This window comes from Pangasianodon hypophthalmus, chromosome 3, assembly GCF_027358585.1.
Source record: "Pangasianodon hypophthalmus isolate fPanHyp1 chromosome 3, fPanHyp1.pri, whole genome shotgun sequence".
Classification (NCBI taxonomy): Eukaryota; Metazoa; Chordata; class Actinopteri; order Siluriformes; family Pangasiidae; genus Pangasianodon; species Pangasianodon hypophthalmus.
In genome coordinates this window covers 20,660,887-20,732,975 of record NC_069712.1, presented here as the reverse complement: position 1 = coordinate 20,732,975, position 72,089 = coordinate 20,660,887, and the positions used below count along the sequence as shown (strand labels likewise).

General features: G+C 37.8%; 3 protein-coding genes and 1 long non-coding RNA gene across 5 annotated transcripts; all 4 read left to right on the top strand.

The window, feature by feature from the left end:
• Positions 1-5,334: 5,334 nt before the first annotated feature.
• On the top strand, positions 5,335-16,828 carry gng2 (guanine nucleotide binding protein (G protein), gamma 2). 2 transcript variants are annotated; one of them, XM_026941752.3, is made up of 4 exons: positions 5,335-5,558; positions 14,718-14,809; positions 15,735-15,858; positions 15,966-16,828. In XM_026941752.3, the coding sequence occupies exons 3-4, from the start codon at positions 15,772-15,774 to the stop codon at positions 16,092-16,094; spliced, it is 216 nt and encodes a 71-aa protein (XP_026797553.1). In that variant the 5' UTR covers positions 5,335-5,558; positions 14,718-14,809; positions 15,735-15,771; the 3' UTR covers positions 16,095-16,828. The 2 variants fall into 2 exon arrangements, with proteins under 2 accessions (XP_026797553.1, XP_026797544.1); XM_026941743.3 differs by lacking the exon at positions 5,335-5,558 and adding an exon at positions 5,666-5,856.
• A 6,504-nt stretch (positions 16,829-23,332) lies between these two features.
• LOC113537651 (uncharacterized) lies at positions 23,333-25,399 on the top strand. Its single transcript, XR_003403784.3, has 3 exons — positions 23,333-23,426; positions 23,564-23,728; positions 25,106-25,399. It is a non-coding gene; the product is annotated as an uncharacterized LOC113537651 (long non-coding RNA).
• Positions 25,400-31,311: 5,912 nt separating this feature from the next.
• On the top strand, positions 31,312-46,926 carry gabra2a (gamma-aminobutyric acid type A receptor subunit alpha2a). The gene is made up of 10 exons (XM_026932247.3): positions 31,312-31,578; positions 32,123-32,206; positions 32,600-32,715; positions 34,909-34,976; positions 43,404-43,624; positions 43,704-43,786; positions 44,205-44,348; positions 44,506-44,658; positions 44,854-45,056; positions 45,728-46,926. Exons 2-10 carry the CDS (start codon positions 32,136-32,138, stop codon positions 46,022-46,024), a joined length of 1,356 nt encoding a protein of 451 aa, XP_026788048.1. The 5' UTR covers positions 31,312-31,578; positions 32,123-32,135; the 3' UTR covers positions 46,025-46,926.
• A 10,779-nt stretch (positions 46,927-57,705) lies between these two features.
• Positions 57,706-65,974, top strand: gabrg1 (gamma-aminobutyric acid type A receptor subunit gamma1). The gene is made up of 9 exons (XM_026936680.3): positions 57,706-58,078; positions 60,952-61,112; positions 61,958-62,025; positions 62,130-62,350; positions 62,657-62,739; positions 63,225-63,362; positions 63,649-63,801; positions 64,000-64,199; positions 64,621-65,974. Exons 1-9 carry the CDS (start codon positions 58,008-58,010, stop codon positions 64,897-64,899), a joined length of 1,374 nt encoding a protein of 457 aa, XP_026792481.3. The 5' UTR covers positions 57,706-58,007; the 3' UTR covers positions 64,900-65,974.
• The last annotated feature ends 6,115 nt before the right edge of the window (positions 65,975-72,089 follow it).

The following is a 72,089-nucleotide window of genomic DNA, read 5'->3' as shown; positions in this document are numbered from 1 at the left end:
AGAAATGTTTAATTTCAAACAAACCTTCTCTGAAGTGCCTCTACCTGCATGTGGGTGTAGCCGTGTAGGAGGACAGCATGGTGGCGCAGCAGGGTACAGGTAAAATTTTCCCTTTGCCATAGCATATGTTTGCAGAAACTGATTTGATATATTTCCGATTATTTGCTTTAAAACAAGATCTTGGTGAACACAGACTGTTTTTAAACTAAACGCCACCACAAGCAGACTTGCTTTTTACTTCCTCGTTCCAAAATGAGCATAATATGTTGTAAAATTGGCAACCACACCGCCTCTCTGTTTTCCAAATGAGTCACACTCTAAGAGGGTGTGGGCACTTAGCATATGAACAAAACATTTACATTTATATGTAGGATAGAGATTTACATTTAATATTTACATTTAACATTTAGATTTGTATTTAAAACTTATATTTAACATTTAAATTTATATATAACATTTATATTTAACATTAAGATTTACATTTAAAACTTACATTTAACATTTACATTTAATATTTACATTTAACATTTACATTTAATATTTACATTTAACATTAAGATTTTTATTTAAAAACTATATTTAACATTTACATTTAATATTTACATTTAACATTAAGATTATATTTAAAACTTATATGTAACATTTGAATTAATATTTAACATTAAGATTATGTTTAAAGCTTAAAACTGTTATTTGACGAGTTACTATCTAAATGTTTCACAGCAGCCTCAAATGTTCAGAAAAAGTCAGAGAGAAAAGAGAATTCAACTTTTTACATAAAACTCCCCCCAAAAACATGTCAGTAAGTGGATTGGTTACTGGTGTGTGTGATTTATTGATTGAATATCACTGATTTATTGATTGAAAAAGCAAATGCAAAAAGGATTGCTAAGGCTTTTTTTGGCTGAGTAGCTTGTAGATAAGTAACTCTGCATTTGCATTTTAATTCTGGAAGCCACTGTACATTGCTGTGCACAAAACTGCAATGCAAACACATTTTGCAGCTGAATGTGAATTATGCACGCTCATAAAGGCAAGTGCAAATAGGCCTGAATGTTTGAATTAGCACTCTAATCTAATTAGCATTTGAAATTGAATAAAGTCTGGAGAATGGTGCAATGCTTTCAGAGATTCAGTTACTGTTGTCAGGCTTGTTCTGCATATTTGCCTTCTTTGCAATTATTTAACCTATTTTAACCCTGGTTGGTGTTGCATAGCCTATGGCTATTATTTAATAATACCCATTATAATACATCAAATTATATGAAATAATTTTACTTGTACCTTAATGCTATATCAAACTGGCCCCAAGATAAGCATAAACACACATTGCCAGTCTGAGTTATTTGGTATCAACTGCTGTGCGCGCTTAAAGACGACCTATTGTCACAAGGTGGCGGTGTTGGATATGTGATTTCTTTAAATGTTTAAGCCTTGTGGCCCTTGATGGGCTGTATCAGGTGTGGCAGATAACCAAATAATGACTAATCCTTTAAGAAAAAACATCTCAGAAGATATTTTTGGGACAATTTTGTACACTCAGACATGTGTTAGTTTGAATTTTACATCAAACATTTTAATCATGATTTTACCTTTGCATACAAGAAGACTATATAAGTGAATTTCCTTGTTTCTAGCTTTTCCCCAATCAGTTCACTGCAGCAAAAGTAAACCAGCAAATGTTGGCACAGGAGCTCTCAGGAATGCATTTGTTTAATTTTTGTTAATTTTCTGCCCAATGATTTGTTGTTAAGACCATTAAAGACCTAATATTTGCCATTTTGGGCTTGGCCCATTTTTTTGCTCAGGAGTGTATGTTGCAATTATGGGAGAATGGACCAGTTTCAGTCAGCTGATTGAACTGGGTCAACCATTGTAGAAAAAAGTACTATAAAAAACTGGCAGTTTCAAAGTTATGTCCCTAACTCCATCACAGCCTTACTCATAATCACATGTTAGAGACAGATATGCAACAGAAAATGTAATTAGATTAGGGGATTTAGTTTAATTAATTTTATAAAAATTAATTAATGGAGCAAGTGGAAAGATGATGCACAATATTTTTTCCATGCTTGGCAAGATTCAAAGTTTGGATTGGGGGTTGAATTAGACAGCATATGGTATTGTTACCAGTGCAACTATGGCAGAGAAGCTCAAGACTGACAGGTCATCCCCTGTGTGCCATCAGAACCCTGATCCAGAATGCAGCTGTTCTCCTTCAAACATGTACAAATTCTCCCACATCACACTGTTGCTACCTTCCCTCAGCTGGCTCTTTGAGGGTGTCCATATCAGATTTTAAACACTGATGCTTGCATACAAACCTAGCTTCCATCTTCTAATAAACCCTGCACCATGTTCCCTCTGAGCCCCTAGCATGGCACGACATGACATCAAGATTCTTCTCTGTACTCGAACCAAAGTAATGGAATGAACTTGCTGTCTGAACAGCTGAGGTCACTGCCTATTTTTAAAAGAAGACCAAAAACCCACTTTTTCATTGAAAACTTACACTCTACATATTAAAAAAAACCCTCAATTTGTACTGTATTTTTCTTGTTGTACTGAATATAATACTCAGACAGAGTTTAAATGTTGTAATATTTTCAGACAATGGCCTATTTATTTATTTATTTTAGTTTTTACTAACATTAGAATATGTTTTGTGGTAGAGATTAAAGAACACTTCTGTAAGTCACTCTGGAGAAGGTAAAAAAAAAAACTAAATAGGGTGAATTCAGGTATATTGGGACAGTTTAATTTATCAGCATTTATTTTTTGACCTGATAAAGCAAAAAAAAGTCAAATCATATGCTACGAAGCCCTTGCAGTGGATCTGCTTGAAAGAAATAGCATGACTTAATTTATGTGACTTCATGTAAGTGTGTGTGTGGTCAGCATCAAACAGGAAATGATTTTTGGTGTCAGCTGCTACTGACACCAGATTGCCCCCCAAACACCCCCCCATATATATATGGGGGGTGTATATATATATATGTATGTATATATATATATATATATATATATATATATATATATATATATATATATAAACAGACAATATTGATTTCTTACACATTACTATACTGTATACTATCTTCATACTAACGTCATGTTAATCACTGTCTGCTTAACTGTAAGTCACTCTGGATAAGGTAAAAAAAAAAAATAAAAAACTAAATAGGGTGAATTCAGGTATATTGGGACAGTTTAATTTATCAGCATTTATTTTCTGACCTGATAAAGTAAAAAAAGTCAAAACATATGCTACGAAGCCCTTGCAGTGGATCTGCTTGAAAGAAATAACATGACTTAATTTATGTGACTTCATGTAAGTGGGTGTGGTCAGCATCAAACAGGAAATGATTTCAGAAATGTATCTTGTTGAGTATTTTGTTTTGTTAAGCTTAGACAAGTTGGAAATTCAAAAACTGTCCTGAATCCATGTTTGAATTCACCTTAAAATAAAAAAAGTGAAAAATTCTTGTAAATTGCAGTTTTGAGCAGTGAACTTAAGCAGCCCACAGAAATGTCATTTAGAATGCCAGGTGTATTTCTACAGCTGTTAAATACAACTGGCAATAGAGTGAGGCTATAGTCATTGAAAAAAAATTGAAATATTAAAGAGACATCAGTAATAACCTGTTACTGTAATTTTGTTAATGGTCTAAGAGGCTATTGGTGTTATAGTCTGTGTATCTGTCTTTTTCTTGAAAAGATTGTGGAAACATGGGGATTGGGTTATTGTCTGACTTCATTTGTTGATATAAAAAATGAAACATGATGGGAAGAAATATTAGATTAGATAATATTAATACAATCTTTTACTCGTAGATTTTGTTCCAAATGAGAATAAGTCGTTCTTGTAATTCTATTGCTTACAACTACCAAGCTGTACAGGAAATCGTTCATCTACCACTACTGTTGCCATGGCGACTAGAGGGGAAATCCATTTCATCAGCTGTCTTCGTCATACTGCCCTCCTCCTGTTTTTATCCTTCTTCTTCCCTCCCCCACTTAATTTTTCCTTCTTCTACCATAATTTCTTTGCTCTCTGTCTGGTTTACCTATGTTTCATGCAGGACACATGAATTAATGCCTACAACATAAATATTACATCACAATTGGCTTGCCAATTCTTTTCATATTGGAGATTTTATTTGCTCACTGGCTGCTATTTGATGTGTGTTTTGAATTTGCGTGTGATTAGGCTGAGCAAAAAAAAAAAAAAAAAAAAGGTATTTGGAATGATAGAATTGGAAAGATAAAAGCCTTAGGTAAAAGCAAAAACACATGCAAACTAAGCATCTGTGTGTGTGCATTCTGTTGTGTCTATGGCTGACTGGACGCTTTGTTTAGTGGGCATGTGTGAAGGTGTGAAGCTCTAGGTGACAGTGCCTACACTGATGACCTTGTAGTAATTCCACAGGGGAATAGGGCAGGACAGCAGCTGCTACTGACACCAGATTGCCCCCCAAACCTATATATATATATATATATATATATATATATATATATATATATATATATAAATATAAATATATATATAAACAGACAATAATTATTTCTTACATATTACTATACTGTATACTATCTTCATACTAATTTCATGTTAATCACAGTCTGCTTAAGTGTTTGTGATGTTAATAATAGATGTGAAACTGTGTATGTATATTTATGTACCAGGAAATTAGTGAGTAATCAGAGCAGCTAGGTTTGATTTCACTAACTGATAAATAATCAGATTAAAAAAAGAAATTAAATAATTTCATCACTGTCATTTAAAGACGTTTGGCTTAACATGCACTTAACTACTCTCACAGTCTAAAACCCTTTTTGACTCCTATATCATTCCTTATAATATTATTCTAATCCATCCATCCATCCATCCATCCATCCATCTATCCATCCATCCATTTCTTTTTCCTGGGGAAATATTGGGAACTCATGATTTTCCATTTGTCATTCTCTCACACATTTTATAATCCCAAAACTATAACACTTGCTTGTTTAGCTTCTTTGTGTGTGTGTGTGTGTGTGTGTGTGTGCAGCCTTTGTCTGTGGGGTGCCACCTGGAATTTTTTAATCTTCTGCGGCTGTAATATTGTCAGAGCACGCACATTTGGATTATTACAAGCTGTGTATGTAAGTGAGTAAGTTTGTGCATGTATGCATAGAGAAAGAGAAAGAGTTAAAATGCATAGGGAAAGAGAAAGAGTTTAGCAAGAAAAAAGGGTAATATCTCTCTCTCTCTCTCTCTGTCTTTCCCTCCCTCTCTCAGTCACGCTCTTTGGGGGAGGGGCAGTTGTGCACATTTATCTGTTCTTGCTCTCAACACTGTACCAGAGCCACAGCACAGGACTGGCTGCCCTGTGCATGCTGTGAAAGACAGAGGTTGTGTAGAGGAGCAATTCTACTGGGCAGAACTGCACCACATCACATACACTGGAATTAGTGTCTGAGGTGCACAAATATAAAACGTGCCTGGCAGAACAAGATAAAGGTGCATGAAAGCAACAGTGTGACTGTAGGATGAAGCATCTGTAGGAGGAGAGCAGGTATGAGCCTTTGTATTTTCCTTTGGACACTGTCTGGCTATGTGCAAGTGTGTGTTCCCAGAGAGAGGGGGAAGTGGGTTTGAGTTGGCTTCCTGAGTGATTCCACTAGCTGTTGGGCGGAGCATGAGAAGGGCTGTCAGCCAGAGTGGTGTAGCAGACAGTGTGTGTGTGCATGTGTTTATGCATGTGTGTGTGGCAAAAGTGTGAGGAAGAGGGACAGTGCGTGAGAGAACATTTGGCTACTACTACTGATTTTGGAGTCTCCGAGAAGAAATAAACAGATACATAATCTGAGAAGGTAAGCTGCAGACTTTTACAGCTCACTGTGGAAAAGGAAGAAGCTGCGGATGTGTACTTGTGCATGTAAGAGGGAGATCTATCTGTGAGATAGGTGGGCGTTACGGCAGAACCCAACAAAATTGACTCTGAGAAAATGTGGCATTTCCTCATCAGTGTTTTTTGGCAGAATGTACATGTCTGGGTTTGGCTGAACATACGTGTGTATTTGATTAATGTGGTTTGTGTGCAATGCCTTTGTGTATGAGTGTGTGGCTGTGTGGAGAATGTTCCATCAGGGCGGTGTTGAGTGGAGACACCACTCATCCATAGCTATTGCATATGTGTCAGTGTACATCATCGTTAACATGGACAGGAGAAGACTCCCAAAAGAGCTTGACTGCTTATCATTAAATAAAGAATAAGAGAAGAATTCACTTCCACAGTGTTCCATGTGTAGAACGAAGCCTGTTAGAAAATGCCTTTTGGATCAGTTTGTACTTCCTCTGTGTATGTGTTAGAAAAAGGGATTCATGAAAAAAAGGGGGGAGGGGATAAAGAAGATACTGGAGAAAGAACGATGGCTGAGGGAGGAAAAAGTAGCCTATTTGCGAGGAATCCCCAAGGAGTCCCTGGCGATTTCTTATAACGGTCAAACAGATTTGCTTCCTTGTAAGAAAATTATTAAGGGATATTTGGGTGTGTAATGGGAGGCTGATGATTCAGTGCTCTTTGCTATACAGCAATGCAGCTCATCATTCATTTCCCTGAATGGGGCCCATAACACACTATATACTGAAGCAACATAGATCATGGCTAGCCTGAAATACATAACGTGAGCTTTTATCTCGCCCTCTGGTGCTTGCCATTTTGTTTCTTTTGTGCTTACCACAGCTATGTGCCATGTTATGTAACAGTGAGCATCTCGTTACATTCAGGCGTTGCTGTATGTGTGCATACTTGTCTTATATGTGGGCCAAGGTTTTGACACCTCATGGTATATGTATGTGGTATTTTTGTCTAAAATATAGTATATGTTTTTTTTTAAGTCTTAAAAGAAAGAATAGGGAAATGAATGAATAAATCATGAAAGAGAAACACACAAGAAAGAGAACTGTGTGTGTGTGTGTGAAGAGAGATGATGATATTTTTCAGTTTTCAGTTTTTCATTTTTTAAAAATTTTTATTTTTATCATTTGATGCTGGAAATGCACATATGTTAACATCACACTACCACAGGCACTTAAAGAGAAACAAAAGACATAATCGTGTTTTTTCCCCAAGCTTCCCCCAGTGCTTGGGGAAAAAACATGATTATGATTAAACCTTGCAAAATGTCAAACTAGTCATCATAGAGTTGGAATGACTTAGCAGCTTTTGTCCACCCTGGGCCCCAAATAATCACTCTGCATACACACAACATGGTGTGCTCTTTCTCACAATGAAAGACTATTAACCACCTGGGTCTGACTATGCTTTGATTTTAGAATGGTGTATAGTGTAACCTCTCTTATATGTTAGACAGTATATGTTATCTGTACACTTCATTTTAAACCCCTCTTTAAAATGACCTTAGACAGTTTATCATAACATTAAATTGAGTCTGAATTAGAGCAACACGACATGAGAAAAGTACTGCTATATTTTGTGATCACTACATACTTTGCAATATGTTAACCCCTTGAACACCAAGCTTTATTATTCAGTTATTAATATTCAAGCATATATTGCAGTATCTGCTATGAATTATTCAGTTCTGAAGGAAAAATAATAGGAAAGTTATATAGTTACAAGAGTAAGGAATGCAAGGCTAGACCTGCTAATGTGTCCTGGAAGTTTAACCATTGATAATGCATGGTTAAAAATTGACCTACATTATTCTTACTAAAATGATTTGAATTTATTGCATCATCTGAATACTGTGATTCATCCACATACCTACAGAAATTCTCATTATGAACATCTCTGACATCCAAACTACGTGGTTAGTTTAAATAGTGATTTGTTCATGTTATATGCAGGATTCTGTGAAATCGGCATTGCACAGCAATTTGACAGTGGCTTACGAACAGTATATTTTGCAGCGTATTCAATGCTGACCACTAATGGGGAGTCAGCAAAGATAAAAGATCTAATGAACTGTTGCCAGGAAAAAATATAGTTCTCAATAAATGTTTGGAGAAAAGCTTAATAGAATGTGTTTTAGAAAAGCTGCAGTGGTTCGTGTAGGTAATAAAAACCAATGACATCCTGATATCAGCATCCAGGAAAAGCCATGTCTAACATTTATCTTTTAATCTGAATTATAATTATGGCAGTATTAAGAATTCTGCAGTTGCATTGTTAAATGCAGCTAGTGTGTGTGTGTGTGTGTGTGTGCAAATGGACTAGTTTGTGTGTCGTTCATTCTACACACATTCTCCTGTAGAATGTGCAGTGTGCACAGCTCTGAATGTTTGGAATATTATTAACTTCTCAGGAGTCTTGGGAGTTCTTGGCAGAGTGGTCCATTTTGAAGGAAACCATGTTTATACCAGTCCTTTGGCTACACATACACACATGCACACACACATAAACCCTCCCTCTCTTTCACTGACACACACACACACACACACACACACACACTCAGACACTTGCTCCTGTTTCCCTGGAAACAAAGTGTTCTCTGGAACTGGTATCATTAAAGCCTTTTCAAGCCCTAATTCAGGTGAAAGACCTGCAATTTGTCTCATCACGTTTTTACTGTAAGCCATGTGCAAATTATGATTGTGGTCAACATGCAAACAATGAGAAAAAAATCATATAAGAACATAATACTTCCTTGGGTACAATATATAAGTATAATACAGATATTTCCCAAAATATATTATGTTGCATATGTTTTTCAAATGATATATTAATCAAATACATATGGCAGCAAGCTTTAAATCACAGCCTAAACTATTGACGAGACCATGCTTGTGTTAGCATTGAAAAGTTTTAATGTTGTCTAGCTTGATCTCTTAACCCTCAAAGATGGACTGGGTGTGAAACAGTCCTGGGACTTGTTGCTGTATGCTCTTCATTCGCAGCTGAAAGCTAAAATCAGGTCAGGAGTGGTTGCATGTTTTAAGTGCTTTATGCTCAGAGAATAAACATTTTACAGCCCATTTGAGCAGTGTGTTCAAGAGAAATGTGCAAGCAGAATAACCTGGAGTCATGCTTCTTGCACACGCTGCTCAACAATATATTGGTATATAAATGAAACAAAGGTTTATGAGGGATTTAGCTCCAGAATTACACTGGGCATGGAATAGCTGGTGTACCTTCTCAGTCCCCACTGTGTCTGAGACACTGTAAATGTTTGTGTGACTGGAGACATAAGTGGAATAAACCACCAGGTGACCCGTGGTGTAAAGCCAGAATAACATGATTAAAAATCTCCTCTTCGTTTCTTTTCTTATGTGGCGATGAACTTGAAATATTTAATCTTCTATTTGCTGGGGACACGGAACATGGGGGTCTATTTTTGTGCAAGTGCAATTTACTGGATAACGATGGCGTGTTTCTATTTTGGTTGGCCGAAATAGCCATTTCCCCCCTTTTGCGCACATTGTGCCTTTTGTGGTCATAAATTAATGCACTGTGCTGATGTGGATGGAGTGTCATTCTCTATGTCATTCTGTCCTTATTCTACTATTATTACATATAAAATCTATTCACAGCAAAAACACTAACAGAAATATATTTGTTGTAAGTTGTCTCAGTCAGCTGGTTATTGTTACCAGTAAAAATTTTAATAAAATAAGTAAAATCTATTCGTATGTCATTAAAAAATTGTCACTGTGCTGCACTGCACACACTTGGTTTCTTAAAGGGAAATGATTTGATTACCTTTCACAGCAGCACACTTAACCACACCTTGTAATGATGTATTGACTCAAACCCATCCCCTCTTTACATATGCATTGATGGTCATGAAGTAAAATATGCAATGCGCCGATTTTATGTCTTGTTTTGCGTGTGCACTATGAGCATGCACATTTCTGTACATTTATAGGTTGTTGTCGTATTTTTCCATTTCGCTGTTTATGATTGAAAAGAAATTTGTAAGAAATGCTGAACAGAAGTTTGCAAGTTTTCTGGTGAGGTGGATTGCTCGAATTATATATATATATATATATATATATATATATATATATATATATATATATATATATATATATAATTATATATTATATAATTTATAATATATTATTATTTTATATTTTACAATTAACTGAGTTTACTCAGATAAATTATATTGGTGAGAGGACCCACAAACAAGACTGCTGTAGCGTATATTTCAGTCTATCACTTGGCGAAAATGAACTTAGATGCACAGACATGCACAAAACCACAGTGTTAATGAACTGAAGTGTGTGAAACTGTTTGGTATAATCAAACCTTTAGGGAACTATGCACACTCTCTAACAGAGACCATGCTGATGAGGAACAAATGGGCAGTCTAACAGCTGAGTCACTCACCCCAGGAAATAACAGGCTTGTGTCCTAGGCTTGGTTTCTCTGGAGTGTTTACATGACTGTAAGTTGCTGGAGGAAATGGCTTTATTTTGCACCTATATCACAGCACTGTTGAGATCTCAGATATGATTGATCATTTATTTATTTTTTTTTAGTAACATTACAGCTATGACATAATTAGTTTCATAATTAATATCATATTATCTTTACATATTTGTAATTATTTTAGTTTATATATTAACACTGATTTCCCAGGGACTTGTATGATTGACACCCCACATTAATGGATAAAAAAAGTGTTATTGTTGATATGGTGAGGTTTTCTGAGAGATATTTGTTAAGCATTTTTGGAAGGAGTCTCTAGTGTCAGTGCTTTGTAGAGGTAAGCTAGTTCCATTCTGTTTTACAGGCTTGTGTCCTAGGCTTGGTTTCTCTGGATTGTTTACATGACTGTAAATTGCTGGAGGAAATGGTACAAGTGACAGGCTGGTGAGGCAACTACTACTAAAAGCTATAATGTACTGTAGGAATTAACTTGCTGACTTTAAAAAACATTAAACATAACTATAAACAAATAACAAGTCTGAAATTTTGTTGTTTAATAAAAAAAAGTCAGTGTTGGCAAATTGCTGTGGAATAAAACACTCCAGGAAACTTTGGGGTGGTAACTCATCACACAGCATTGCATTGCATTGTTGATTATTTTCCTATGACAGTACAACTCCAGTGTTTTATTCATACATATGTTATTCCATGTGGATGGATTGCACTTGTGTATGACTTGACTCAAATTTTAGTATAAGCTGTTTGTTTCCAGTGGACATGCTCAGAAAATTTTGAATCCTTAAGGCTTTTTCGGTTGTTCCTCAGGAACCCTTAAAGATTCAAAGTAGAACCTTTCAGGAAGCTATGAACCCTTAATTATCCAGCAAATGTTTAAGTAACCCTTGAAGAACCCTTTTCACTAGAGTGTAGGATATTAGGTTATAGCCATGACTCTAGACTAGATTATCTAGTTATCAAACTGCCGTCAGAATAGGTATTGACAAAGGGAAGATGTGGAAATATTAAATGTTGTGTGGAAGAAATTAATGAATGTGGGATCATGGGATTCCCTGGTGCTGCAGAGCTCCTCTGGAAGGGTCCATTTATCAGAGTGTGGGATACAGCAATGAAAGCTTAAATATTTTCTTTAGTTGTATTCTTGTATTTAGTTGTATTTTCAAAAGTATTAGAAAAAAAAAAAAAAACAACTTAAATTATAATATTTCCTTTTTCTCATTTTCTCATACAGAATTATTGGCACCCATGGTCTGATCATAAATGTCTAAAATGAGTAACACAAAGTTGTGTTTGCACATATGCATTTAAACAATAAACACAATGAACAATTAATAATATTTATTTAACATAAAACATAAAACATTTTCTAAAGTATTGCAATGTTTTTCTACAAAACACTGGGTTTAATTAAGCATTCTCTGGAAAGAATAACAGTGCTCTCACTCTTCCTGTAATGACCACATTTAGACCACATTAATTAGACCACATTTTTTGAATGGCTCAAAGTTTTAGATTTTAAACAGGTTCTACTTGTATTACCCCAGAAGGGTGCTCTAATGTTTGTAACAGGACATTTTAATATCCCAAAAACTGTCTGCCTCTGCCATGTGGTTGTTTCAACAAAGTGAATGACCCAGTAGTATATCAGATTTAGCTTAGAATATACAATATATCTCCTGATAGGAGTGGTCTCTTCCAGAATGACAATCTTCTCATCCTTAGGGCACAAGAGCTCAATGAAAGCTTTGATGAGTATGAAAATGATGTAAATCATATCCTATGGCTCCAGTCGCCAGATCTAAACTTATTTAAACACCCATTGGAGATTTTGGATTAACGGCGCTCTCCATCCATAAATTCATTCATAAATAAAACAAGTATTGTCTTTATATGATATTAATGAATTTTGACCTCATGAATTTATTTCTTTCTCTACAGCAGCTGAAGTAGAGAACGGCAATAAATGGACAAAAGCAACGATATCACACCATCGTCAGACTGTAGAAATAGGGAAGAGAAAGACAGAAGGTTAAGATGTGAGTGAAAGGCAGGGCAGCATATGGAAAGAGGAAGAAGGGTTGCCATTTCTTCAAACATACACACAAACACAAAATCATACAGCAAGGGGGAGATTGTAAGACTAATCATAATGCCCATTCTTTTTACATTTTGGCAAATTGGGTTCCTCACTGCAGCCACAAAAATAAAAAGTTCTCTTTATTTGTGTGCCTTACTAAAGGTTAGTGGGAGATTAGTGGGTGATTGTGAGTGTATATGTGGGCAGATGGGTGTATGTGTGCTTTCTTTCAGATTTGACACTTAAACCATGTTGCACTCGTTAATTCACACCAGAGAAAGATTTTCCACTGTATTTTTTTAAATCACAATTTTACAGTTTATGTTCTATAATGTTAAAAGGGTGCTAAAAGACTCTCTTTCCTTCCTGTTTATCAATAGGGGACAGACCTGAGTAATGAGTGGGCATATGGATGATTAAACAAAATCATCCACAATGCTCTCCCCTACTCAACATATCCCTTGATATTGATCATTTGCTCAGGGAAGTGCAGATTCACCGCACAGAAATCTACACCTTAGGATCACTAAGATACACCAACCATTACACAGGAATGCTCCCACTTCCTGCACCTCTCACCTCACATACCACAGTAAGCACATCGTTGAGTCTGGCCAAACTCTTAGGTTGACATACCCAGTTCACTTTTCCTATTCATGTAGCTGCTCTCTCTCTCTCTCTATCTCTCTCTCTCTCTTTCTGAGCCCCTATAAGGTAAAGCAGTGAGCAGTATGATGTGAGGACAAACAGGAACTGAGATTCAAAGGTTCACTGTCCCCAATGTACGCTGATGTTCCTAGCTTCAATAAACCATTTTCGGTTTGATTAGCAGGGCTGGGCTGGCTCTGAAATGCACTCTCAGCTAATTAAATGTGAGTTTCTGTATGCTTGGCCTGGGTATGGCCTTAGTGTTGATTTCAGAGTGGAACATTTCACCTCTCCTGGATGCTTTGCCGTCTCGGTTGCCTAGCAACTGATGTCCGTTGCAAAAGAGGGGTTACTGGTTTCAGTGTGACATTTTTTCCCAGTCTTAATGAAGGGCACTAATGAAAACATTGCCTAAAATTGTCCTAACCACTGACTTGTCATGTTAAACAGAGGATAATGGTTTTGACAAGGTTTACTCCTCTTTTTTAGCGATCAGCTTCAGGATGAAAATGAGAACAGCAGCAGTTGGTCAATTTAGATCTGAGCTATTCTGGGGAGTACAAATACCGTTTTAGGCTGAATTCCCAGTGGGTCTCTGCTTCCTGCTTGCAACAATAATGTTGTTAACTGTGGCTTAGAAAATGACACAGTGACTTCAGTGCAATAATGCAATAAGTCCAGGAAATGTGATTGGAGGTAATCTGGTAAGAAAGAGAACATTATAAATAATTACGTGGACAGCAGGAGACTCACTTCATTAAAGAGTTTTATTAGTAAGGCATAATATGGTACAGTGAAACTATGTTCCTGGATGAAGTTAAGTTGTGTCAGCATGTGTTTAACTAGAAACAGAACAGATCGTACACTTGTGCCTAGATGAATTATTGAAGAACGGATGTAATACTGTAAAAAAAATAATAGAGCAGTTTTATCAAAGGTTGCTTGGTTACTTCCTCCTTCTTCTGCCTCCTTCTCTTTCTCTCATTTTCCCTGGGTGTATTTAAGCCAGCAGGCTGAGCTGGACTCATTAGCGAGACTGGGGTCAGTGACAGCTGACACATTGGCGCCCCCTGCTGCTCTCTCTCATTAGTAGGCCTTTGTGGTTAACCTTTCTGCAGATGGGCCTACTGAGATTAAAAACTCTAATACACCACACACCCTTTGAGCTCACAGTCCTGACAGGTGTGTCACAGCATGCTATCAATATCCATGTAGGGGAACAAACAACACAAAGCCTAAATGCACACTTGCACACTCTTTGACACAGCATGTCGTTGTTTTATCTGTGTTGCAATATTACACTACAATGAAACACACACATGCACAAACACACACACCCACACACACACACCCTACCACATCACATTAATAACTGGGAAATATCATGCAGAGCTCAGTCTGTGATACTGAGATACTGACACCCAGTAGAGCTAACCCAGTAGTCTGCACTACTGAGGGAATAGTCTGTTGTTGCTCTTTAGATAAAACTGTGTGTGTGTGTGTGTGTGTGTGTGTGTGTGTGTGTGTTTGAAACTTTTCTGTCTATTTTTGGAAATATTTTCACAAGAATCTAATTTTTATCTTTCCTATAGGCTGAAGTCTGAATAGAGGGACACAAGATTGGACCTTGAGCAGTGACATTCAAGGGGTAGAGTGAGCTGAAAAGACTGAAGAGAGATTTAAGGTACCGCATCCACAAAGATTAAATATCAGGTACATACATGACCTTCACACAAATTGGAGAGTCTGACAAGTCATACATCACATGCCAATCTGGAGGATCTGGAGCCAGTCCCAGTAACATTGGGTGCAAGGTGGAATAATCCACCCCAAATGGGATGCCAGTCCATCGCAAGGCACCATACATATACACACTCACACAAAGGGACAGTTGAGCATATTCAATCCTTCTCATGATATGTTTTTGGGGGCTGTGCCACCATGCCACCCAGTGCCTTTATAGCATCATCTACACTGCTGTCATCATGGGTTTAATAATGGGTTAATCAGAAATTGTACAAAATGCAAAGTAAAACTACCAGTTATTACAGATCTTGGGAATGAAATTATCCTGTGGATCAAAGGCGTCAAAGGAGAATAGCAAAAACCCTGCAAGCAAATAGGCGTGCCACAACCACAAATAACAACTGAATTTACATCAACATTTTTAATGCCTCAAAGTACTCAAACCTTGACACTATTGAGCATCTTTGGGATGATGTGTGCTATCTGCAGCAAGTCTGTGCAGCTATCCAATTTACAGCCACTGTGCAATGTGATGATTTGCACACGGTACACCATTGCAAAACACATCCAGGATCTTGTAGAATCCATGTGCAAGCTTTTCTAAATATGAAAGAAAATGCAACACTACCAGATAGTACAACCAGAGAACTTTCTCTTTATGGTAGTGTTATTTGTTATCAGTGTTATTTGTTTCTTTTAGTCTGCATCAGGACAAAAATTCAGCACAAAGGCGGTAAAATCCGTGGTTCCTATCTCATGGTGTTGCTAGGCAGTGGTATTAAAAGGAAATGTTCAGCCATGTGATTTTGATTAATTGACATATTTGACAAACATAATTAATATTGGTGTGTGTCCTTGTGCAGTACTGTTCGTGTTTAAGCCTCCCAGTCCAGCAGACTCATGGCTAGCAACAACACTGCCAGCATCGCCCAGGCACGTAAACTGGTGGAACAGCTCAAGATGGAAGCTAACATTGACCGTATAAAGGTGAGGGAAAAAAACAATGCATAGACAACCATGCTATCTAATGTATTAATCAGAAAGATATATCTGAACTTACCATCTATGACATTTCACATGTTGGTCACTGGCAGGTGTCTAAAGCGGCTGCAGACCTGATGTCATACTGCGAAGCTCACGCTAAGGAGGACCCTCTGCTGTCACCTGTGCCTGCTTCTGAGAATCCCTTCAGGGAGAAGAAGTTCTTCTGTGCCATCCTGTAAGCAGTGATGGCTGGCCTTGGGCATGCCTGCTCCATCTGGGACCCACACACATTGATGTTAAGAACGAAAACCTTTTAGCGAGGGCTGAGGGGCAGGCGTGCAGTGACTCCTCAACCTCACCTGGTTCTCCATGCTCCCCGTGCAAAACCCCAGCATGGAGGGAGGGCCAGAGCTGTGCATGTTTACAAGGGAAAGCACAGCCAACATGAGCAACTGGCTTTACAGCAGCTCAAGCTGGATATGATGTGTAAATTGCAGTATTAATGCGGTATTTTGTGGTCCCTATGAGGTATTCAAATGTTTTGTTTGATTAAATTAAGTTGATCATGATTTCGAAGCTGATCACTGAGCAAAGAACCATGGATTGTCATGGAAATGTTCTGATTTCTTCTTTGTTTGCTCTATTTCAATAATCATTGATTTCTCTTAAATGAATCTGGTATATATGACTTAGGTAGCTTTCTATGTATGTACTTTTTTTAATTTAATAATAATAGATAGGTAAACGCATTTTTTTATGAAAGATTTGCACACATACAAATATTCCTAACAGATACGTATCTTTATGAAACTGATTACAACATTTGAATATGTATAGCAGGCAATTTAATTTTTTGTCTCCTTCAAAAAGATAGGTCTTTTTACTATTTGTAAAAATCAACTGTGTTGTGCTGTATGGTTTGAATGTCTGTGGTGATTCCAATAATAACTGCATGAAAACTTAAAAATTAAAAGTCTTTTTGTCTTTTTTTTTTTTTTAATTATTAAAACCACAATGAGGAATTTGTAAATTCAATTCTGATAATGAAAATTTATGATATTTTAGCATGGATACTTAAGTATTTATACTTAAATTTGTAGATACTTTAAGATATTTACATGTGTAACCAAAAATAGTTTCAAAGCTAGTTTTAGAGTTACACGTAAGAATTTTAGAAGAACATGGTTTCAGCATATTCTCAGCAGAATATTTTATAGTTCTTAGACTACTAGACTAGACTTTTTGGTCTGAAATTCCTGTCTGTTAGAAAAAGTGCATTTACACATATAATATCTATATAATGTTAATATAATATATACAAATATTTTCCCTAACATGACATATCAACTGGTTGTCTACACAAAAATACTGTTGTTATTTGCTTACTCAGAAACTCAAAAGCAGAATAAATGTTAAAAAGTGTTAATTAATAAAGTGCCCTTGATATCCACAGCAGTGACAAGTAAGGTGAAAAAACAGTCAGTGTTTCTGTAAGTAATGTGATGAATAATTACACTGTTCATGCAGATGGATGCCCAGCTATAACTGATAGTATTTTCAAAATTTCAAGGCAGAATGCACAGCAAACAATTACATTCCTGCTTTTATCATGATAGTAATTGTACAGGAATTCCAGCTATAATATGACATAGATGTGTTCTCAGGTGAACTGCTGTCCCTCACATATTTGATTTTCTTGCTTATATAATTTAATATTTACAGTCTATGAGGGTGGCAAGTAGTCCATTACTCCAGTTGATACACAGTACAAAGCAGACAATTTCAGCAGCACCTATCAGATGCTACTTAACAACACTACTACATTAAGTAAACCTGACACTATAAACACGACAAAACCACAATTCTGTACCAATGCCAGACCACACACAAACTGAGATAAAATCTCACACTTCTCCTCAACAATAATAAACCCAACTCTTCAAGACGTAATGGTTTATAATTACAACACTGATGGCTCATGGTCATGGCACTGAAAGCTGAGGTGCTGCCCAACTAGACGCTATAAACTCACTTGTTATCTTAACAAAGTTAGCAGCTAAATGTGTCCAGTAAGAATGTGACCTAGCTATCTGACATTAGCTTTGCTAGGTTCTTGATGTGGATTTTAGGGAAACTACATCGGTTTGTTAAAGAAATATAAAATAGGGATGTCAGCTAACTACCAAGCTAAGCCTGTTAAATTGACTGAAAAATAGTTAGCACGCCAACTTCACTGATATGATACTTAGCAGCTTAGCTGAGATGAAATTGGCACTGCAAAGATTGATCTCCTCTCTCCAGTTATCACTCTTATTTGCATGTAACCACAACCTTGGAAAAGTGTTAGATTCAATAGTATGCAATAAAAACAAATGTGTTTATGAGCACTTTTCAAATTCTGGCACCCAGCACCACAAAACAACATTTTTAGAAAACAGAATTTTAGAAAATATTTTCGAAACATTTTGGCTTGCTATTAAAAACCACTACAGTGGATGTAAAAAGTCCAGACACCCCTGTTAAAATGGAAAAAAGAACCCCAAATAAATAATAGCAGATTTTTTTTCCACCTCACAAGATAAAAACTTATCAGGGAGGCTGCCAAGAGACCTACAGCAACGTTAGAGGTGTTAAGTGGGGTTGTGGTCAGGGCTTTGTTCAGCCCACTTGAGTTCTTCCACTCCAACCTTGGCAAACCTTGTCTTCATGGACCTTGCTTTGTGCTTTGTCATGCTGGAACATGTTTGGACACCATAGTTCCAGTGAAGGGAGATTGTAATGCTACAGCATACAAATACATTTTATACAATTATGTGCTTCCAACTTTGTTGCAACAGTTTGGGGAAGGCCCACATATGGGTGTGATGGTCAGGTGTCCACAAACTTCTGGCCATATAGTGTATGTTTGGCAAAAAAACAAGACAGCTTTTTACCCAAAGAACACCATACTTACAGTGAAGCAGCTGGGACAGCTGGGACTGTGACTCTAATCAAGATAGTGGGAATAATGGATAGCTCCAAATCTAGCTCCAATCTATTTTAGCACAAAACCTATAGGCCTCTGTTAGGCAGCTGTAAATGACCCAAAGCACAAATCCGAGTCAACAAAGGAGTGGCTTCAGAAGAAGAAGACCAACATTTTGGAATTGTCCAGCCAGAGTCCAGATCTCAATCTTATTGAAAACCAGTGGAATGACCTGAAGAGGGCAGGGCACAGCAGATCTCTTTGCAATTTGGTAGATCTGGAGCATTTTTCCAAGGAAGAGTGGGATAAAATTGATAAATTAAGATGGTCTGTGTTGGTAGATTCTTACCCAAAAAGAGTGAGTGCTGTATTAAAAGCAAAATGTGCTTTAACAACGTATTAGTGGTGTGCACAAAAACATTTCTGTTTGTTTTTCACTTGAATTTTGTGGCTTGAGTTGAGTTTGCTACAGTTTGCTACAATATATCACAATAAAGGTGGAAAAAGAGCTGAAATGATTAATCTTAGTTTCTATCTTGTTGCATCAGAAAAAAACTGCACTTTTCACAGGAGTGTGCAGACTTTTTAGATCCACTGTATATTCTCCACTGTGTCTTTGCAACCAGGAGGCACAGCTGACGTTTCTGCGACTTGCGTGTCTCACTCATGGGTTTACATGTATACTACATTTTGCAATTAACCATAACTTTATAAGTGAAATAGTGTGGCAAATAAATTAATTTGGCAATTTAATTCAAATGACACGACTAAGCTAGCTAGTTAATAAAAAAAAATAGCCTAGATACTTAAGTTTTCTCTGCTCAGTGAATATGTAATATGGGAATCAGGAAGTACCAACAGAGGGCAGTGGAGGTTCAGCAATGTGCTGTTGACTGGCTATCAGTGAGCCTTTAACAAGATCCATAACTAGACCTATGCTTCCACAGAATTCTGTCTCACTTGTAAATCACTTGGAATAAAAATAAATAAATGTACAATGATATGGCTTGTTGTAGTGATTTATAATGAAAAATTGTGTTGCATGATTCTTTCTAATATGACTGTGGACATTTTAGTGCTTACTATTTCAATTATTTAAGTATTCTTTAATTTTCAGTAACAGATTGATTTTTATTTAATTTTTTAATTAAAAATTTTATTTTTATTTTTATGTTTTTAGAGGAATTCATTTGCACCTTGAGTTGAATGATAGGGAACACTGATCAGCATTGGAAAACATTTATATTCCAGTAAGCGCAACTTAAACAACAGTTTCATGTGTCATCCAAAGCACAGCACCCTTTCATGGACGGCAAATGATTCAACACTACTACAGGTCATAGGTTCCACAATCCTATTAATTTTAACTTCAACATTATTTTGTTTTCATACTGGGGACCTGAAACTCAGGCTAAAAAGTCATTCTGTATACAAAAACTTTTTCCTATTTAAGTGGAGGGATTCACAGGTTTACGTAAGTATCAAAAAGTTTCTACCTAGAAAAAGTTACAGATGGATTTGGCAGTCACGAGTATACATTTTGAGGCTCTGTGTACTTAACTAAGTAATTCACTAAGTTTTATTTACATACTACTACAAGTTCACATGTAAGACAAATGATGACATATCAGATACACAAAACTCCAGAACAAGAAACATACAGACCATAAACAAGCAAAACAATAATATTTAGTTGGTTTTGGTGCAGGCACAGCAAAAGCTTTAACAGAAACTGATCACAGGACCTCAGAAATCTAGAGACAGCATGTGAACAGAGTAATGTGACAATATAGGAAGGGGCAATCCTTTAAGGGTTTAAATAAATACTTTAATTAGAATCCTAACTGGGACCAGGAAAAGTTAATCAAAGTTAAAGTTCTGAGCTAAAGCCTAGAAAGCCCAAACTGCATGACAGAAGCAGACCCACTACTGGGCCTTTAAGGTTTTTAAGAGAATTTTGAGTTTTGCTGCTTTAGATATAATTAAAAACTAAAATCTACATCCAACCTAAACTGATATCATCATATAATGAATAAGCTTATAGTAATCCAACACTGATAAGTCTCCCTAAATATTGAATAGGAGGGGAATTTTATTTTGGGTCTTGTTCTGAGCTGGTAGAAACTACATTCAACAGTACATTTATGTTTGAATAAGGTAATGCTTCCTTGATAATGATTCTCTTACATTGACTTAAATCACATTACACACACATTAACCACATGAAATATGATATTTTATATTGAAATGTGCTGTATTTTTGGTATTCCCATTAGAAGTTAGTGGTTATATGCTGGTATCACAGGAGGACATCACCATTGCAGTTACAATACTGTTTAATTAGAGAAAATATTCAGTGTTATCATAAAGGATAACAATCGGGTTTTGCTGTTAGCTTCTAAAAACAAAAGGACAAGATCTTCTTTTCTCACTCACCATTTCCCATTAATGTTCAATTTCATATTAATGAGAAATCCAATGGACTCAGTGTTCCGTAATGCAAAGCAGCTATACAGTGTGGTTGTGCTGAGTTACACCAGAGGTTAGTTAATGATCTACAAGATGAGAAGCATGATGGCTTTATGAGCATGAATGTTTGGAACTTGGTTGAGCAGAATGTACAGATGACGAGGTGAGAGAGCTGAACAGACTGAAAGACTAAAGCACTGTTGCATTACTGTCTTTAGGTAGAGATTTGGTTATCTCACTGGCACCACTACCAAACTGGAGTCGAATGGCATTGTGGGTAATGGAGGAAACTGTTAACCAAAGGAAAATAAAACATATTGATGACAGAAGTTCATGGTGTTAATGGAGATATTGTAGTATTATAGTACCAACATTAGAGGGCGATCATAACCTTCCTGTGAGCGTAGGACTCTGAAAAAACTCTGAATTCAAGTGCAGCTGTTTCATGCAGAGATACATTCAGAAACCTCTTTATTAGGAACACCTGTAAATCTTCATTCACTCCTGTAAATGTTCATTCAATTATTCAGTCAGCAAATCAGCAGCACAATGCATAAAATCATGCAGATACAGGTCAAGCTTCAGTTAATGTTCCCATCAAACAACGGAATAGGAAAAAAGTGTGATCTGATTGACTTTGTGGCATGGCTGGTTTGAGTATTTCAGAAACTGCTGATCTCCTGGAGTTTTCACACACAACAGTCTATAGAGTCGACACATAATGGTGAGAAAAACAAAAAACATCCAGTTAGCACTGGAGTAACATATATACTTCTGACTGTTAGAAAGCATTGACACTGGAGACTCCTTCCAAAAATGATAAATAAATGTTATCTCACAGAAAACTTCACTTTATCAGCAATTACACATGTGTCTAAATCCATTTATGTGGAGTGTCCAACATATAAGGCCCTGTGAATGATCAGTTACTGTGAAAACAATAATGTATTAGAACAAGTGCATTAATATTGACCTCTGATTTGCCTAGCAGCCAGCACTATTGTCAGAGCCGTGCCGTAATAGGAAATTAATCAACCCCTTCTGACCAATCACATTTGAGAATTCAACAGCAGTGTGGTATAAATGCTTGCAATATGTCTCATTTGTAAGTTGTTATTGGAGAAAAGGGGTTTGCTACTGTGGAATTAATAATGAAGCATTACTGTTTATTCAGTTTGTTCAGATAATGCTCTTCAGCATACTGTTGCATTACAGCTGGAACAGATAAGAGGATTCACACACAAAGATTCATACAAAGACATACAATGCACACATAAACAAAAAAACCCAGATGCCAACCTCAAAGCCCATATTTTAGTGAAATAACAGACTGATCATGACAGCTCTCTGCAGATGCCTCGCACAATGTGTAGCAGGTTTCCATGGAGATCAGTAATGTGTGAGTCACTGCAGCATGCTCTCTCTCTCTCTCTCTCTCTCTGTTTCTCTTTGCCTTCCCGACCTCCACTCATGGTCATGTATCCGCATATGCATTTAAAACACAAGCACTCAAGCTTTCATATAGTCACACGAAATAATAACAGAATGAGAATCTGTGCTAAAATAAAAAAAAGGAGTCAGCTTTTCTTACTCATTAGCCTGTGATTAGTCAGCCTATATTTACCTTTCCACTGCACTCGTACCTGAGGTTAAGAAACCAAATATTTTTTTCCCCAGGGTCCAATAGTGAAACCCACACAGTTTACATAGGCTAAAGCAAGAATGGGTTGATGCATGACCAAATGCAAAACACTGAAGAACACAGGACATTCATTCATTCATTCATTCCTCCATTCATTCATCTTAACTGTTTTATCCTGTTTGGGGTAGTGGTGGATCTGGAGCTTGGGAACTATGGGAACACATTTAGCATAGTCTACTAGTATAGTTTAGGTAGGTGTCACAGGAACACCAGGCTCTGTCACCAACAGTCAGCGCTCTCTCTCCCCAGAGTTCTAATCAGCACCACCTGTCTCCAATCACCACACTCATCAGGACTCCATATAAGCACACACCTCACATGCACTCTTTATCTGGCCTCAACAAGGAATAGACCTCTTCTTTATGAGTCCCTGTGTTCATTTGAATCTCTTCTATGTCTCCCTATGTTTTCTCCAGTGTTTCTCTTCCAGGACATGTGAGGCGTGTTCTCCTTTCCCTCAGTCATCTACCTAGTGTCTCTATCTGTGTTACCCACCAGCCTGCAGTACCTATCTTTGTGTTTACCCATGTCCTTTAATAAGTTTGTGTTGGGTTCTCACCTTTGTCTCCCAGTCTGGTATATCCTGACAGTAGGAAACAGGAGAACCAGGAGGAAATCCATACAAGCACATGGAGAATATGCATAGAAACTCCACTCTGACAGTAACCTGAGCTCAGGATCAAACTGGGGACCCTGGAGCTGTGAGGCAGCAACACTCTCCACAAAACAGGACACTGGTTTGTTAAATTTAAAAATAAAACTTTATTAACTTCACTATCATTGTCATGGACTCAGAATTGGTATCTATGTATGTGTAATCAATCTTATTGAGTAGCATTTTAGCTATAAATGAACTTTGCATGTCATTCTGGATCATCTTCACCATCCATCATTACTTCTATAGAGATAATGCTTGCTAGCAAAATACTGCTCCCTGTCAGGACAGTATGCTTTATGTTGGCTAGTTAAAATTTAATCATTGGAACAGCTTCTGTCAATCTTATTCTCAAACGAATATTACTAAGAATTAAGACTAACAAGAAAATATTATTTACAACTCAGGCTTTTATGGAATTCTTGTTTGTTGAATGGATTTATGCTAATAGACAAATAAAATAATTTTGTGCTTTATAATCGTAGGATCCTGACTATTGGCATGACTTTTTTTTATCTATCCTGCCAAACATTCCTTCAGGATGTTATTTTGTACAAGCCAGTATGTTGTAATATAGGTTTAAAGTACAGTCTGCATTTGTCTGAGCTTCAATCAGCTTGGAGGATTGGGCAGCAAAAAAAATTAAAAAATTAAAGTGAATTAAAAATAATATATAATTCAACTTGATATAAAAAGTGGTGTGTACTCTGATTAGGAATGCATAGTTTCATATCGTTTAAATTATGCACACTCATTAAAATCATCAGTGCAAAACGATTGCAATATACCTTGGTTACAGGAATAAATGCATAGTATACACTGGGGATCTATATAACGTTGTAGGTGTTATGGTTATTATGGTTTCTGTCTGTGTTAAAGCAGCCATTGAAACAAATACAAAACATGTTCCAGCTGAGCTAAGAGCCTATTAGTAAGCCATATTCCTGATCTTGAAAAAATAAACCATTAGGGATTATTATACATAAAAACACAAAATGGTGGTGCAAATAACTTGGCAACCAATAATTTAATACAGTAAGTGTTTGTATAGTATAAAAGCCAGTAATCAGAATAGGCTTTTAATGAGCAACATTTTTACTCCTTTAGTCCTTCTAAACTGCGTTTATACACATTCTTGCGCCAGGTGTGTGTCCGGATTTGAGAGTGCTCCTCTTGATTATATACCAGAACTGTTATAAGTGAGAAAATGTCAACACTTACCAGAAGGAAACTCCCTAGTAATAGTTACTTTAACCAATATTAGTAACAGCTCCAGAAATACTGAAGTATCAAAATATAATTTAAGTGTATTAGCAAATATTTTATAAACAAATATCTTAGTAGTGGATCCATGACATATTGTCAGAAAATTAACTAATCAATGAACTTTTACATTATTTGCAGATTATAAATTTTTTTTTGTATTGTAAAAATCAATTGTTCTCCTGTTTCAATGCAGTTTCCATTCTCAGGCTGCAAACTAGAGACCTCAGTGTGACCAGAGGGGATGGCTGAAGAGCACTTACCATGAAGGCTCTGTCCTATGCTCTTTGGCATAATGAGACTTGACATGTGCTGTGCTGTGTGAACACTATCTGAAGAGAATGTGTGAGGCTAGGGGTATGTGTGATGTGTTGCAGGTGCCAGGGTTTAACAACCATTTGAAAACAATGACGCTATATACTGTATGAGTCCTTCTGATCTTGGCCTTTTTTTTTTTTAAATAGAAAAGATTAAAAAAATATGAAATACATCTTATCTTGGTTACTAGCAGTACTAAACAATACTTACAAGAATGAACACACAAAAACACTTGCACGTGCGAAGTTGTGAATGCATTAAAGATTAAGGGAAAGGTTACAGGAAGTAATCATTTTGAATATTTAAATACATTGCACATTTTAATACCTTTATCTTACTTTATTTGCACTTCTAAATGACCTAAAGGATAGCACATATGCAGTAGATACATGTTGGAGATAAAAACATATGGTAAAAATGCAAACTGTTTGACATGGCTCAATATTAAATGAAATCAGGCCTGAAATATCAGTTAATCTATGACAAAAATTCAGTGCTGTAAGACGTCTTGCTCAGATTTGCATCTATTTTTCTTTATTGTGGAGCTAATGGGAAACAAAAGCTATTTTTGTAGAAATCTTTGTAGGGACAAAATTTTATTAAAATGGAAAAAAACAAACAAACAAACAACAACAACAAAAAAAACCCAAACAACAATAACAAAAAAAAAAAAAAAAAACCTAAAAGGACCAAATGTTACCTTTTGGTATAGCAATGGAATATTGAGTCAACAATGATTTATGGTCATCTTTGTAATGTTTCAGCTACTTTCGTTTTCACTGGTTTCTTCACTTAAAAAGATTCAGTGGCCTCACTTTCTGTGCTGGTAAATGGAGAGTGTTGTGAATTCATTAATGTGAAATAAAATCTATCAATATATGCTAACTCACATTAGACAAACAGGGACATTGCCTGACCCAGTTTTTTATTTTTATTGGGGCACAATCCCCAGTACAAAACAAAACAAATAATTTCACTTAACGTACATATTGAGTGCATTTTTGAGAAACAACAACATGCTGTTTTATAGCCACATTAGGCCTGGTTTATACTTGAAGCATGACTTTGCATGCGCATGCAGCGGCAATGCAAGCAGTATTATTCACATACTCGCCTGTGTGCTTTATGTACATCTGGAGCATTAAAAGTGACATCCACTATAGCATGTTAGAATCAAAACATTCCTGTCTATTTAATGTACATCAATGATAAACACAACGGCAAGCTCTCTGTCTGTCTGTCAAATATTTGTGCCATCGCCGTAATTGTTGTCATTAGCTTCCTCATGGAGGAAAAAAGGTTTGAGTATATCTGTTTTACTTCTCACTGAGCACTTTAGGAACATTATGCTAACACTGGGAATGGCCTCCCTTTGCTCTCAAAACAGCCTCAGTTCTTCATGGCATGGATTCCACAAGATGTTGGAAACATTCTTTTGAGATTCTGGTCCATGTTGGCATGAGTGCAATTCCTGCAGGTGCACTTTCATGCTGCGAATCTCCTGTTCTACCACATCCCAAAGGTGTTCTATTGGATTCAGATTCGGTGACTGGGAAGGCCACTGAAGAACTCATTGAACTCATTGTCATGTTCATGAAACCAGTTTGAAACAACTTTTGCTTTGTGACATGGTGCGTTATCATGCTGGAAGTAGCCATTAGAAGATGGGTAAACTCTGGTCATGAAGGGATGCAGCTGGTCAGCAACAATACTCAAATAGGATATGGCATTCAAATGATTAACAGGTCCAAAGTGTCCCAATAAAACATTCCTCACACCATTACACCATCTGGACTGTTGACACAAAGCAGTTTGGATCCATGGATTCATGTTGTTGGCACCAAATTCTGACCCTACCATCTGTGTGCCTCAGCAGATTCATCAGATCAGGCTAGGTTTTTCCAGTCTTCAGCTGTCCAGTTTTGGTGAACCTGTGCCCACTGCAGCCTCAGCTTTCTGTTCTTGGCTGACAGAAGTGGAACCCGACATAGTCTTCTGCAGTTGTAGCCATCTGTCTCAAGGTTCAACATGTTGTGCATTCTGAGATGCTTTTCTGCTCACCATAATTGTACAGAGTGGTTATCTGAGTTACTGTAGCCTTTGTGTCTGCTCAAACCAGTCTGACCATTCTCCATCGACCTCTCTCATCAACAATGTGTTTCTGTAGAACTGCAGCTCACTGGATGTTTTTCCTTTATTGCAGATTCTGAGTAAACTCTAGAGACTGTTCTGCATGAAAATCCTAGGAGATCAGCAGTTGTAGAAATACTCCAACCAGCCCGACTGGCACCAACAATCATGCCACAGTCAAAATCACTGAGGTCACATTTTCTCCCCATTCTGATGGTTGATGTGAACATTACCTGAAGCTGCGGGCCCGTATCTGCATGATTTTGCCACAATGGCATTCAACTAACTACCGGTAGTGGTACTGGCCCTCATTTCATCTCTACTTATACGGATGCACCAATGCTTTAGTCTTTTAGTCTGTCCAGCTCTCAATCACCTTCACATCTGTATACTCTGCTCAAACAGATCAGCTTTCAAAGCTTCAACTTTCAAGCTAATACCAGCATCAACACCATCGTTCTTGTCATTTTGTAGATTGATAACAAGTCTCTGCTGTAACTCAGTGCAGATGTGTCAAACAGCTGAAAAAACATTGTGGAACTTTGAGTCCTTAGAGTTTCTACTACTTCTAAACTGGATTTCTCACTAACCTGACACTGAATGTTGCTGGAAAATAGTGAGTGAAAAAAAGAAGCTTTTATAGTTGAGATCTCTGAATTATTTTCCCCTGTTAAATACAACTGTAACTGTGCTAGCAAGAGTGATGCATTAGCAAAAGTGGTGTTTCATATGTGTGTGTTTTTTCGTTTGCATCTGTCCTATACTGTAATGAATAACAGTGCTATAGCATATCTAGAAAAAAATACAAAAAACAGTTTTGTAGATATAGCATTTTTATTGTATAGTTCATCCCATCCAAGAAAATGGCAAAATTTTTTGATGACTCATCCTGTACTAGTCCTGCCCCCAGGGGTGGATATTGTTCTACAGTAGCAGCTGGTTTGCAGTAAACAAATACACTTTCCATTTGCCAAAACTTTTCCATTCTTTGGTTGAGAAAAAAATGTTTATATTTGGGCCCTAAGAGAAAACTTACTCAACTTATAGCACCTGAAAAATGACCACAGGCTACTTAGCATAGTGAACAGTTAGAACTAAGGAAAATCTCTTCTTCGTTGTTTGTTATTGTCTGAGTTGATAGGTCTGAAAAGAACTGTAGGTGATTGACATTTAGACCTTTAAAGTTAACAGTCTGCTGTTGTCATAGCTAGTAATATAAGCTAGCAACCCAACATGTGTTAGCCTAACACTTCTTACTCTAGATATTAGCTAGCTAGCTAGTCAGTTAGCCACTAACTTTTTCCATTCCTATTACATCAACAAGCAAGACAAATTGACTAAATCCAATTAATTAGCATTCATTTCTTATTTGTGTTTTCAGGTCAGTTTCTCTTCTGCTTATTTCTTTTTGTGTTTTTCCACCCCAGATATATATGAATGCTTCATGATTGAGGCTTCTTCCCGATCGTCTGATGTTGATGCAAGTTTATTCTTTAGGATAAACCCCATCAGATGAACCATCTCATTTTCAACGGGGTCCTAACATACAATACAAATATTAAAATAAAAAAACTAAACTAAAACAAAAATAGTAAATAATCTACACACAGACATAAAAAGTACATTGGTAGACACAACCACTAAATGGTCACAAAGAGGCCATGAACAAATGTTTGCCCAGCAATGATATAAAAAAATGCAGTGTATTAAATATTGTATATAGATATAGATATAGCATCATCTGAAGCATGTACAATTTGTCTCAAAATAAGAACACAAGCATGTAAAATGATGTCAAAGATTGTATATTTGAAGGTAAATTATTCCAATCTGAAGGAGCTTTATATATAAATGCTTTCTTCCCAATTACTTTTCTGACCGTAGGAATGGAAAAGAAACATTGTAGTTGGCTCAAACATGTATGGCATAACTCCAGAAATACACAGCATCAAATGCTACTGATTGTAAATTAGTCAAGCTGTTTCAAAAAGAAATAATTCAGTATATATAGAATCATGGCTCTTTCATGGGGACTAAGTACTATTTTAATAAAAATTACACAGCTGTAAATACTTTTTATTGCTCTATCATACGTTATACATTATAAAACAGATTTTTTTGTATGAAAATTTTATTTGCCTATTTCATTCTTGATTTTAAACCTTCCATCCATAACTCATTAACTAAAGACTAGTGGTGTGTTTATGCTAAGCTAATGAAAACATTTTTCAGACATGATGCATATGGCTGGGTGAGAAGGTTGACTTAGTTCTTGTCTCTTGTTGTTCTACAGATCCTGGCCAATCATGTTGTTATGGTGTGCTTATGGCTAACTTTATTACAGGCATAATTTAGCAATGTTATGTTAATTGGTATGGTGGAAGTACTGCAGGCTAACATGAGAGCATTATGTTTTGTAGGCCGCTGTAATGTGTAACACCACAAACAGACCATCAAGTCATCACGGGACTTCCATCCTGCTACACACATACATATGGAAACCCCAGTTGCCACATTAGCTGCTGTTGCAAGCTAGTACGACACGTAAACGCCACTGCCTCATTAGTAGGGATGAGATTCGCTCATAATCCAATGCAAATTTATGGAAAGAAGCACCTCTGCCATTTATGTTCCACTGATTTTCACAAAATTTGCTTTGTTACAGATATGATCATTTTATCATAATTTTCTGCATTTCTGTATTAATGTAAATGTTCATGAACTGAAAGTCTGTATCATTTTAACTGTATTTACAAGTAATCAGTAAATTTGATCAGTTTGAAAAGATGTGGTTGGCTGGATTCATGCTCGTAGGAAGCATATGATAGCCTTCAGCTTCCCCGGGTGGTAGCTGTAGTATGATAGCTGTAGTATGTAGTATAGATGGCTGATGGGTGGGGATGGGCCAACACTGTAATAAATACAACTAAGCAATAGTTTGCCAAATGTGAAAACATCTGTTGTTACAATATGTTTGTGGTTTAAATTTGGTCTGATACGTTTTCTTACATTGGGTGGAACTGGTTTCAATTCTTGATTACTTTTTGAATTTAAAGTGACATCCTGAGTTCTGTGAACAAAGATCAGTCTGTTGTGAGGATAAAGTGTTGTGGGAAAGTTATTTTTGCCTCGTGGATTCCATGAGAACGGAATCTGCCAACCTTGACCAGTTGATTAATCTTCTCAGTCAACTGTCAGTTAACTGTATAGTTAACTGTCTAAAATGATTTTATTATTCATTCTTGGAAAGAAAAATATAGAAATTGAAGAGAGTTCAAAAACATCTTTTCTAACATTAGGCCCTGCTAGCTAGATAGTTTTTTTTTCTCAGTGACTTAATACCCTTTTGCTAAGGCCATAGCTAAACGCATTCTTGTTTATCATGTTCTACATATCTTTCATGGTTATTCGTAAAAGTAGCCTAATGATTAAAAAAAAATTTGACTACTACACCTTTAAATATCTGGAGAATTATATTATAATGATGCATTTTATTTGCACGATGCTTTTTCTGTGTGGGAAAGTGTTCTACGTGACTGTCTCTAAATGCTCTAAAATTAACATTTTAAATGAAACCACAGACAATGCCTCATATTTCAGATGCATGCCTGAGTGCATATACAGTGAACGTCTGGAATGCAGACTTTGCTTCATTATCCAGAAGTAATGTCTCTGAGACGACTTCAATAAGAGCAAGCGCCCTTTAAATACACGTTTCAGCCCTATCGACACGTGCACATAAAGTATGGTTCATATTCTGACGACTTATTTTACTATAATTTAACCTGTAGATTTTGGTTAAGTGCACTTTCAGCGTTTTTTTTTTTTTTTTTTTTTTTTTTGGTGTAGCATAACGTTAATTAGCTGAAGTATTAATTATGTCAGTGGAAGGGAAACATGAAAACAGTAGGAGAAACGTGTGTGTGCGTGCGTGCCTGCGCGTGCGCGCGCGCGCTTTAGAACCCGGCGTTTCTCGCGTGGTTCTCGAGCGCGAGCACTGAGCGCTGTGCACACTTCCCGCTCCCGCGCGCGGCGCTTGCTTACAGGTGGGCTCTGTGCTGAAGCTGGAGGACGCGCGAGCTGGTTTGGGGATTGAAAACAACTACACTAACCTGGAGGAAAGACTTTACAGCTGTGATACAGTTGCATCCGCGCGCACATCTTCCCTCATCAGATTCTCCTGGGCAGAAGCGAGGAGACACACTCCTCAGTCCTCGGCAGGTAAAACTCTGTGTTCAGCATGGGTAGAGTTGAATCAGTATTGTAGCATGGGGTTAATTTCAGCACTGCAGGAGTTCAGTATGACTTAATTCAACTTGCTCTGGTTTTACTGTCTAATAAACAAACGTCGTAATTGAAGGGGACAGAAGGCGTCAGATTTAATTCCTGGATGGGAGATTTTGTAGCTCAGACTGGAAGATAAGTTAAAAGCTTAATTAAGACCACTTGAAACTGAGAACAGTGCACACTGTGCGTTGGAAGTCAGCACAGCCAATGCAACTAAATTTACAATCCTTTTTAAAGCCTATTTATTTATCATCCTGCTGCGTTTCAGTCTGAATGAGCCAAAAATCAGTCTGATTTATAGCTTTTGGCTTGTGTTTCTGTGCTCCTGTGTTTTTTTTTTTCTGTATCGTAGAAATGTTTGTTCTGAATGACCTTTATATATCTAGTTTCTATGTGTGCCAAATTAAAATCTTTAAAAAAATTTTTTTTCAATTTTTTCCATTTTTTAAATTTATTTATTTTTTGTTCATAATTACAGGGCTTGTTGAGAAATGAATGGACGATATTTTCGCTTCTATGGATTCTTGATCTACCTGATGTTAAATGGAGTCTGGCAGACAAGGTGAGTGCAGTGTTTTTGGTCTTGAGGGACTGGCATAATGACTAATTAATAAATGCATATATAATTAAATATGACTTGATATAAGATGAAGAATTTAGTATCCCCCTCTTCTATAAAATAGGAGTGAGCTAAAAGAGGTGACCCTGGCCATTGCTGGGTTCTCACCAGTTATATACTGTGCTGAATCAAATCACTTGTTTCTGGATTCTATTCCATCAGTCTGGCCATGCATCTTAGTTGTACTGGAGAAACTGAGGACAGATTGTGCATGTTAGTACTATTGACAGATCTTTGGTACTTTATGATTATATACGAAGGTGTGAGATGTTAGAGACAGTGCTGAAGAGAGTGTATGAATGTTTAATAGTGTGTTTTTCTTGGCAATATATGAAGGTCAAAATCAGATGTGTCTGGTTCAGAGGCTTTCAAAAACAACATCACACTTTTTACAAGAATCCTGGACCGACTTTTGGATGGCTATGATAACAGGCTGAGACCAGGTCTTGGAGGTGAGTGACATTGCACTTAAAGTGCCTTGCTACTAGACTGGTGGCTCACGTCATATCTGTAGACTTCAGATCAAACTGTTTAAGCAAAGCGGATTGTTGCATTTGCAAGCCATATGCCTTTATAGAGCCATGATTATTCTATATGAACTATTATTGTGTTCTATATTAATGCTATATGACTGCACACTTTTAATGAGTGTACAAATACGATGCAGCTTGTAAATTGATAAATGCGTGAGGATACATCAATTTCACATTGAACCTAAATGGAACTTCCTTTATGAAATATATATATAAAATTATTAAATTCTGATTCATTTGGATGTAGAGTAAGGTGACAAATTAAAGGAACAACCTGAATAAATAAGTTGAAAAACAAGCTCATATGCTTCCAGACAGGTTTACTGCAATTTACAATTAACCCCAAATAACAAATCACCTCCTGTGTTCTGTTACATGTATAAAAATGCTGAGTAAGTGCAGTTCACCTCGATTTTGGATTAAGATGGAAAGAGAAAAAGTGACTTTGGGTTCGTTATTGGGACATGATTTCAGTCACAAAGACTCTTCTGATGGCTGTGTTTCAATAAGAACAGTGTCTAAAGTGACATCTGCATTTAGAGCCATAGGAAAGATCAGTAAATAGGGTGTGGTTGAAAGGATGCATTCGGTGACCGTGATGCTTGTGCACAGAAGATAAGAACTATTCTTCAAGAGACTGAGAATGTGAATGCAGGACTTAATCAGAATAATAGCAATAATTATACAGAGAGAGAGGTATTATATTTTGCAGTGCATAATCCCCTCATTATGAAGACAAATGCATATTTGAGAATTCAGTGGTACACATAGCACAGGAGTCATCCATCACCGTCTTCTCAGCAATTAGGTGAGTGCATGTGTGTTATACAACAACAGAACAGCACAGGAACGAACGAGTGACCCTTACAACCAGGGGGTTTGTTATGCTTTAGGGTTATTTTGCTGTGATGGTTTGGGTCCACTTGCTGTCTTAGGAGGGAAAGGTCACTGCAAATCAATACAAAGTTATTCATGTTTGATCATGACGGATCATGTTTATCCTATGGTGAAACCTTTCTGTCCTGATGGGAGTGGTCTCATCCAGGATGACAGTGCCCCACTGGCAGGACACTAGATCTCACTGCATGGTTTAACAAGTATGAAAATGGTGTAAATTATATGATACACAGTCCTTAGATCTCAAGCCAATTGAACACCTATTGAGGATCATAACAGATTTGGACTAATTTGTTAGACAGCCCTCTGCATCACCATTATCAAAACAACAGTTGTGGGAATTTTTTTGGAAGAACAGTGTTCATCTTGTACTGTGTGTGTGGTATCTGTGTGATGATTTTATTTTAACATATTGTCGGAGTATTCTCAGAAAACAAACAAAGAGGAGAATAAAACATGAAAGTCCCAATTATCATTATTAACCCTGACTTGGTTTTGAAGTTTGGTAATAGATATAGGAATTTCTGTGATGTTTGCTGTGACTACATATCAAAACATGCTCATCAACATTGATTGCAATCACTGTAGCATTCAAAAATAATTGGGTGAGTTTTTTTTTATTAAAAATGCAAACATTTGCTTGCATAGGCATGCACACGCACACTCACTCACACACACACACACACACACACACACGAAATCAATGCAGAGGTACAGATAGGTGAAGAAAAAAGTGGTAACTCTGTCATGCTTTGGGGGCATTTGCTGGCATGGTACAGCAAATCAATACAACATTATACTGACTGATCCCCTTTTACCTATGATGAAACATTTCTATCTTAATGGGAGTAGTCTCTTCCAGAATAACAATGTACCCATTGACAGGGCATGAGGGCTCACTGAATGGTTAGATGAGGATGAAAATGCTGAAAATTCTATGCTATGACTTTGGCAGTCAACAGATCAAATCATCAAATGAGGAAGAAATATCTTTTAGAAGAATGGTGTTCCATCCTTGTATAATCAGTGCCAAGGAGCACTGAAGCTATTCTGTTGGCTTGTGGTGACCAGAACTAAGACACTTTAAGTTGGTTTTTCCTTTAATTTCATGACTTAGTCATTGCTGTGTTCTCCAGGTTAATAAGGAAACAACATTTCTAGTTTCCAAGCTTCCCATTGTCACTGATGACGAGTTTATTGCTCATTTTTTTGTAGATCGAGTGACTGAGGTAAAGACTGATATTTACGTGACCAGTTTTGGGCCAGTATCAGATGCAGACATGGTAAATATATATTTTTATTTGTCAGTAATCACATGTATGATATTGAATTGATATTGTGTATGTCTTTCTGTATTATTTCACTTTCTCATTTCTCCCTGTCTGTCTCACGGTCCCACTTGTCTGTTCATAGTACTAATTTCTGCTACATGCCTAAAAGCTTTTCCAGAAACCCATTTCACTCTGTTTCACAGGCTCTCTGCTTTCAGATATTTAGAATAAAGCAGATTAGAGGTTTCCATGAAAACAAGGTATTGACTGGACAATGGTATTCAATGACCCCTTCATACACTGACACAGACTGTGTCAGAGGGAGGGCATCTGAGCTCTAAGACCTCCATTATTCCTGCTCCTCTTTGTACAGTGGTGTATTTCAGCTGTAGAGCATTTGAATCTCCTTGTTGCATTACTGAATAATATTCAATGATAGTATTACTGTGATTTTACAAAATGTGAGTTACAGTGACCCTTAATAGTAGAACCCAGAAACACGTAATGGGCCATTTAACAAAGTAGTCTATGGTGTTATAAAGGAGGATGCATAGAGCCATGTTGGGGAAGGAGTGGAAGGATGAGAATGCATCTTTTTTCTGTTTTCATGAAATGTATCAGTAAGCCAGAGCAATTAATTTAAAAATATGTGGACACAGTGGGTGTGCGGAAATGTGATAAATAAAATCACTAGGCAATCTGTACAATTAAACTGAGAAGTGTGAAGTGCTCAGGTAGTTTGGGTGGATGTCAGACAGTAGTAAGTGGTGATGACAAATTTGTTATTTAATCATTTAAGGCAACAATAGGCAGACTATCTTGCCATATTAATAACATTGCCATAAAATTCCTTTATGACAGTTCAGCTGAAAATCATTAAAACACTAGATGCTAGTAATAGGGAGGAAATTACATTTTATCTTATAAAATGTATCCCATTCTGCATGTCTCCTGCAGTAAAACTCCAGTACTTCACAGGCTGTCACCTTGCTATCTCTATCGCTTGCTCTCAAACAGAAAAGAGGAAAATGTACAATTCCAGTCAGTTAATCCTGTTTCTCAACATAGTCACTGCTAGCCAATAAAATCAGTCAAACTAATTAATCAACATACCAACAAATATATATACAGTACCCTCCAAAAGTATTGGCATGGCAAGGCAAATACTTTTGTTTTTGCTATACATTGAAGACAAGAGCTTGAGATCAAAAGAAGAATATGAGATACATCAGATACATCAGATACATCAGGTTCTCCCTTTAATCTCCACTTCAGGAGGTGAAATGCATGCTCAATTGAGCTAAGGTCTGGTGATTGACTTGGCCAGTCTAAAACCTTCCACTTTTTTCCCCCTAATGAAGTCCTTTGTTGGGTTGGCAGTGTGTTTTGGGTCATTGTCTATATTTCTGTTCTTGAAGCCATCTTCGAGCAGCGGATTGTGATACCGTCACCCCTGCCCTGTGGAGGTTGTTGGTGATGACTGTTGTTTTGGGGTTTTATTAACACAATGTTTGTCATCAGCTGCTGTTGTTTTCCTTGGCCAACCTGTTCGGTGTCTGGTTGTTAGTACACCAGTGGTTTCTTTCCTTTTTCCGAAAATTCCAAATTTTGCTATTCCCAATGCTTGTGCAATGGCTCTGATAGATTTTCCCTCTTTTCTCAGCTTCAAAATGACTTGCTTTTCTCCCATAGACAGCTTTCCGAACTTTAAGTTGGTTTAACAACAAATGCAGTCTTCATAGGCAAAACCCAGGGCTCAAACCAAGAGCAACATTAAAAATTGTTAATCAATTAATTAATCAATCAATCTAAAAGGGCATACCTGGGCATCAAGAAACACCTGTAGGTCACATGTTCCAATATTTTTGATCACTTGAAAAATGGGCGGGTTCAAACAAAAGGTGCCATGTTCTAAGCTTTTTAACACATCTAGATATAAATATCAGGAAACGAAAGCAGAAATTCTGATCTACCATCTGATATTCATCTTTAGATCCCAAATGTATAGCAAAAAAAAAAAAAAAAAGATTTGACCTTCCAATATTTTCAGAGTGGACTATATAAAATGTGCTGCACTGTATGTGTGTTATGTTAGTCATCTACGAATAAGCATGGAGTTTGTAAATGGAAAATATTTCAGGGGATTTAAAATTGAAAATCCACCCCCATGCTATGCCTCTGTTCAATCACACCAATCCTTATTCAGAATACTCAGAGGTTGTCAGATTTTTTTTTTTGTCTAGAGCTTTTGGGCAGTTGTTCAGTTGCATCTAGATTCAAAGAGACAGAGGTACAGCTTGATATTTAAGTGACCAGTGAAAATGTAAAAATGTAGTAAAATGTTCTTCATCTTCTTCTTTGTCAGTAGTCACGTGTGTGTCTCGATATTGTGTATATCTTTCTGTATTATTTTCTGTATCCTGTCTCCCTCTCTCTCACTCTCTGTTGTCTATTCATAGCACTGATTTCTGCTACATGCCTAAAAGCTTTTCCAGAAACCCATTTCACTCTGTTTCACAGACTTTCTTCTTTCAAATATTTATAATAAATAATTAAAAAACAAGCATTTTCCTTTTAAGATCAGAATCTGGGGATAGAAAATGCCATCTACAAAGCATTTATTTATTTTCTGTCAGTTGCAATAAGATGTCACATAAATGCAAAGGACTATAAAACAAATAAAATTTTTGCTAATATGATTATATTCAAATGAGCCAAAGGCAAAGATTTAAATAAAGATGTAATAATAGTCTAATATATTGTGAATATATTAAGGCTGTTTCTCATGATCAGTAAATGATCATGTAAATGATCAGTAAACGATCATGTAAATGATCCTAGTCATGATAATTACTTTAATCATGCAAATCACCTGTTTTCCGCAAACTCTTCCCCACATGTGCAACTTGCATTCGACTGTCCAAGTAGTGCAATGTCTGAGGTCTGAATACAAATGTGTGCAATTTCGATATTAACCTCTCACTATGCACAGTGCATATTAAGTCAACTAAGAATATGACCTTAAATTTGGAAATCAAACTAATCAAATATGAAAACTTAATAACTAAACTAAACAAAGTCTATATTTGGCACGAAACCTCTTTGCCTTTAAAATGCATCAGTAGTCTCAGGTACACTTCATGCAGTTTTATGAGAATACTGACGACTTTGCCTGTCACACTTGCTTTTGTTTTTGCTGGTAATTCCTAATAGCCAGCATTAATTTTTGTCTGACAAGTGGTCTATTATGTTATATGTTACTTTTTTTACTGACATACAAACACTTTTCTGTTGCATTTAATTTTTGTTGGAAGATTTTTGCACAGTACTATACTGTATATTCACCATGGAGGATGTGCCATTATGCATTCCAGAGATCCATTACAGATCTTCAAAATTATATTTTGTGTGTGTACATAGTTTGACAGGCTTTAATCATGGGTATTCCACATGTATACTATGGAGTGAGACTGAATACAAGCACCAGATGGGCTCGCATCTCATAGTACTGAAACTCTAGTAAAATGAACACCCTTCTGCGTTTGATCTTTGCTTGTTTGAGCCGATACCAAAAAGAGTTCCTTGACTGAGGCTATGCACCAGACATGCATCCAATGCAGCCAGTAAGCATTATACACTGCTATATTCATGCCAGGGAAATGTAGTCAAGAGGATGACAGGGGTCACTTCTAACTCTTTTAACAAATAAGGTTTGTAAACTGGTCTAGAACCACACCACTGGGTGAGCAGTTGCCACCTCTCAGTGGCATAAATCAAGCGTAATGATGCAACTCCTCTCTAAATCAGGTTTGAAGAAAGAATGGCTGCAGAACAATTCAGCTTGAATGCTGAGAGGGCACTATGTGCAGGTTGGTGGATTTTGCAGTGGAAGCCTGAAAACAGCTCTTATCCCCATTCTGGTTTGAGTGGAGCTGAGCATGATGTTGTCAGCCCTCCTGTGCCAGGACCAAGTATCAGGATATCAGGAATGGTTCTGCACCAGAGGTCTTATCGTGTACCTGAGACTAGCAGCAAGCTATTCCTGTGGAAGTAAGGGAAAATAGTCAAGCCAAGTATATCTTTATTGTTATCAGAACCATATACAAAGTGCAGTACACAGTGAGATGAAATAACATTTCTCCTGGACCCAACTTGCAAGATACATGTATGACATATACAATGCTGGCAGGACATAAATTAAGTGTAATATGAATGCATGCAGGGGGTCCCTGGAGGACTAGTGGTTAGGCCACAGCGCTCTCACCACCAGGGAACCAACCCCACATGATGGTGCACTCCCAGTACTGGTCCCAAGCCTGGATAAAATTGGGAAGGATTGCGTCAGGAAGGGCACCCCGTGTAAAAACTGTGCCAAATCAAATATGCGGACCAATGATCTGCTGTGGTGACCCCTAATGGGAGCAGCTGAAAGAAGAACACCAACAGCATGAATGCATGCAGGAAGGGTGTAATGGGAAACAGTGGGGTGAGTACACAGGGGGCAGTAGAGCAGAAACACTCCAATCCAAAAACATTTAATATGACAATATGACATTACAGTAAACACAACAAGGTTCATAGCTGTGACTTGAAGTGAAATGAAGTTTAAAGTGTCAGTGCAGTAATGGTTCTGAACATGAGATGAATGAAATTTAAAAGTGACAGTGCAGTATTGTGATTGTGAGTCAGTAACAAAGTGTCAGTGTAATATAAATGTAAGTCATTGCAAATAACAGCTGGACAGATGAAACAAGAACCATTGTCTTGTACGTCGTTATTGATTTAAGGTGTCCGTGCAGTGAGAGGGTGTTAGTTGGTACCCAGAGTGATGTTTGTGGAGGAGCAACGTAGTATTCAGGAGACTGACAGCAAGGGGGTAGAAGCTGTTACCCAGTCTGGCAGTCCTTGAATGAATGCTGCAGAACCTTCTGCCAGATGGCACAGGGGCAAATAGATTGTGGGAAGGGTGTGATTGTTTAGGCCTCCAGCATGGTGGATGCTGCATGAGTAGAAAATGTCCACACAAGGGGGTAGAGGTGCAGTGATGATGCATTCATGATGCTGTGTGAACTATCCACTATAGGATCTTGCAATCAGAGATGTTGCATTTCCCAAACCAGACAGTGGTGCAGCTGGTCAGGATGCTGTCTGTGCTGCCCATGTAGAATGTGGTGATGATGGGTAGAGGGATGTTTGCCTTCTTCAGGCACCAGAGGACATGCAGGCACTGCTGGTCTCTCTTGGCCAGGGAGCTGATGTTAGCTGTCCAGGTGAGGTTTTCCGTGATGTGAATACCAAGGAACTTGGTGCTCATCATTCTCTCTACTGTGAAGCCATTGATGCACAGAGGGCAGTACTCAGCACAGGACCTCCTGAAGTAAACAATCAGAGACAGTTTGTTGTTCTTGCACCAGACTGTGGGCTGTTCCACCTCTGTTTGTATGATATCTTATTGCTGTCACTGATGACCACTGTGGTATCTTCAGTGAACTTCACAATGTGATTTGAACTGGATGCCATAGTGGGTTAGCAGTGTGAACAGCAGTGGCCTGAGCACACAGCCCAGGGGGGCAAACTAATGGGGGTCTCTCAGTGAGGAAGTGCAGGATTCAAATATACAGCGAGGTGTTGGGGCACCACAGATAGTGTCCCGACCAGATGCATCACTGTCTGGTTTGGGAATTGCAACATCTCCAGTTGCAGGTATCAGTCAGCTACTGGGGGATGATTGCATTCAATACTGAACTGAGCACTATAAACAGCATTCTGATGTGTGTATTCTTCTTGTCGAGGTATATTAAGGCCAGGTGAAGAGCATACAATGTTGGATCCTTTGTGGAATGGTTGGGGCGGTGCACGAACTGCAGAGGGTTCAGTGTGGTGGGGAGTCTGGTCCTGATGTGATTCACGACCAGCCACTCAAAGCACTTCATGATGAATGGTGTGAGTGCTACAGGGCAGTAGTCCTGACAGTACAGACTTTGTCAGCACTTTGATGGTGGTAGCCTTAAAGCACTGTGGGATGACTGCTTGGCTCAGGGAGATAAAGATATCCATCAGGACATTAGCTAGCGGATCTGTGCAGTCTCTGTGCACTTTCCCAGGTACATTGCTTGGTTGAACTTCCCCAGTCTGATGCCGTGGGACAAGGTTCTCATTGTCCTGAGCTCTGCCTCATCACCTGCTCTAAATGCGGAGTACTGGGTCTTTCAGCAGTTTGTGGACCTCGGCTGTAAACCGTGACTTCAGTTTTGCACATTTGTACTTGTTGATGTAGCTAGTCACTGTAGCTGCTTATTGTGAGATGACCTTTGGTAGCAGCTGCTTTGAAGATACTCCAGTCAGTGCACTCAAAGCAATCCTGGTGTGCAGAAGTAGCTCCCCCTGGCCGAACTCTGATTTGTTTTGTGTCCGGTTTAGTGCGCTTCAGGAGTGGTGTGTAAGCTGGTGTTAGCAGGACTGAAACATGGTCTGAAGGTTCAAGGTGGGGGCAGGGTGCAGCTTTGTGAGAATGTGGGCTCAGCGGTTTGAAGTGTCTGACACTTGCGTCATGCCAAGCATGGATGAGTTTATAGTGCATGTGGTGAGGTTTCTGTAGTATGTCTCTATGGTAGATCTGCCTGAAGGAAAGTAGGAGGTATCTCATGTTGGGGGCCTGGTCTAAAATGGCCTTCTCCACTCCCTGTAGCCTCTGGCAGAACTGGTCCTGCCTTTTGACCTCAATGGGGTGCACATGACCTTCCATAAACATAACACTGTGGCCCATTACTCTTTCATATTTGTTGTGGAAACTACTTTCTCTCTTCTGTCCCTGGAGTTCTTGCCAAGGAACCTGTTGCCTCAAAGGGATTCTGGCACGAGAGAGAGAGAGAGAGAGAGAGAGAGAGAGAGAGAGAGAATTTACACATGTTTTTGGATGGTAAGAAAATGAATGAATATGACCAATAGATATGACAAATATTAGAAATAAATTTAAACTTTGTTTAACTAGCTCAATACATGAAAAACCCATTACCTAGCAATCACAATATTTCTTATTCAGTGTCAAATAATGTAAATAACCTCCTGGCCCCATTTCACCATTTAAATGTTTTCTTTTTTCTATTTGTCCCCGTATATTAACCTGGTTACACAATTACCCAAAACACAATCTGTTACTCATGCATTGTTAATTTTCACCATTTTTATATGCTGCATATGGCACTTGAAGGAATAGTCCAGGTTAATTGGCTCCACTCAAGACACTGGCTGAAGCACACACAAAAACTGCATTTTTGCATTAGAGATGTTTTTTTATTTTCCTCTTTTGTTGGTTGACATAATTGAGTGGATTATTGTATTGGGTTACCATTCATAAGGAAAACCATACATGTACTATTTTTTGGGCAGACAATATTTACATAATTTATTACATAATGTATTTATTACTTGATAATTTTATGTAGACTGATACCTTTTATGTTACCTGAATGATGTATTGATTAGGGTCTACGGTGTGCTGCCAGTGCTTTTGCTGCTTTTGTATTTGCATAGCCAATGTAGCTGAAGTCACCTAACCCACATTGCTTCGTCTCTCTCTTGCTCTACCTTTTGCCCCCCTTGTTTGTAAGTGTAAAATCGCCTATTATTGAATGGGAAGCAGGATGTTTTATGCATTCAATAGTGCAAACTAGTGAGGGAAAATAGTTTGCAACTATCACACATTTCACAATTTCATACAATTCAGGAGCTCAGTCCATGTTACTGTTTTGTAAGCAGCATTACTGTAATTCAGTGGACTGTACTCTTTGGTGGTTGGTAATGGTTATGTGTGGTAAATGAGAGCATGTGAATATTAGGTGCTCCTCTGGCAGATGGTAGATGTACCATAAATTTTACACAAGCTGAGTACAAATACAGCCCAGTTTTTTTTTTGGAGGTTACCTGCTAGCTATCAAACTCTTAGGGAAATTAACTCTTAGGGAAATTAACTTTTAAGTATTTACAGGAAACAAGGTTATTTTCCAATGCTGTTCTTTTCTCTCATTAGTTTATGTTACTGCTACTCTCTGTTCTCTCTTCTCACTCTCTTGCACCTTCCCAAGCTGCATTCATGTCACCATCAAATTGGAAAAACCTCCACTGATTTCCCTGAGTGGATTAATAAATAAAATGTGTTTTTTAATGGGACAAAAACTACTTGGGTGCTGGTCTCTGGTCAGGTTGCAGTGTCAAACTATCACCTCTACGTGGGAACTATTCTGTGAAAGAATCCTCTGCTATACTGAACAGGATTTCCCTGGGAATAAGTCAGTATAAGTCAGTATGAGTTTGGTTCCACTGAACTGAAGTCATGTGGAAGACACTCTAGTACAATGAATCTTCAAGCAACACTTGGTTGGTTTTTTCTGTTTACTGCATTGTCCATTGTTTAACACAGACTGTGTGTTCTACTGTCAGGAGTACACAGTGGATGTGTTCTTCCGTCAGCGCTGGACAGATGAGCGACTGAAGTTCCACGGGCCAATGAACATCCTGCGGCTCAATAATCTGATGGCCAGTAAGATCTGGACCCCCGACACCTTCTTCCACAATGGCAAGAAGTCTGTGGCGCACAACATGACCATGCCAAACAAATTACTGCGGATCATGGAGAATGGGACACTACTTTACACCATGAGGTATACAGTCTACACTCTGCACACATCAACCATTCTTTCATTCTGGTGTTCACTATGTTATTTAATGTGTGTGGTCCAGGCTGACAGTGCAGGCAGAATGTCCAATGCATTTGGAGGACTTCCCCATGGACTCTCATTCATGTCCACTGAAATTTGGCAGCTGTAAGATCAATTTTGTTTTTTTTTCCTACTACTCCACTATTTATGGTAGATTCCAAAAGATGCAGAATACTGTATATATTACCCCCCCAACATGTATTCTGTTATTCTACATGTACTATATATCTTTGACCAGACTGACTGCCATCCAGAGAATTTTGACATAATTTGAAAGTGATGGGAATTTGAATATAATTGCATTTTTTGCATGATTCTCCAGTTATCATTTTTTTTAACTTTAGACATTTTGTTGGAGGAATTCTGCAAATAAATCTGACGAAGACAAATTTGACCCTAACAAAATTTCTTCTATGATTAAATTCTTAACAGTACAATTCTCAATAGTTCAGATAATCCTTACGAAAACATGCTGCCTTATTAAGTAGTTTTGCTTTGTTGTGTTTGCTGCTTCTGTGTGTAGATGCATATACTCTGACAGAGGTGACCTATGTTTGGACAAGAAATGCCACGCTTTCAGTGGAGGTGGCTCCAGATGGATCAAGGTTAAACCAGTATGACTTGAGGGGCCAAACTGTTGGCAAAGAAACCATTAAATCCAGTACTGGTGAGTTCACATTAGTTACATTAGATACCTTAACTGTAAATTGTAAGGTACAGTATCTCTTACTGCTCCATTTATGAAAGTATGTTATACCTGAAAATCTGTAGGTATAACTCACGTCTCTCTCTCTCTCTCTCTCTCTCTCTTTTTCTCACTCTAGGGGAATATACAGTGATGACAGTTCATTTCCATCTGAAGAGGAAGATTGGATATTTTGTGATCCAAACTTACTTGCCCTGCATCATGACTGTCATTCTGTCCCAGGTTTCCTTCTGGCTTAACCGTGAATCAGTACCTGCTCGAACAGTTTTTGGTAGGTGATATATGTTGTTACTCTGAATTTATTGTTATGCGTTCATGGTGTACACTTTATGAAGGCAGATGTTGTTTTTATTTTTCACTGTGTTTCCTTTTAAACAATTTTAAAACTGTTGTTGAATATTAAACAGCTTTATAGTTCAGTATGAAATGCATGAATGAGGGTCTCTCTGGCCTATTGTCTGTCCAGGTGTGACTACAGTGCTCACAATGACCACTCTGAGTATCAGTGCTCGTAACTCGTTGCCCAAAGTGGCCTATGCCACTGCGATGGACTGGTTCATTGCTGTGTGCTATGCCTTTGTCTTCTCTGCCCTCATTGAGTTTGCGACAGTCAACTACTTCACCAAACGGGGCTGGGCCTGGGATGGCAAGAGCATTCTCAACGACAAGGTAACTGTGACTACACAGTTGAAAGAAGATCTGGCAGCTGTGAACAGATTTCTAAGAATGCACTCATGACTGCACATATTCAACTGATGTAAAAAGCCTATTCGGGGTGTGCATTACTGAATGTAGAATTTGAAGTAGAGTTTGCTTGTGCTTTTGATTCATTTTAAGACCTTGAAAAATCTATTTGAGAAGTTTATATTTCATGGGTGTTCAGTCCAAAAAAGTCTTGGTTTGATAAGCAATGGAGAGATACAGACCTTTTCGGGCATACAGTTATATGTATAAAACGTATAAATAAGTTAAAATAGTCAATAAATTTAACAATAAATTAGAGCACACAGCAGTGGCATACATATAAAATAATTTGATGCAAAATACACTTGTTAAGACTGTTTTCTTCTAGCTTTTAGTATCAAAATAATTATGAAACACTGTTCTCTGATTTGTGCCTGCATATTTTTTAAAAAGCAAGCTATCCTGTTTTAAAAATCATTTCAGGGTGATATTTTCCATACTGGTACTGCATAAATGTAACTACAATTATTTATAACTACTGTATTTTAAATGTCCTTATCATGTTATACCATATAGGAATGTTATCCCTCCAATTTAATTCTCACAAATTGATTTGTTAATTTGATTTATGTATTAATTGAGCAACATTTCCACAGAAAAATGAGGGCTCTGTTATGAAGAAGAACAACGCTTATGCAGTCGCTGTGGCAAATTATGCTCCCCACATCAGTAAGGATTCAGCTTTGCCCACTGTTTCCAAGAGCGCTCCATCAGAGCCCGCTAAAGCTCAGCCTGTGGCAAAAGAGAGCAAGAAGACCTTTAACAGCGTAAGCAAGATCGACCGCATGTCCCGCATCATCTTCCCTGTGCTTTTTGGCAGCTTCAACCTGGTCTATTGGGCTACATATCTCAACAGAGAGCCTGTCATTAAGAACATGGTTCCCTCTCACTGACCATTCCATTAAATATGAATATACACATCACCCCCACATACACACATAAACAGACATACACATTAAAATATTGCTTAGCTTTTGTACCTGTTTAGTACTGTGTTACGCTTTGCATTTTTGTCTTACTATTAAGAGTTTATACCATGTCCTTCATCTTTAAAACCACTTTCACTGCCAGGCCAATCTTCAGAATGATAACATGCCTTTTTTATTTGGTAAGGACTGTTGGTAAAAATTAAAACTTTATTTATTTTTATTTTATCAGACAACGATAAAGCATTTTTCTCACAAGATTCAATATTTTCACTTAATTTTTAATTGTACTTGTTTCCTTCCAATGTAATCTTAATTTTTAATTGTACCTGTTTCCTTCCAATGTAATATTCTTCTTATTATATATAGATACTATCTTGCCTCTTACATAATTGTGCCAATTTGGGAAGAGCAGGTAAAATATAGGGATTTTTCCCCCCCCTTTTTCCTTTTTTAAATACATGCAGTACAGTATGAGATGGTAGGATGAGAATGCTTAAGTTCTCATTCAATTGCCTAAATGTTGTTAGGAGGAAGGAAGAAGCCTGCCATCCTTTCCTCAGTAAAAGCACTGCCGATTATATCCTTAAGTGCCAAGGATGGCACATGGCACAGCTGGGATATTAATATTAGATGTAGTTTGTGCAGTCATTCTTAGAATAATTTCTCTTTCCCTTACTTGAATGTGACCTTAAAAAGAAAACAGCTCAGCACTCTGTCTGGGCCTGTGCCACTTAGATGCACTTAATGCAAATAACGTAGTTCAAATGTTTTTCAAATGAACTTACACTTCCATTATACATTTTAAGATAGATACAATTATGAACAAGTATTTTCAGCCAGATGTCTATCTTTTTCTAATGTCAAAATATGTTAGACAGAGCAATCTATTGTTAACTATTATGGCACTTTAGCATGAGTGCACACTAGCAAATTTCTGGCGCCCCATGTAGCATTTTCACACAAAATGTGGAACTTTATATATTTTTAAATCAGTTTGACACTGAAACACCCTACTGACTTTGTTCTCTGACGAAACATTTTAGCTGGAGTGTTTTATTTTTCTATGAAAACAATGATGTATCAAGTGTCTGTCCTACTCAGAGAATGTTTACTCTAAAATCTGAAAAGCATTAATATGGTGATTTGATTTAAATCCCTTTAAATCCCCATCATCTCCCATAATATATGTAGATGTGTTTAATTTACAAATGCACACTGTGAATTGTGAACAGTATAGTGAAATTTGCACTGTTTTCTTTGTAGCCACTTTCTACACAGTCAGTAAAGCTGACAAATGTTTTACAGTGCTGAAAAATTGTTACTAAAATGTACTCAGTTCTGTAATTCAGCCTGTTGGAGTTGTAGCTAGCTGACTGTGGTACATGTAGCAAAAGATCTCATTGTTGACTGGCCACTGTTTTCAGATGATTACTTGTATAGCCTTAAAGGTACATGAAAATATAACACTGCCTGATAATGCTGTAAAACTGACTTCATTTGTTTATTTTTGGTTTCAGTAGCAAAGAAAACAGAGTATCTATTTCCACTGACAAAGTAAGAATAATTATAGCAGAGACAGCATCAGATGTATAATCAGATTTGGCTAAATACCTCATTATAGGAGATTTGCAGGCCTGACACACCTGACAAGAACCCTGCAGATATTTTTAATGTTTTTTTAATGTCAGGCTTTTTATGTGATCTGTTTTTGTTACGTTTAGTCAGCCTTATTTTCTCTGTTGTTCTGAGTAAAAGGTCTCTCTGCAGCAGTATAGGTGTATGAATGATCTCCTGCAGCCTCACTAGCAGCACCTTTCTTTGAGCTGCACTGCTCCATGTCTCCCAGCTTCAGTGAGTGCAGTAGAGTGTTTACATGGGAAACCTGATTCACTCCTCTGTGTGTTTGTGCTGTTGGGGAATGGGGAAGATTACTTTCAATTTGCCAGTAAGATGTTTCAACAGTATTGTAATATGTGTGTGTGTGTATATATATATATATATATATATATATATATATATATATATATATATATATATATATATATATATATAATGTTTACAGTACTGTGCAAAAGTCTTATGCACATGCGAAGAAATGCTGTAGAATAAAGATGCCTACAAAAATAATGAAATTAAATGTTTCTACATAAAAAAATACTATAAAGAGCAGTAAACAGTAATAAATGAAACAGTCAATATTTGGTGTGATGATCCTTCGCTTAAAAAAAAATAGTAGTCTCAGGTATTTTGTGCAGTTTTATAAGGAAATGAGCTGTAAGTGTTACTGAGCATCTTGCAGAAGCAGCCACAGTTCTTCTGGAGACTTTGACTGTCACACTCGCTTCTTATTTTTGCAGCAAAACCCAGCAGCCTTCATTATGTTTTTTTGTCTGAAAAGTGTCTCTTATGTAATATGCTGCTTTCTTTACTGACATACAAACATTTTTCTGTAACATTTCATTTTGTGCTGGAAAACTAATGTACACACACACACACACACACACACACACACACACACACACATATATATATATATATATATATATATATATATATATATATATATATATATATATATATATATATATATATATATATGTATATATATATCAAAACAATAATATCTGAATACAGTATTAGTAAACAGTATAGTATTAATTGATAAAGTGAGAGTAATTTTAGAGTATTTGCTTTTTAAACTCCTACACACACAACAGCATTACTCTGACATCATTCTCTAACTCACATACATATAGACACAGCAGACCAAACAATGCCTGAACCGCTGACACAGTAGGGGAGCTGGAATGGCACTGCCTTACGCTGCTGAACTGAAACACTGCTAATCAATACACAGCAGGAAGCTTGCTGAATACAGCTGCCTGCTGTGGACATTTTCTTTCTCTCTCAGTTGGACATGCAGGTGAACCAAGTTCCTTGATGTATTCCTTTCTCCTTCACTCTTTACACTCTTTTCATATTACTTTCTTTCCTTTAGTAAACCATGCACCCTCTGACCAGCAGAATATGCAGTTAGCAAAAGTAAATGTAGAGCAGTGAGTCAGTCACTACTTAAAATCTCTGGGATGACAGCAGTGGCATGCCTTACAGTGCCTTTGGTTTCATGAGAAAAATATGCTTACAGAGTGCAACTGTAAGAGATACCACTATTAATGAGCCTAAATTAGAGACAGTTCTCTCATCTCTACACTCTCAGGAGAAACCAATGTTTAGGTACAAACAAGCATCTGTCAGAACAGATGACTCAAGTAGTTTTCACATTCAGGCATGCATCTATACATGCACAACTGGGACTAACCAGAGGGGAAACTGAAACCCAAGCTGGGTCTCATTTGGCAGGATCTCTTTAGTTGGATATGAGGAGGCAGTGTCAAGGCCAGGAGAGCGGGCTCTTGTCAGGAGCTGTTAAACAAGAGGTCTGCCTTAAGCAAAGTCTGTAAGAATGTCATGAACATTTACTTGACCCCCATGTTCAATAAGGAAAAAACTGACACAAAACAGTTTATGGATGTATATATTTGTGTTTGTGTGTGTTTTTTTTTCTTCCATAAATCCCTTTCCCCATAAATATATGCACTATGCATGCATACACATGCAAACTAATTGCATGTTTTGTTATTAGAATCTTACAAGGTCTGTATCTCTAAAATGTGACCTGATTTAGCTTGTATGCAGATTATAGAATTTAGAGAGCTGCTGCCTCCCTGGTGATATTCATTACTGTATCTGAGAAATGAACTTGTATTATATTACGATGCCCAACCACTCCTTAATTACACTTAGCCCCATCTACGTTGTTCTCATTAACATCCAATTTACTTAAAGCGATTTATCCAAATTATTGGGGCAATTTATGCAAACCCATCATAGAGTACATGGGGTACAATGAAGCAACATTCAAAATGTAAAATCAGATGAAGACACTCCTAGTAGTGCTGCCCAGGAGGTAGCCATAGTGCTCATTGCATGGCATTTAATGGAAGAAGGCATATCTGTGCGATCACTGCCTTTACTCAAGCTGACTTTAGATAGTGGTGCCATTTATGGTGCTCCCCAAAGAGCTATCTGTTGTTTTTGGTGATAGTTAACAGTGAAACTGTAAACAATACCCTGTGGACAGTTTGCTCAGCAGCCACAGAGTTTATATTATCAAGCTTCAGTGTTTAATTTTCCACAGAGCAGAAAACCAGCCTGTGTAACCCTGTCCATTGACATTTGTGATCTCTGAAACCAAACATTGTGGGAGTAGTGTGATGGAATACCAGGAGGCCTAAAGGTAACTTGCATCAGATGACTCATTGGTGGTTTACAGGACACAATGATCTAGAGCTTCCTGGCCTGTGTGCCTAAGACCTGGCTAAGCACTAGTAACAGCTGGTGCAGAGTGTTTTACCAACCTGCCTTATCAACTGTGTTAACAAACCAGTAATTCACCACACTTTACTGCTATGTCTCCCATTGCTTACAGTGTTGCCTGTAGGATTTCTATATACATATTTCTCCAGTTATAAGCATTATCTCTTTAAGGGCCAAGAGCAACTCTGCCTCCTGTCTAACAATCTGCATTCGCTAGAGTGCCATACACCTTGCGAACCAGTGTGTCAGCTCTCAGGTATTTGTGCTATGCATTTGTGTTGAGTTGAGGTCCATCAGCCTGTATTACTAGTAAGGTCACTGGCACCTATACTGTTGACAATGATGTCAATCCTACTGCTTCTGCATCTGCCATTGCTGCCAGCATTCATGTCAGTTTATCAGGTTGCAACTTCTGTGCACTTGTAAATGCACAAGAGAGATCTTTAATGAAACTGGTACATTGCCCAAGCCCAGTCACTCACTTTGAAAGATACACTGCTAAATGGGTTAGGCATTCGATGTGTCAGGTGGAGGATCAAGCTTTAGCTTTAACTATTTGCAGCATATATGTAGTTCCTGCAAACATAATAAACTCCTCTATTATATTCTGATTTCCAGAATGTTCCAACAGTGAGCTATCAGTACTCTTTCCCAGGGTGCGCTCATTACTCAAGTTCAGTGAGACAGGCGTTCACATCATTGTCTGGCAGTATATGTAAGTTGGCTATACTATGCATCCCTGAACTCATTATGCAGTTTAAAGCTCTCAACCTAACAACCAAACAGCTCTCGAACTTGTTTCACAACCCCTGCCAGTTTCTCTACTCTGTGTTTTTACACAGTAGAGGTGTTCACTCTTACTTTCCAAGGATCAGAGTAACCAAGCCTTCTGCCCATTTCTGTTTCTTCTGTATTAGGGGACTGCGCATATGACACTGGTCACAAGGTGATGACTTTGTTATTCGTATATCATTTGTTAGCAAGAAAACAAAAACACAGAAAGATGGTACTAGTTCTAAAGCAAACCACCATGGCAGTCTGAAAAGTAACCCTATTTTCCAAGACTACCCTGAGATATGGCCAGTTTTAGTAAGCACAATGTTAAAAGGTCTTTTCATCTGACCTTTCGTACTGACAAACATGCACTTAAGCATAAAAATAGTTTTAAAAAGATTCATACGTGAAAATATCACACACATTTAAACCTATTATGTTTTTGAAAAAGTACAAGAAGAGGTAATGACATTAATAAATCGATGAAGGGACAAAGCAGAAAGATGAAAGAGAAAAAAAGAGATCAGGGCATTGGGATTCTTCTACAGAACAGACCAGCCAACAGAGATTAGGGGTGTTGGATGAGTTGCTTAGCAACTACATGTACATACACAGAGCTTTGATGCTTAATATGTCTGACAGAACCTGACTGTTTATTCTGAGTGTGTGTGTGTGTGTGTGTGTGTGTGTTATGATATTTACAACCATTGAACCACAGATCTCTATATGTTCACAGTGGCTCTGCTCTGAATATCTGACATAATAACAAGCCAACATGGCCTGTTTGAACAACAGTCCTTATTTGCTCTGCAAGAAACCACAGTGAATAATAACATTGTAAAGCCAGTTTTGTGCGTTTGCGTGAGCAGATTTCAGTCGTGTAATTCTCTTTGGATTTTTGAGTTATATCATACTGTCTCTGAATATTAATGGCTGACATCACCACGGTGATGTTTCATCTCTCCTCTTTCGTTCTTTATCAGAACTCACCTGAATACAAATGTCCCATCATTTAAACTGGACATAATTTGTTTTATGGGAAGGATTGAAAATGAAAATATTCATTTTATCTTAAAAAAAAAAATTCTGATTTTACATTTGTGTCATTTCAAGTACCAGTAGCAAGAAGCAGTAATTTAGTCTTAAATCATTTTGTATTTTTTTGAAAAATTGATATATGCCATATGGAAATACAGTATTTTGTGGCATGTCACATTTGAATTATTGGTTATGCTTATTTTTGTGTATGAGGTACAAGACAAATTTCTATTCTAGTGTTCTAAAATTTATAAATCTCTATTCTATTCTATTCTATTCTATGTCCTCTGTGACATTTAAATATATCAATTTGGTAGACTGTGGTTTAGAGTTGTGTTTAATAGTATAATTCGGATATTAGGAACTATGACTAAGATTAAGGATAGTTTATGACACGCTAAATTAATATAAGTAAATTTTGGTCTACCATGTTGCTTCAAGAAATGCAGAGATTAAATATCACATTTCCAATATATGTGAATGGTGTGTTAGCCTATAGGAACAACACCACATCTGGGTCATGAGAAGGATGAACGGTTTTGTGAATATTACACTATGTACTTGGTCTACTTCCTTACATTCCTTACCACCAGGTTTCCTTCAGAAACTGCTGGATTTTTCATCTGTGCTTGTTTTCTAGCTGAATATTAGCAAAGTGTTCACATCATGACTGTAACACCTATGTAAAATGCCCCCACTATATCATGTTCATCCTCTTTCCCATTCTTGTCCTGCTGAAGAGTGGAAGAAGTTGATTCAGGATACTAACATAAGTTCAAAAAAAAATTACAAAAAGTGTTGTTGTAAAATCTGCACTGCCAAGGAGGGTGTGTTGCACTGCAATTTTTGTACTGATTTATCCATATTCACCACTGACTCAGAGAGCAGACACATGCTTTATTGTTTGTGTTGGTGTGCAGCAGCTTTTTGTAATTAATATCATATATGTATATGTTTAGAAATTTTGTAAATTGTCTAACTTTTTTCAACCTTTTTTTTAAATAAAAATCTTCTGTATCTCGGGGCACGGGGCTGGATTTGAGCTGCACGATGGACGCTGGACATGACCAGTGGATGATGAACATGACCAATGCCCAAATTTTTTTAAACTGTATCATCTTTGACAAACACATATACAACTTTGTGCAAATTGCAGCATAATGCCCCCAGACAAACTGCTGCAGGCTATGGAAGAACTATAGTCCTTCCAAGCAAGACCCACTAGGCATGATCAAAGTAAGAACTGCAGCTGACAGATGGTTCAGCTGCTCAGACATGTAGAGAAGAGAAAATGAGTGCCCTTACTGCGTTGGAATGCAGAGTAGAGGAGCTAGCACCGGGCATGGGCCAAATGCAGGAGCTGTTAGCAGCATTGCAACAGCGCAGTGAAGTGCAGAGCTAAGTGGAGATTAGTACAGCTGCCTCATGTGTGATGTCGTTTCAGTGGCTACATCTCATTCTCCATGCTTGAGGTCCACCTGGCAAGTTTGACTTGCTCAAATGCCATCGCCAGAGGCTGTTAAAAACACCTGCCACTAGTGCTTGGACAGGTCTTTGGTGAACAGGTTCAGGAGTCACTGAAACAATCCCTTCCCCTTGGATGATATGGGACATTGGGTTACAGTTTTCAGAAGAAGTAAGTTCCAAAAACTGCAACAGTGGATGGAAGGATTAATATCAATGCAGTGGAGCAGAACTTCAAATCAGGACAAAGACTGACCAAAAAGGACAATACGCTGAAGTGCTGGAGAATTCCTACATCTAGTTTGAAAATATGGAGTCGATGATTGACTGGTTTACACCTCTACAACTAGAGCACAGGATGTCAATAATATCATATTAATGACTACTGAGTTCACTGTCTCCATAGTATTGATTATGGTTTTGATGTTGGACATCCCTACCCATCAGACTGTATCTGCCATCCCAGAGACAAGAATCTGGCAAAGCAGATCCCACACGATGAAATTATGGGTCTGGCCCCTGACCGAGCATGCTAGCAAGGTCACAAGGGGTCAGACACACTCTTATGACAACATGCCAATTATATTCTCACTGTGGTGTAAAACACTGGGCATAAATCCCTTATATTGCACTATGAATTATGTTTATATGTGTTTATACTTTTTTCTACAAGTGTCTCTGTCTGGATCTGCCCTAAAGGTGTATATAGCAGCATTGTCTTCATATTGGGGACTGACCGTTGGGGTGTTGCTGCGCTCACATAAACTAGTAAGGACAATACCTAAAGGTGTGGAATGTCTTCAACCTCTACACACACAGATGGTCTCACAGTGGGATCTGGACTTGGTGTTAGGCAGTTTGTGCAACTTCCCATATGAACCTGAAGCTGTTTGTGTGGCTTAGAGAGCACGTAAATGGGCTCCACTGTGTAAGAACATATTATCCCATTGGTTAAAAGAAGTGATTTCACAGGCATACTTGAAAGCAACCCAACACAGTATTAATACATTGAGTGATTCTCATCATCAACAGAGATCAGTATCAGCATTGGAGTGGACCTCACCCTCAAGATGGATCAGCATTACATTTGAGTGATTATCATCCTCAGGAGGGAACAATATTGATACTTTAAGCAGTCATCATTCTTCATCAAAAAATCAGATCTATTACTGTAAACACTGTCGAGGGCATGCATCAGGAAGTGTTATTAAAACCCTTATGAAGACTTTCATATGTTGTCTCCACTATTTCTGGAAGATAAGGAAGTTGAAAGGTTTTATATATAGGTTATGCACAGTTGGTTCAGAAAGTATTCAGACCCCTTCAGTTTTTGCACACTTTATTGAAGTGAAGTGAAGTGAAGTGACTTGTGGCCAAGTATGGTGACCCATACTAGGAATTTGTGCTCTGAATTTAACCCATCCAAGTGCACACACACAGTAGTGAACACACACACACACCGTGAACACACACCCGGAGCAGTGGGCAGCCTTTTTTGCTGCGGCGCCCGGGGAGCAGTTGGGGGTTCGGTGCCTTGCTCAAGAGTCTCACCTCAGTCGTGGTACTGAGGGTGGAAGAGAGTGCTAGTCATTCACTCCCCCCACCCACCTACAATCCCTGCCGGACCTGAGACTCGAACCCACAACCTTCAGGTTCACCTTCGGGTTGCAAGTCCGACTCTCTATCCATTAGGCCACGACTGTTATCGATTTAATTTAAAATGGATTAAATTTACTTTTTGCCATCAATTCACACATAGTAACCCATAATGACAAAGCAAAACAAGTTTTTAGAAGTTTTCGCAACTTTTTTAAAAATCAAAAACTAATATATTATTTAGACAAATATTCAGACCCTTTATTTAATTATTTAATACTTTGTAGAAGTACCTTTTGCAGCAATTACAGCTTTGAGTCTTCTTGGGTAAGTCTCTGCAAGCTTTGCACACCTGGATTTGGGCAGTTTCTCTGATTATTTCTGGCAGGTCCTCTCAAGCTCAATCAGATTGAATGGGGAGCATCTGTGAACTGCCATCTTCAGATCTCTCCACAGATGTTCTATGGGGTTCAAGTCTGAGCTTTGGCTGAGATACTCAAGGATATTCACAGACCTGTCCCAAAGCCACTCCAGCATTGTTTTGGCTGTATACTTTGGGTTGTTGTCATGGTGAAAGGTGAAGCTTTGCCCTAGTGTGATGTTGCATGCACTCTGGAGCAGGTTTTCTTCAAGGACCTCTGTGTATTTGGCTCTATTCATTCTTTCCTCAATTCTGACCAGCCTCCCTATTCCTTCTCCTGAGATGCACCCCATAGCATGATGCATTATTTTAGGCATGATATTAGTCAGTTGATAAGCAGTACTTGGTTTTCACCAGTCATAGCACTTGGAGTTCGGCTCAAAGAATTTAATTTTTGTCCCATCAGAACAGATAATATTTTTCCTCATGCTCTCAGGGACCTTTAAGTGCCTGCCATATATTTCTGAAGCTCTGTTAGAGTGGCCATTGGGTTCTTGGTCAGCTCCCTGACCAAGGCTCTTCTAGCCCACCTACTGAGTTTGTGAAGACAGATTAAAGACTCAGAGGCCCATGGGCTGAAAGACCTTGTGGTAGGTTATGAAAAACAACAAAAATGTATTTCTCCTGTGGGAGAAATACAATAAAACATAATCAGTAGAAACTCAGGGGAAAGGGAGAGTCATGATGTGCTAGCTAGTGTTAGATAACTCACCTTCGCTGCAAGCACTGATGGTGTTGGCATTAAAAGCAGTCTCAGTAGTATCCTTGGCATTGATTACATTTCAGTAATGTTTGCCGCAGTGCTTGGTTCTCCACTGACATCTGTTGGTTTAAAAGATATTAATTAAAAATGGTACATTGGCCACTGCTGCTATGTCTCTCATTTCTTTCTTTTTTTTTTCTCTTAGACTTCTGGCCCAATCAGTCCTATGCTTAATCCATCATTGGCTGTAGGAGAAGTCCAGGCACTTCCAAACATCTTCCATTTCACAATGAGGTAGCCCACTGTGCTCCTGTTAATATTCAAAGCTTTAGAAATGGTTTTATACCCTTGCCCTGTGTCTTGCTGTTTAAGGATAGTTTCTTGGACTTCATTGGGTGGCTGATTTGTGGGACCTTATACATATGTGCCTTTCTAAATCACGTCCAATTAATTGAATTTGCCACAGGCGGACTCCTGACAAGTTCTAGAGACATTTCAAGATAAGCAAAGCTTTTTTTTTTAGCTTTTCAACTAAAGTTAACAACGTCACATTTTTTCTTTATTTTGATATAGACGACAGGGCATAGGATACTCTATCCTGCTTGCATGCTGTTTTTTGAACTTCTGCTGAACTTTTTTGCCTTAAAGCTTCTGCTATGCCTTTTGGTTTTAATTATGTGGATGGGCTGTTGGTAATTCTGTATCATGGCAGTCTATAGCACCAAACTTAGTATACACTGAGATTGAACTTTCATGAATATGGCACAATTATTTTGTGAAACTTATAAAGCAGGTGTCTTCAGTCTTATCCACAAAGGGCTGGTGTGGCTGCAGGCTTTCATTCCAACCAGGCAGGAGTCAGGCCTGATTCCTCTTGTTTAATCAGTTCATCTCTCCAATCAAATATAAACTGTGTCCCCTGTTTGGCTGGGATGAAAGCCTGCAGCCACACCGGCTCTTTGTGGATAAGATTGAAGACTTCTGCTGTAAAGTACAAAGTATACAAAGTGTAAAAAGTGTACTAACATGCCATAGTTGGCTTAATAACATTGTTATCATAACTCTGGGCACTTTGTCAATATCAGAGAAAAAGCACAAACTTTGTAATGATTTAATTATTTAAAGGGAGGGAGAAGTCAGCTGTTTCTGCATAGGCAGATTTCTTTTCTAATTTCCGGCGCAGTGAGTGCGCTTCAGTCAGCAGAAGGCCAGAAGACGCGGTGCCGCAGCAATCAGCGGAATCCCGCTTTCACTCGCCCCCCTCCCTGTCCCAGCCACCCACCCACACACACACACACACACACACACACACACACACACGAGCGAGCGCTTCCTCTCTTTCAGCCACACAGCGCGTCTTACTCAGCGTGTGAACGCACATTTCCTTCTCCCTCTTCTCGATCGCCTCATTGGATCACAGCGCAATAGGCTGAATGTATGCAGTGCGCACCATCTGGTATAATTCAGCGCAAACCACGGCTGGCTCCGGCGCATGTGAATGGGTCTCTCCCTCTCGGGTTTGCTAGAGTTTCGCAGGCCGTTTCGTTCAGACTGAGAGGTGCTCTTTTCCAATCATGGCTATGCTGCATCCCCGCCGGAGGAGAGATGCGCTGGTCTGGCTGCTGCCCGGACTGCTCGGAGTGTGGTAAGTGTACACCTCAGGAAATCAGATGTAATCTGTAGTAAACCTAAACCATAGCCTGGTTCTGTTGAATCAGCCTGAAGTGGCTTTGAGATGTTCTTCAGGCCCGGATGTGATGCTAAACTGCCATTTCTTTGCTTGTACCCAGCTGAAAACGATCGGTATTTATTAGACTTGCGGTAGAAGATACACACAGGGAAGAAAACTGAAGCTGATAAATCATATTGCTTAAGCCGGTTGCTGTTTGTTTTAGCCAGCAAGTAAGTGCAATGTCATTTACAGAGTCACCCTTGAGGAGACTTCAGTCAGCAGCCGTTCAGCAAAAATGCTCTTTTTCCATATAATAAAGAGGACAAAAACGAATACAGCACTCCTCATTTTCATTTGGTCTGTGGTTCTTACAAAGCACTGATATCAAATTCTTTCCTCAGCTGTAGACTACAGCTGACAGCTCCTTGTAGGTGCATGAGAAGGATGCAGGGTTTGGTACACAGCAAATTCCTCAGTGTTGGATTAACTTTACAGGGGTTCATAAGTGTCCAGTTGAACTTGGTGGTATTTCAACACTAAGTTTATGTGCATCGATATTTGAATATCAGGCTTTAGATGAAGCATAAAAATGGATACATTTTGAGCTTCTTCATAAGCGTTTTGTACAAGCTTGTTGTAATTCTCCATGCAGAAAGAGTGATGATGAAGTGTATTAGCTGTATGTTGACTCATTTGTTATTAGATTTTTTTTTCAGTGTGTTTGTCTATAGCAGATATATGTAGTTGGAAAATGGAGTGGTACTAGAACATGGACTGTAACCTCTTACAAAAAGGGTTCTTCAAGGATTCTTTGGATAAATAACATTTCTTAAATAATATTTCAAAAACAGCATCAGTCTTTGGAGAGGGATATTTACGGCTGGCCTCATAGGCCGTCCTATGGCAATGATGCCTTATGTCAGGAGGCGTGGCCACATCTAAGCAGCAATATAAATACAGCAGAGTGTCAATAATGTATTAGTGATAACAGTAACCATTAAGTGGTTTTCTTTTTCTGACTCAATCGCTGATACATCTGACACACCTGATCACTGATATACAATTGAAAAAAACTGACCCAGGTTCAACAAAAAATTTTGACACTGTCAAAAAAAACCAAAAAAAAAACACTGAGCAGCCATAACATTAAAACCGCTGACAGGTGAAGTGAATAGCATTGATTATCTCTTTACAATGGCACCTGTCATGGGGTGGGATATATTTGGCAGCAAGTGAACAGTCAGTTCTCACAGTTGATGTGTTGGAAGCAGGTAAAATGGGCAAGCGTAAGGATTAGAGAGACTTTGACAAGGGCCAAATTCTGATGGCTAGATGACTGGGTCAGAGCATCTCCGAAATAGCAGGTCTTTTGGAGTGTTCCTGTTATGCAGTGGTTAATATATACCAAAAGTGGTCCAAGGAAGGACAACCGGTGAACCAGCAACAGGGTCATGGGCAACCGGTGATGCGCATAGGGAGTGAAGGATAGCCTGTCTGGTCTGATTACCTGGGAAAGAGATGGCACCAGGATGCACCATGGGAAGAAGGCAAGCTGGCGGAGGCAGTGTGATGCTCTGGGCAATGTTCTGCTGGGAACCTTGGGTCCTGGCATTCATGTGGATGTTACTTTCACATGTAACACCTACCTAAACATTGTTGCAGAACAAGTACACCCCTTCATGGCAACGGTATTCCCTAATGGCAGTGGCCTCTTTCAGCAGGATGATGCTCCCTGCCACACTGCAAAAATTGTTCAGGAATGGTTTGAGGAACATGACAAAGAGTTAAAGGTGTTGACTTGGCCTCCAAATTCCCCAGATCTCAATCTGATCAAGCATCTTTGGGATGTGCTGGCCATCAAGTCCGATCCATGGAGGCCCACTTTGCGACTTACAGGACTTAAAGGATCTCCTGTTAACGTCTTGGTGCCAGATACCACAGCACACCTTCAGAGGTCTTGTGGAGTCCATGCCTCAATGGGTCAGGGCTGTTTTGGTGGTATTATTAGGCAGGTGGTTTTAATATTATGGCTGGTCGGTGTATGTGCCGAGGATTTTCCACAGAATTCAAATCTGAGATACTCTATCCTAATGTGTTTTTAATTTTTGAGTGTCATTGTCACTAAAAAAATTTTCACTCTTTAAATAACCATTTTTCTCTGTTAGCATTCATGTTAGAGCTTCCATTTGCTGCTTAAAGGCTGGATTGCACTGGATTTGACTGTAAGGGAATTTGGATTTTCCTACCCTGTAAACAGAATAAAAACAAAGAATAATTAGAAAGGTACTGGAGACAGTAATGTTTCATATGAGGCCAGAACAGTCACAGAGAGAAAAAGAGAAAGAGAGATGTGGGAAATAATTGAAACCTCTAACCTTTAACGGTTCCAACCTTCAGTGAGAGCCAAGCCGCATTTTCATTAATCATTGTCCCCCTTATTTGTGTTTTCCATTCTGCACTTACTTAGGAGATACCACATTTTAGATTTTACAGTAATAAATTATATGCTTATACTCTTCTTATATGTCATTATGTTTTCTGTCAGGTATCATTATTAGTTTAACATGGTCTCACACTTTCCAAACTTAGTAAATTTGTAACAATTCACATGACTCACTTTGTTGAAAAGGTTAAGGTTAGGTTTGAAGTGTGTCTACTTATTCTTATGACTTCAGTCTACCTTCCACATCACATTACCCTTGCTTGTTTAAATGTATGAAATATGTATGTGAGTTGTCTTGGTTCATTAAAACCACTTTCCTTAGAGATGTTTCTTTCTTTATCTCTTACTCTCTGCCTAATTCTTCTTGTCTAACAGATCTTTATTTATTTCTCCATGTTGTCAGCATGGCATTTGGACCCAGTAAAGCTGAGGAGGAAGATTATGAGGATGTTCCCATAAATAAAACGTGGGTTTTATCCCCAAAGGTTTATGACAGTGACGTCACCCTCATTCTGAATAAATTATTGCAGGGCTATGACAACAAACTGCGACCAGACATTGGAGGCAAGTTATTACAGCAACTTTGAATTGATTCCCATTCTGATGAACCTCATTTTCATTGGTTGGCAACACAGCTCAAAGTCCTACAGGGCAGTTAGATAGTATGCCAATAATTATGCTTAGAATAGAATAGAATATATGGATGAAGTATATAAGCATAAAAATATAATATTTTATCATGATCATAAAGAGTTGTTTATATATATATATATATATATATATATATATATATATATATATATATATATATATATATATATATGTGTGTGTGTGTGTGTGTGTGTGTGTGTTCAGGGGTATCATGCTGGGGTGCTTATATCAGTATAGACCACAGTAGAGTTAAATCAGCGTTGATCTTCCTTCTTTGCATGCGTGTTTAAATGCATATGAAAAATGGCCACAGATATAAAGAAAGAAAGAGAAACGGATAAGGAGCACAAGTGGGAGAGAGGATGAGTGGAGTTCATTAGTGCTCAGAGCTGACAGTGAGGGGGTGTGAAGTAGCCCTGTGGGCTTTTTGTGATTCATCATCCCGTTAGAACTGCATTGTTTTGATGCTGCTGAAATAGTGCAGCATCTACAACACATAGTCATTCATTTACATTTGAATAATTTCGTATTAGTGAGTTTAATGCTAAGACATAAACCATTTCATTTCATCTAGCCCTTCAAACAGGATTTCAGTAGGTTGTGGATCACTTCAAATGATTTATCACCTTTAATTAATAATATAATCTATATCTATGATTGGGAATGTATAATAACAAATCAGTATGTTAATTCAAATGTATTAAAAAGCATTACACTGATTTAAGCCCACATCTAAGTAGAACTGTATTTTTTTCCAGTAAGACCCACCGTCATTGAGACAGCCGTGTACGTGAACAGCATAGGCCCAGTGGATCCCATCAACATGGTGAGCTAATACCGCAGATCTACAAAGGTATTTGGAAGATGTAGTAAAGATGTAGTATATCTTAACATTTACATTTTGCTGGTTTTTGTTGCTCTGATCATTAGGAGTATACCATAGACATTTTCTTCGCTCAGACATGGTATGACAGCCGGCTCAAGTTTAACAGCACCATGAAGCTCCTCATGCTAAACAGCAACATGGTGGGAAAGATCTGGATCCCTGATACGTTTTTTCGCAACTCCCGCAAATCTGACGCCCACTGGATCACTACACCCAATCGGCTTCTGCGCCTTTGGAGCAATGGACGTGTAATGTACACTCTGAGGTGTGCCATTGCAGCCATTTTGTTTAGGCTTGTGTTGGTTGATTGTTGTTTGTGCAGCTGAGATATGTGCTTTTGTTCTCCTGTCCTGTAGCATTTGCTTCTGTAAGAAAAATTGCCCCTGCTGTCTGTGGACACATACAGTTTAAGTCATTAACTCATTTAATCCACATCTATTTATGTTAGTTGAAACTGAATAATAGACTGAGGTGATAGAGTCATGAAACATAGTAGTTCGCACAACTCAGTGCATTTGTAAGACTCAACCTTTTTTCTTTTGTTTTTCTGACACTATTCTGTTTTTGTCAGGTTGACTATTAATGCGGAATGCTACCTTAAGCTGCATAACTTTCCTATGGATGAACATTCGTGTCCGCTGGAGTTTTCAAGCTGTAGGTGTTAAAACTGTTATCATCAGTCTGTCACTCAGCCTCAGCCCCGTCCTGAGTGCTGCTGGCCAAACAATCCCACACATTGCCTTTGTCAGCTGACCAATTTTCATTCACCACCTATTGGCCAAATGGTTCCTAAACATTACCTCTGGCCTACCCCAAATACCATCTTGCAATCCCTCAATGAGGAAGGACGGTGTACCATCCTCTTGCAGAATACTCATCCCTCTTCAGCCGCCTTTACATTAGTCTGTATTTCAGTGTGTGTCATCCCTGCATCTGCTGTGTGCGCTCTCCCTCAGCTTCTCATATATGTTATCAATCACCATGGGTAGAACATTGAGGAAAAGGCATGATATGTCTTGTATGCCTCAGTGCCATTCTGCCATTCTTCTGTGTGTGTGCTATACATTATAGCTGAGTGTTTGTGATGTTCAGTGCATGAGCTTTTTGGGAGATGTGTATGTGTGTGTTTTATTTTGCAGATGGGTATCCAAAAAATGAGATCCAGTATAGATGGCAGCGTCGTGCTGTTGAGGTAGCTGACCAACGGTACTGGAGACTTTACCAGTTTGCCTTTGTTGGCCTGCGCAACACGTCTGATGTGGCACATACTCAGTCTGGTAAGTTGTCTACAAAGGATGATAATTAGATACTGACTGAGCAGTGAATGTCAGTCGGTGACATTTTAGTGTCGTGCAGTGTAAAACAATGGGATTTTAGGGCAACAGTTCAGCTCCACATTATGCAATGTTTGTGAGGTAGAAAAAAACAAAATGAAAGCAATCCTACCTTGTATGCTGTGGAAAATCAGTTTTAAACAAGATTAACAGCAACACAAATTTGACTTTGTAAAGGCACAATATTTCTATATGTTTTGTGTAAGATTTTGTTGATTGTTGTATTCAGGGGAGTATGTGATTATGACGATCTTCTTTGATCTGAGCCGGAGAATGGGCTACTTCACCATCCAGACCTACATCCCCTGCAGCATGATTGTAGTGCTGTCCTGGGTTTCCTTCTGGATAAACAAAGATGCTGTGCCTGCCCGAACATCTTTAGGTAGCTTACAAGCTAAATTCGGAATAGATAAAATAAAATACCAGTTTACACAAAGCACTCAGATTTTAACAGAGGTCTTATTAAATTATGTATAGTTTATCTAATTTCACAAATTCTATTTAAACGTGATTTCAGTTGTCTCTAGGGAATTGCTATTCTTTCCCATTTTGAGTGTTTTTTTTTTTTTTTTTGACACAGGTATCACAACCGTCCTTACTATGACAACCCTAAGCACCATATCCAGGAAGTCATTGCCGAAGGTGTCTTATGTGACAGCTATGGATTTGTTTGTGTCTGTTTGCTTCATCTTCACCTTCGCTGCCCTTATGGAGTATGGAACACTGCACTACTTCACCGGTAACCGTCAGAACAAGAAAACCAAGTCGAGCAGTGCACCGGTGAGCTTATACATATTTTGTACAGTGTGTGGCAGAACAAGCACTACAAAAGTGGTTCTAAACATCTAATGCATATGGATAGACAAAAAAATGTATGTGATCATGGCAACTTACTCAAACAGATATAGAAACTCAAACAGATATAGGACTTCATGGACTAATCACAGCCAAAACATGGCTTTGAACATAAAATTGAAATAATGTTTAATAAAATAAAATGCAGTTTCTTCAGATCTTTCAGATTTAAAAATTTGCTGTGCATTTTGCTTTTTAACTATTTAATTAAAATCACAGTTCTTATTATTTATACAAAATGGCCAAATTGAACTAAGTATAATAATAACTGTTCTTTTGTTTTTCTTTGCCTAAGGCCTAGCCAGCATTCTAATGCGCAGAATAATTTTGTATTCCTCTATGCCAGAAATCAAGCATGGCGAACATCAGACCAGGGACGTCTCTGCTCCAGATGAACAACATTGCGCCCTATCATGATGATGATGATTACACATATGAGTGTCTGGATGGGAAAGACTGCACAAGTTTTTTCTGCTGCTTTGATGACTGTCGCTCAGGGGCATGGCGTGAAAACAGGATGCATGTTCATGTGTCCAAAATTGACTCCTACTCCCGAATATTCTTCCCAACTGCGTTTGGCCTCTTCAACCTTGTGTACTGGATTGGGTACCTCTATCTCATATAAAGATACGGTGTGAGTGAGGCTTGGACTCATCTAAGAAATGTTTAATTCAATTCAATTTTATTTGTATAGCGCTTTTAACAATGGACATTGTCACAAAGCAGCTTTCCAGAAATATATAAATTCAGGATATAAATTTTACATTTATAAATTTATCTCTAATGAGCAAGCCAGGGGCAATGGTGGCAAGGAAAAACTCCCTGAGACAATATGAGGAAGAAACCTTGAGAGGAACCAGACTCAAAAGGGAAGCCATCTTTATCTGGGTGAAATATCTGGAAATCATTTGTAAATTCTCCATCCTCTCGATACTGTATAAGAGTGGGTGAATAAGAGCAGAGGTTTTACCAGTGGTGTCTTCATCCTTTGATATGTTGTATTTTACTAGGTGAGAATGTGTTAGTGAAGAAAAGAAAGAAGAACTGCATGTGACATGTTAGAGTTATTATAGTTCAGTATTATATTACTTTGAATATTACCAGCAGGAACTTCAAAAAAAAATCTTAAAGACTGACAATTTAATATTACAGACTATTTGAAACAGTGTGTGCCATATCAAACAAGTACATTAGACATATCTGCCTTGCTCAGTAATAAAACATCTTTAAGGTATGGTACAATGAAGGATATAATTCAAATAAACTTGCATTGTTACAGGTGTGGCACAAAAAAAACATGTTTTGTGCTGCATTTTGTGGACAAATAAAATATTTTTAGCTTTCAGCATACCCAGTAGTTTAAAGATCGTAACAGCTTTTAGCAGGAATATAACATACAATAACATTTACCTATTTACTAGTAGCTATGTAGATGCTGAGCTGAGTAGTTTTTATTGTAAAAGACGCAACTATACTTACATGTATATACACAAATATCCAGCTTCCTTGTGCCCTATCAAACCAAAGCGTAGGTAGATTAAGATTTTTCGATGTGCTAAAATTTACCCTTAAGCCATTCTCTTGGAAATAGCCAATAATTACAGCATACTGGGTTAATCCTATCTCTGTAATAACTGATGTACAAAAATCTCTCATGTCACTGTACCAAACATGTACGCTACTATATATATATATATATATATATATATATATATATATATATGTATATATATATATATATATATATATATATATATATATATATATATATATATATATTCACACAAGTATTCACACACATATACACACGCGCTTAGTCATTAAGTAAAAATTTTATGTTGAGGTTATGCACAGTGACAGAATGGCTTCATTTCACCAGTATACTCTTTCTGTAATCTGTAGTTCCACAACTAACAATATTTACTGAGCAAATTATCAGATGATCCTAACAAATGTTCCTAACAAAGCCTCTAGTGTAGCACACTGTGGCCAAGAAGTTCACAAAGCCACCCTCTTGTCTGTGGTTGTCTATCAGCTTTGCTCATTGTTTGCTCTTTGTGAGTGTCACATTCCTTTAATCTAACGACACATTAGAGATCCCATGGATAACAGAACCAAATGTTCTTTCCTAGCAGGCAAATCTGGTCTTTCTTTTTCACCCGGCTCTTCAGACTTACCCAAGTGCACACAGTCAAAACAATAAACTATTTAATTACATCTTGTCAGCTTCTGACAAAGCCATGGATGCCTTTTGTGTAGTTTAACACTTAGATTATTTTGAGGTAGACTATTCAGATCGTAACCATGGTAAAAAGAGGAACGTTTTAGCATGATCTGATTTTTTTCATGTTTTGTAGTTCCAGTTCTAATTTACCCATCAGCAGTCATTAAAAATGTGTGTGTGTGTGTGTGTGTGTGTGTGTGTGTGTGTGTCTGCTGATGCTACTGTGAGACCCTCACCCCTTTTCCAGCTATGCTTTCTCATGTCTCTGTTAGTTTGCATATTTTATTTTCATAAATACTTGCCATATGGATATATGAATGTCTGTCCTTTCAGTGGGCTGCAATGTAGCCTCTTTCTGTTATAACCTATTTTCTATTGTAGAATTATGTATGGATGTGTGTTGTGTCTAGTAAGCCTTGACACATTTCACAAGTCATGATACATTCTCTTTCACTCAGTCAGTGGTTGAACATTTAGTTCACCTTATGCAGAACACTGTCTCTAATAGCAGTGACTAGCAATGAACATTTACAAAATGAAATCTATTTATATTTTTGTATATAAATAGATAAACAAGGCATTATAAGAATATGTTGTACTTCTCCATCATCACTGTTTGCTGTTATTAATAATAAATGAAGAGATTTCAGTGGTTTGCTTCACAGCGTGTGTGTGTATGTGTGTGTGTGTGTGTGTGTGTGTGTGTGTGTGTGCTTGTGAGCTCCATGCTGTCTCTTGGTTTTACTATACTCTCCTGTCTGACTTTTTTGGCCCTTTCTTCTTACAAATGTTGTTAGCTTGTCCTCTCTGTGCTGCACTCTTCACCTGTTAATAAATTTATGTAGTGTATAAAAAAACTCAACACTGTGAAAAAAATGAATAAATAAATCGGTGCCTGAAAAAAGCTGAATACATTCTATGCTGCTTTTGTTTGTGTGGAATATTTAGCAGTTCATTGAAATGCGACATTAGGGAGCAGGAAAGTAGGAAAAAACATGTTTTGAATATTTTTCTCAGATGGCTGGTCTTGGGAAAAGCTATTATCAACTAATTAATCTATTTAATCCTTTCAAAGTGCACAAACCAAAAAATCTTACTTGGTTGTGATGCCATTATTTGCCAATTTACACTGTAATTCATTTGTCTTGGAAAATTCTACATCTGGTGTTTATTCTTCTTTTGCACTTGTGTTTATTGGACAGCGATTCTGTCTGATCCTTGGTATTTTTAGCTTATTCTCTTCACATTAGCTATCACAGACCCTGATGATTGCAATGGCTTAAAGAGGGGCAAGGCTTCTGGGTAATAATAGCAAAGAATAAATTAAAAGCCTGTTGATGTGTGCCAGTGAAAAGGGATCATATAATAAACACTGTTGATGTCAATAAAAGATCCCAACTATAAACCTCCTGACATGTCTGTTGCTGAAAAGTGTGTCAATCAAACTGTAGCTGAATCACATCGAGACATTTTTCTAAAAAAAGATATAAAGTGCTAAAATAGTATGGGGCTCACATCATCCATGCAGTGTGCTGGTCATTATTATGGTAATGTCCTGATTTAATTCAGTAGGTAGGGTGCTGGAAGCAAGCTGCTGCTTACATTACTTATTCATGTTTGTGAATTTGTTGACCTCTTGAAAGACTGATGATGGTGAATATATGTACTGTACAGTTATATTGCCTTAACATGCTAATTTAACTGCTTAACATCTAATCTATCTAGCAAGCTATCCAATGATAACCAGCCAACATAAGTAAACATGATAAACATGATTAAGCTTCAAAAAGTATTGGCAAAAAATATAATAATAATAATAATAATAATAATAATAATAATAATACATTGCTTATTTATTTAATGCCTGCAACAAATAATACAGATGTGTGACTTAATTTCAGGTTGCAGTAGCTAATTATCACAGACACTATTTTTCAGGCTATGACTATATTTAGCCAACTATATTGTACTAATAAAATATATATCCAAGTAGCTTCCTCATGTAGCATGTGTAAGTTTTACACATATTTAGGAGATTTACAGGCAAAACTACACGTCATTATTGGTCAGTACTTCCCGAAAATAGCATAAATATAAAAAAAAAAATACTATAAAGAGAAGTAAACAGTAACAAATTAAAGAAAGTCAATATTTGGTGTGACGACTCTGTTTTTTTTTTAATATAAAATGTTTTTGTACTGACTCAATAATGCCAAATTCATAAAATAAACATCTTTAACAAAATTTGCACAAAAAATAGGGTGCCTAAGACTTTTGCTGTATGTTGTTTTAACTATACCTAAAGTATATTTAAAGTTCCAAACAGTCAAAGAGTCAAAATGATCCATTTAAAATGTTTACTTAAAGTGGAACTACACAAAAATGTTTTTTGCTTAATATGAAATTTCATTTTTTCCATCTACATACATTTACCTTTTGATGCTACTACACCCCTTCATATTTACATTACACAGGCTATGTTCAAGTTATTTTGATCCAGGAATGCAAAAACAAGAAAGTTACAAAAGTTGTGACATATTAATAACTGCTTCTCAAAAAAATAAAACAAATAGGTTTTCACTCCAAGTGCACCAATGGTAGGAGGATCCCCAGGCATGAAAAATAGTTTTGTGTGTCTTTATACACAACAGTACAGTATTCAAGGTTAGTCATTTCAAATATTACTATCTCAGCTGCCCGAAGTCAGCATGATCTGTGACCAGTACATCCATTTGTAAGCAGCAACACTTTTGCTCAGGGGAAAAAGGAGAGAGAGAGCGTGAGAGAGAGAGAGAGAGAGAGAGAGAGAGAGAGAGAGAGAGAAATATGCAGAAAAGTCTGTTTCTAATGAAAAAAAATATAAATAAGAAGAAATTTAAATGGATTAAATTTTACTTAAATAATGTTTAGCTCAAGAAAGCTAAATAAAGGGAAATAAAACAGCCATAAACAGAAGTAAAAATCCAGTGTTAAATCACAAGCTCAACCTCACCACCAGCTCAAACACTTCTCTGCTCAACATCAAAAGAACAGATAAGACCGGCGACTTAATCTCACTTGCCTTGGTTAAAGAAACTCACCAGAGTGCTTACAGGCTCCTTCACATATGTGTATGTTAAGTGAGCCTTTTCATTCCTTTAAACACAGAACATGAACCAAAGATCAGGTACGGATTTAAAAGAGCAGTGAGCAGGACTGAAAACAATTGCTGAACCATTAATTGGTGCACAGAGTAATACGTGAAGATGATATATCTCACATATCTATGTATTTTTTTAAGTTAAGGTAATGACATTAACTTGGTTAGGGAAAAAAGATAGACGAGCAATATATATAATGTCTTGCTGTTAAAACAAGAGGATTCAGCACTGATTTGCTAACAAAATGAGTTTCTGGGAGTACTTGTCCCCCACATGCACACACATACGTTTACACTACAGTAAAGGTATGTGTGTGCATCTGTACAACACACATGGAAATATACATTCGCCCCTTACTGTCAAAAATATTATACTTTAAATAGTGCTGTTATTGAGGCACTTTTTTGATAGAAATAATCCATGCATGTTGCCATCTGGATAACTGAATGCTTGCCTTCAGAGTTCCACTTTTCATAATCAAATTCAACACGGACCACAGATCCACGATTAATGCTGCTGCTTCTGATGTGTTTGCTTTCGTACTGCACTACAATGCTAATAAACAAACCGTTTTATATGCATATGTCCAGTACAACATAATAAGTACATAATACTGAAGACATAAAATGAACCTTGACCTTTCATGCTATTGCTTGCATGAAAGGTCAAAAAACCTGTTAGTGTAACTCAGGTGTTGGATGTACACTCGGATTAAAATCCGCAGCTGTTTATTTTTTAGAGCACTACTAGCCGTAGACCACATGATTTCAGGAGGACTTACTACAAATTTGCATGAACATGGGTAATGTGGTTGGATCTCATTAAATGTCATACACCTGAAACTGTTAGAAAAGGTACAAATTCTAATCCTAAAATTATTACAAATTTGCAAGTGTGGCTGTTGACCATAGCAGGTGTCTTGCCTTGTGAATCAGGAATTTTCCCTGCCTATATACATGCTTTAATTCATTGAATCTGCATTAATTATGCAGATCTGCATTAACTAATTATGGACCTCGATCTATAAACACAGAAATTAAATGATTCATTGTTATGCAGGACAGTGAGTCTGGTTAGGCCTGCAAGCTGCATGCTGTGGAATACATCAGCTACAAGGGCAGGGTCCTCACCTCTGTCAAACTGAGGATGTAAAAAGAATGTCTGAAGGAACTCGAGGTTAATTAGCAACCTGCAAACAAAATATGGCCATCAGCTTGACATTAAGGTGAAGCAGGTTTTCTGTAGTGCAAAACATTTGTCACACGTACAAGCCTGTGGGCAATTTGCTAATTGTGCTTCCTCCATTTGAGATATAATCATTACATCTCAGTAGTAAAGTCCACTTGTCACTTAGTTAATGAACAGATAGATTTACAAGAGAGCTACAGTGATCTATGGTGTTGTTGGTGTGCATGTTGTCTCACAAATTACAGTTTGTCTGTGATGCTACAGCTCTCATTCTCAGCTTAAGGTTTTTAGCTGAAGAAGGAAGTGTTTTTCTTTTAGTATGTTGACAGTGTATATAGTCTCACTGTAGTTTCAAGCGTAGTGTGTATGTGTGACTCCTGTTTGAACACTACAGAGTTATTAGATGATCAGGAGAACGCTCCGCAGTACCAACCCAAGGAAGGCAGCCAGTCCAGACGGAATTCCAGGGAGGGTACTCAAGGATGCTGTTTGCAGACTACAGCCCTCTGTTCAACATGATCTTCCCCAGCAGAGTGGTCTCCAAACTGCTCAACCGCCAAAACCAAAGATCTGGTTATCAGCTTCCAGAAACAGAAGGAGGACCTTTCCCCATTAGGCATCTCCCAGGACCTCACATGGACATCAACACAATTTCTTTGGTGAAGAAGGCACAGAAGCAGCTCTAATTCCTAAGGAAACTGAGGAAGGCCAACTTGTCCAAGCAGCTTCTGGTGGACTTCTATCACTGCTCCTCAGAAAGCATACTCACCTACAGCATCACAGTATGATATGCCAGGGGCTCTGTGGCTGACAAGAAGACATCAAATCAACACAGAAGATCATCAACACACAGCTAACCAACTCCTAGGTCACCAACTCCTCACCCTGTTGCCATCCGGAAAGTGATATAGGTCCATCAAGACACAGACATCAAAGCTCCTGAATAGCTTCTACCCTAGTGCCATCAGAGAACTGAACTCTAACCAGAGGTCTCTGTCCTACTGTTGTAATTCTTTCTGGTTGACCATTGAAATGCTGCAGTTTCATCAGAAGTAAGATGACTGAAGAATCAGGAGACCAAGCACCAGGGTATAATAAAAGAGATGGTGTATTGTGCGCTCCTGGACAGGCTGGGCGCTCTATAGTCTAAACATAAGTTCAACACAGTCAAGTTTTATACTAATGTGTGTGCAGAGGACACACTTGAGACTATACAGATAATGCCCCAGGCTAAGATAAGAGAAAAACATAAAAACAAGAACA

Excerpts from the sequence above, each read along its gene's own strand:
- gng2 (XM_026941752.3), top strand. The coding sequence starts at position 15,772 with ATGGCTAGCAACAACACTGCCAGCATCGCCCAGGCACGTAAACTGGTG. Across the intron at positions 15,859-15,965 it reads CTAACATTGACCGTATAAAG|GTGTCTAAAGCGGCTGCAGA; the intron begins GTGAGGGAAAAA and ends GGTCACTGGCAG.
- gabra2a (XM_026932247.3), top strand. The coding sequence starts at position 32,136 with ATGAATGGACGATATTTTCGCTTCTATGGATTCTTGATCTACCTGATG. Across the intron at positions 43,625-43,703 it reads ACACTACTTTACACCATGAG|GCTGACAGTGCAGGCAGAAT; the intron begins GTATACAGTCTA and ends TGTGTGGTCCAG. Across the intron at positions 44,659-44,853 it reads ACCTGCTCGAACAGTTTTTG|GTGTGACTACAGTGCTCACA; the intron begins GTAGGTGATATA and ends TTGTCTGTCCAG.
- gabrg1 (XM_026936680.3), top strand. The coding sequence starts at position 58,008 with ATGGCTATGCTGCATCCCCGCCGGAGGAGAGATGCGCTGGTCTGGCTG. Across the intron at positions 58,079-60,951 it reads CCCGGACTGCTCGGAGTGTG|CATGGCATTTGGACCCAGTA; the intron begins GTAAGTGTACAC and ends CCATGTTGTCAG. Across the intron at positions 62,351-62,656 it reads CGTGTAATGTACACTCTGAG|GTTGACTATTAATGCGGAAT; the intron begins GTGTGCCATTGC and ends TGTTTTTGTCAG.